The sequence below is a fragment of the Haliotis rubra genome, unplaced genomic scaffold (assembly GCF_003918875.1).
Source record: "Haliotis rubra isolate DU_JTF1 unplaced genomic scaffold, ASM391887v1 Scf642, whole genome shotgun sequence".
Classification (NCBI taxonomy): Eukaryota; Metazoa; Mollusca; class Gastropoda; order Lepetellida; family Haliotidae; genus Haliotis; species Haliotis rubra.
This window is the reverse complement of record NW_025767349.1, coordinates 3,967-76,055: the sequence shown is the minus strand read 5'-3', so window position 1 is coordinate 76,055 and position 72,089 is coordinate 3,967. Positions and strand designations below refer to the sequence as shown.

Sequence of the window (72,089 nt, the reverse complement as noted above, 5' to 3'; positions counted from 1 at the left end):
AAATGCATGTATTGCGCGGTTAAATAACAAACAAATTTGTTAAAGCAAAAATGCATGTATTGTGTGGTTGAGCAAAAACGAATTTGTAAAAGCAAAAATGCATGACTTTTGTAGAGGCCAAAATTATCAGTTAATATTTTATGAGCGCATCATGCGATTTCTCAGCGACCAAGAGAGGTCACTGTGATTCAGCTGTGTTGAATGCACGGACAGTTCTAGTCTCTCGTACAGACCCTGAAGCAAATATATCCAAGAAAGCCCACGCAAGTCTAGAACATGTGGCAAGTCTAGATTTCCTCAGCTTCATCTGAAAATGAAGAAAGTCTCAGGGCTCCTTTTCATTATATTATAATTTTTTTTCACTATGAACATTTTTCAGTAAAATATGTTCATTTCAGAGACTAGTTGTTAGTCTAGGAGAGTTCGTGCACTGTAGAATGTTGAGAGAAGACCGTGTATGTAGAGGTGGTTAAAAATGGCATGTAAACATTTCAATTTCTTAACATGTACCTTTAAATTTACATTTTATGTCTCATTATGATAAATGAGCAGCATTTATAAACAGTATATTTACTGCAACTTTTACTCTGTTGCAGTCAATCTTCTTCGTCTACGCCTTACAAAGTTGATCTAGTCTAGTAGATCGTTGGTCCGCCTGTTATGAAGTCTATCATGCTGTAGGGTGTATTAAGAACAGGAATGTAGAACCGGAATGAATGAAGGAACAAACGAACGAAATGATGAATTAACTTTATTTCGCATGTAATATATGTTATATTTGGGATTACACTTTCTTTATTTGGAATTACACTTTCCACATTTATTTCGCATGTGGAACAGAATGTAGCCTACCACTTTTATTCATGTAGCCTATTAAATGGGTATAAACCTCATTCACTCTTGTTGCCAGGCAATCACGAGGGTAGCGGCGACTGCCAATCAGCTTGGGATCATGTCCGACCTGACGGTATACCAGAACAAGTCCATCCTCCCTACCACCATCAACACGACAATTCTCGCACCAGCTAAAACAAAATGTGACTCCACTACAGCCGACGTTGCTGGCGCCACCACTGTCATCAACACCGCCGCCACGGGCGCCACAGCCCTCAACACGGATGTCCTCCGAACGCAGGCGGAGGCAAGCAGAGTGCTGGGCATCATCATGAACGTCCCCGGACTCAACATCGACACCATCAACTCTCTGAAGACGCAAGTTGAACAATTAAAGGGTCAGTTTAACAGAGACTCGCTGACCGCAGCTATTAATGGTCTGATAACTGCCCATGCAGCACAGACGACCTGGTTGGAGAATTTGAAAACGAAAAAAGCAAATTTAGAGCAACAGGTCAATGACATGAAGTTACTGGAGAGACAAATATCGTAATATGATGTTATGTTGATGCGCGGTCGGTTGGTGTTGTACGTGACATCTGGCTTTGATGGCCCTGACGATGGTACAAGGTGTGTTGGGCCTTGTTTATTAACATAATTTGCCATCAGCAAATATGATTATTATGTGATTTGGGGATAGAAGTGTTTGTTACACCATTTTTTACACGTTTTGTAAATAACATAATTTTTATTTACATGTTAAGTTGATTCGTCGTGGGAAACATCTCCGACACATACTGACTTGTGTTCCTGTGATAGAAGAAGTGTGCCACAACATCACGATAGGAATAATCGATACTACTGGCGTGAAACCAGCAGACATGTTTCCACATGTAAAACTAAATTGAAAAATATTCTGAAGTTAACTTTTCCTTAAAATTCACATTGCATTACAACTTCCAGATTCATACAGGGCTATCTTTCTCAGTTGGTATTTACAATCATTGGCTCACACATCTTTCCTTGCTGTTTACTTCAGCCATATTTGCGAATGTCTGTACATTTCCTTTTGTTATGTTGATACCGGGATATTTGAGTCGTTGATGCTTGGCCCACTTCAGAAGCTTCATATAGGTCTTAAACGTCATTCGATGTTCATTCTGTTGATCACTGGATTGTCTGGTACAGACTCGATAGTTTACAGACCGCCGCCGTATAGCTGGAATATTGCTGAGTGCGGCGTAAAACTAAACTCACTCACTGACTTAAAAGTCACATGAAGACTGACTGAGTTCAGAATCTAAAGGAAGCAGTACATGATGCTTATAGGTTATATCTGCATTTTCAGAAGGGCTTCGTTAGTGCTAAAACATGCTAAATCATCTCTAACAAATGGGAAAGGTCTATGGATATAAAACTTCTGTATTATCAATGTAGGCGTTGTTTCGGCGACGTTACCTACTGCACTAACTTCGCCTCATGTATATATATAAGCCCTTCCTGCAGTATTATACACCACTTGCTTGGTAACGGTGTCAGATTCTACATTGAAAAGCTGCTAACATTAATACTAAAGAAGTTGTATAACCGTACTTTCCCCGTTGTTCATCACACATACTTCTAAATGGCACTGGAAGAAGCCAAACTATCTTCATCTTTGAAACACTTTTTTTACAGTGTACAGGGACATGAGATGAGAAAAAGTAATATATATCCATACAGGTGAACCATGGAATTGAATAAATTGTCAGATTTCCATTAATTCATCATCTGTTTCCTCTTTGACTTCATCATTTGCATTTATCAATCTTGTAAATCCAATATCTCCTAATGTTTTTGGATGGTATAGTACAAGAGGAATATTTCCATCAATGGTCGAGTATGCTGATCTGCATCGCTTCACTGGGACCGATCCTACTGGGTGTTGTCACTGTTAGCAGTCGACACACATACTTAGCTCCCTTGATGGATACCTGGTTTCAAAGTGCGAACGATAATATGTTGTACGAAATACATTTTCTATGTACAGTTTGTTTACACTCATATCATTAGGTATTGTTATAGGGTATAAATTTTCATACTGAATGCTGTACATATTTATCGGGCCCCACTTGCACAAAGCGATCTTAGTGCTGTAGCTGTCTTAAGTCTATGTTATTATATAGGAGTTAAGATCATCGCAGAGCTAAGATCTCTTTGTGCAAATATCAGATATCAAATATATTCTACCCTGTGAAAATAACATATAAATGATAAAACTTCCATATAAATGACAAAATTGCCACATATATGATGAAAATTCCACATATATGATGAAAAAACCCCTGTCCTCTTGTTTTAGCCCGCTACACTTTTTCAGAATATTTTTGTTGATAATTATTCTTAACACGTTATATTTGGGATTTTTTTTTAGAAAAACATGTATCGTGTAAACAAGATACTCGTACCATATCAATTTGTGACGTCATAAAGTGACGTCATAAACGACTATCAGTTTCGTATGAAATATTTTTGGGGCAGTATGTACTGCTCCTTAGCTACGCAAACTTACCGATGAACTTTGAGAATCACAAAACATAAATAAAGTATCGAAACAGATTATCACTCAGTAGTATAGATATTCCACTCCATCCATTCAGTGTTGTTGCGTACTTTGTTGGATAATATGAATGCATTGTATATATACATATATATCCTGGACATCACACATTCTAGTGACCTTCTTTTGTTTCACATCATGGGTGTCTGCACAGCGCCACTGGTCATCTTAATCATGTCTTACTGGCTGTACGACGTCAAAGTGTGTTATTATTAATAAATATTTATAATCGATTGTTATCTGAAGTTGTAACACGGAGATACATAATTGTATTCATTGTGAATACGGAGTGCTGCACTGTACAGAAATAAAGTTTTCTTATTTAAATAGTCTTTGTTTATTTCTTTAGATATATGTATATATATCTACAAATTGAAAACATCCAGATGGAACTCAGAGGTTGGAGATTTGATGGCAGTGTCACCCACATCAGATCTAACCATAAGTGGACAAAGCAAGATTATCTGGTAACACAGATCAGATTCTCGCTTGTGATTACTGCAGATTTGGAAGGATTACGGAGCTAAGGCAATACAGACTTGCCAGATCATTCTAGACTTGAATCAGACTATTTAATCTGTTCTCTGTTGTCTTGGAGACAAAGTAATCGTGCTCCATTTAGGCTTGTTACATGAAATTATTTATTTCCTAACTGTCAACCCATTTGTCCCAACTGTCATATTTCGACATGAATTATATGTAGAAGAAAATCAATAAAGTTGTATTATGTATGCGTTTGGATCGTAACACATCCACTAAATTGTATTCTACTAGTTACCAGACCTGTCTGAAGCCTGACATTCTGTCTAGTTAAAAACTCGTTAAGTACTAGGGGTGGGTATTGCAGAGAATTTTCATATTGCAATATATTGCGATGCGAAAGCATATATTGCAATATGTATTGCAATATATTGCAAGAAGTATTTTTTAACAAAAATCTACTTATAATCGAGTTAATTTAACATCATACTGAAGCCTTTGCCCCAGTATTTGGCATCACAGTAAATTGTTCGTTGTTGAGGGTCGCCATTTTACAACAAACGCATGACTTCCGGTGTGAAAAACGGAAATATCCGTAGATTTCCGAATGTTACGAAGTTTTCTGAATGCATGCCAAAATACCGGTTTTCGATCATCGTATCGCCATACGTATCGTTTTCATGTCTGAACCGGTAAACCGGTTATATTGCGCAGCCCTATTAAGTACACAGTCATTAGAGTGAGTGAGTTTAGTTTTACGCCGCACTAATCAATATTACAGCTTTTTGGCGGCAGTCTGTAAATAATCGAGTCTGGACCAGAAAATCCAGTGATCAACAGTATGGGCATCGATCTGCTCAATTGGGAACCGATGACATGTGTCAACCAAGTCAGCGAGCCTGACCACCCGATCCTGTTAGTCGCCTCTTACTACAAGCATAGTCGCCTTTTGTAGCAAGCATGGGTTGCTGAAGACCTATTCTACCCTGGATCTTCACGGGTCCACAGTCATTAGAAGTGACAGAGCCCTCTACACATCCAGGGGCAGTGGGGTAGCCTAGTGGTTAAAGCGTTGGCTCGTCACGCCGAAGACCCGGGTTCGATTCCCCACATGGGCACAATGTGTTAAGCCCATTTCTGGTGTCCCCCGCCGTGATATTGCTGGAATATTGCTAAAAGCGGCGTAAAACTAAACTCAGTCAGTCAGTCAGTCTACACATCCAACATTAATCTCTGCCGAAATTCCGACTTAATCATAAGCATGTGTTTATGAATAACTATCAAACGGTGATGATGCCACGACCAAAGCAATTGGAGATACATGTTAGGGTTATTCGTGTTGCTAAGTAACCATGTAAAATGTCATTTCATCTAGCAATAGTACTTAAAATACATATTCCTCCATCTTTTGCGTTTCCTAATGTATTGAACTGTTCAGTCACACATGCACGCTCTCAAGAACGCACGCTCGCAAGAGGCACGCACGCACACACACAATGTGCATACTTACCTCTTTGATTCCACGACCGAGTTGGGTCACATTGACACAGAATCAGCCTGATTACCTGACCAATTCGGTCGCATCCAAACAACCAGCCTAGGTATCTTGAGACGGGGGTTCCCGTTTTGCCGGACGCTTTTGTTATAGATAAAAATTCACTGATGCGCGATAATCCTTTAAACAATAGGTTATTAACTTATAGTCTGTTTCGGCCTAAGAAAGTACACACTGTTGCTTCATCTCGATATTTCATATTTCACCAATTCAACATTTTTGGTACATTTTATCTTCATGATAAAATTCATAAACACCTATTTCGTACATTTTCTGAAAACGAGAAAATGCTTACTGAAGACATAAATAAATATGCATTAATATTTTCTGAACTGAACTTGATCTTGATGGTGGTTGTGTGTGTTCCTGGAACTGCTGAGAACATCACTGACGGTGTGGGCCGTAGCAAGACAACCGGTCTTACAACATTTCAAATGAACTCGGTCCCTTTTTGTGCTCTTAACCCTAAACTTGTGACCTAGATAGATTAAGTGTCTACCTACCTCCCCTCGAATTTGGAATGTTAACTGGAGCGTTTGCCATTTTGCAATGAGCGAACCATGTCTACATTCTTTATATACAGGCAAAACTTCAGAAAAAATCATTGGAATAAGCTTCACTCAATTCAGCTAATATAATTCGATTTAACTAAAATCAGTTACTAGAAATCGAGTTCACTCAAAACAAATTGGTGCCTTGTAATTAATGATTTCGAACTCAGTCTGCCAAACGCTCATGTCCCCCAAATGCCTATGGGTGACAAGTAATAACTGAAAACAGACTACAGCCGGCAAACTAGCGGACCGTTACTCTTAATTCGTTATCATCACATCAGCTGTCCGGCAAAGTGGGGTATGACCCTTGAGACCAATTCTAGCACGGATTATCCACCGACATTTTAAGTTTAGTTTTGAGAGGCTGGTTAAGCAATGAGTGCACCATAAATATGAAATAGACTGGTTTACAAGCAACATTAAACAGACACAGATGTCGGGTAACATGTCGGATTCCTGACCAGAACAGGTACATACTGGCTACAAGATCGACCAGACAGGTTGTTAAATGTATAACGTATCAGCACTCTTCTTATCATCCTACCCGTGAAGGTCCGGGTGAGAATTGATCTTCAGCAACCCATGCTTGTCGTAAGAGGCGACTAACGGGATCGGGTGGTCAGGCTCGCTGACTTGGTTGACACGTATCCCAATTGCGTAGATCGATGTTCAAGCTGTTGATCACTGGATTGTCTGGTTCAGACTCGATTATTTACAGATTGCCGCCATATAGCTGGAATATTGCTGAGTGCGGCGTAAACCTAAACTCACTCACTCACACTTATCATCCATTGGTTCACGTGGTCACTTACCCGAATAGTTGGCCGTAGTAAAAGATATATAAACGTCACTGTTTAGATTCCATTTGGCATTAATCGCTATTTAGCGGTGACAATTTCTTGAACTGATCTCTTATAACCAGGTGTTCACTAAGAGGGTAAACATGTCTAGCCCTGCCTGTTGTAACCGTCACTTAAACAATCTGCATGAAGGCGAATGTGTTTGCTTGTAGCAGCACGTCCTGAGAGCCAGCCAGTTAAACTTGAACTTTACTGAATACCCCCACCATATCAATATACAGCAATCTGAAGGGCTACGTGTACACTGCACTGAGTGAGTGAGTTTGGTTTTACGCCGCTTTTAGCAATATTCTAGCGATATCACGGCGGGGGACAGAAATAGGCTTAACACATTGTACCCATGTGGGGAATCGAACCCGGGTCTTCGGCGTGACGAGCGGACGCTTTAACCACTAGGCTACCCCACCGACCGCGTACACTGTGAAATGGCCTTATCAGATCCATATTTACATAGTCACTGTTGTGGATTTATTTTGGGAGTTTATCGATTCGTTAGTTATAGCGAATGCGAGGCCTCCAACTTTGAAAAAGCTCAAGGCCAACCGTCGTCAGGACGATGACCTTTGTTTATCGACCCCTACAAAACAAACAGCTGCACACCGTCTACGACATTCCCTTGGCCATCTTTGAATTCAGCAGACTACAGTGTTATGCTGAGACAAATGTTGGGTGGATTTTGTTTATGTTTTTTAAATTGGAAAATTTGCCTAGTACCCTGGTCATCTTGTGGGTGTACTCAACGTGACCCTGACACTCAAAGTCACGTACTTGAACGCTGTGTGACGTGCGGAGGTTTTGAGAGCGAAGTATCCCGGGGTATTGAGGCTTGTTTCAGCTTTGTAAGGTGAGAATTTGTTTCATGTATTTAATTAGTTCCATGTCGTGCTATGTTCAAGCAAATCCTTCCTGAAACATTCTCAGTCTCGAATGCTGTTTAAACATTTCAACCAACAAACTATCACTCAACTTTTGTGTTTGAACCATGATGTTGTCAGTAGTTGTTTGGTTTTGTGTTCATTATTAAATAGTGAGTGAGTGAGTGAGTGCGTGAGTGCTTGAGTGCGTGAGTGAGTATGCCGGGGAAAAACCACAATTAGCTTCAAACATTGTATCTATTGTATCTAGTCTTCGGGACGTGTGAGCGCTTAAGGGAAAAGACAACCCAATCAATATCAAATGCATAGTTTGTAAAGTTTTTTTTTTTCAAATATAATTTAACACCCGATATAACGTTGTGCGTGCCTGTGTTGGGGTATAAATGTAAAACTGTCTAGTCAAGGTCAAGGAGAGTGTGCTCTCCGTTTTTTATACCAATTTCATTCCCCGTTGAACTGATCAATAGGCTAGACACAAAGGGTCTACTTCTGCTGTAGGCAGGTGAATCGATCGATAGCGCCCATGTCACAATGACACTGGCAGAATGTTTCCAAGAGCGACTTTAACCAAACATAACAACAACATAAACAAAAGCGACTGCGTATTTGTGTCGTGTATGTGTGTTGTGTGTTTGTGTTACGTATGTGTGTCATGTAGTTTTGTTATGTATGTATTTTGTGTATGTGTGTTGTGTAGATTTGCTATGCATGTGTTTTGTGTATCTGTTGAGTAGTTTTGTTATGTATGTGTGTTGTGTATGTGTGTTATGTAGTTTTGTTATGTGTGCGCTTTGCGTATATGTGTTATGTAGTTTTGTTATGTATATGTTTTGTGTATGTGTGTTGTGTAGTTTTGTTATGTATGTGTTTTGTGTATGTGTGTTGTGTAGTTTTGTTATGTATGTGTTTTGTGTATGTGTGTTATGTAGTTTTGTTATACATGTGTTTTGTGTATGTGTGTTATGTAGTTTTGTTATGCATGTGTTTTGTGTATATGTGTTATGAAGTTTTGTTATGTATGTGTGTTGTGTATGTGTGTTATGAAGTTTTGCTATGTATGTGTTTTGTGTATGTGCGTTATGTGTTTTGTTATGTATGTGTTTTGTGTATGTGTGTTATGTTTGTGTTTTGTGTATACGTGTTGTGTAGATTTGCTATGCATGTGTTTTGTGTATGTGTGTTATGTAGTTTTGTTATGCATGTGTTTTGTGTATGTGTTGTGTAGTTTTGTTATGTGTGTGTTTTGTGTATGTGTGTTGTGTAGTTTTGTTATGTATGTGCTTAGTGTATGTGTGTTGTGTAGTTTTGCTATGTACATGTATGTGTTTTGTTTTGTGTATTATGTAGTTTTGTTATGTATGTGTTTTGTGTATGTGTGTTATGTAGTTTTGCTATGTATGTGTGTTGTATAGTTTTGTTATGTTTGTGTTTCATGTATGTGTCTTATGTAGTTTTGTTATGTATGTGCGTTGTGTATGTGTGTTATGTAGTTATGCTATGTATGTGTTTTGTGTATATGTGTTGTGTATGGTTATGCTATGTATGTGTTTTGTGTATATGTGTTGTGTAGTTTTGTTTGTATGTGTGTTGTGTATGTGTTTTGTGTAGTTTTCTTATGTGTGTGTGTATGTGTGTTGTCTATATATATTGTATGTATTATGTATATTGTTGTGTATTATGTATTGTTTCTGTATTTTTTGATATATGTTATTAAGCCAACATTGTTGTATGTGTTGTGTATGTGTGTTGTAACATATGCACATACACCATGCAACAACACCACCTTCTATGTCCATGTACCTGGCTACTACATACGGCCATAACTGCATGCATAACACACCGAACACCACGCTTATGATCACAACACTTGTGTAGACTTATACCAACTATACATGTCACTACATTCGCTGGCCATACTATAACACGTTACCTTGTCACCTGTAGCTGCTATCTACAACACATACCCCACAACTTACTTACACAACTGTGTACCTGGCTGCCACATACCTGTTTCTGCTCCCGCAACGCATGCCTGTGCACCTTCTTCCTTTATTACATATACCTAACACTCTACAACACCCTGTATTACATGTTCACATGTACATGTGGTTGTGTACTTTACGTAACACGTGTTATGTACGCGCACAACACGCATACGCAATGCGTACAACGCATGCGTAACATATGCACAATATGTACATACATGCAAATGTCATTTATGTGTGTATTATTGTGTGTTGATGTGTGGCTGTGTGTTGTGTAATGTGTCTGTGTGTATGTGTGATGTATGTGGTTGTGTTGATGTATGTGTGTATGTATGTGTGTTGTCTTGTTGTGTGTGTGTGTTTGTGTATATGTGTTGTGTAGTTTTGTTTTGTATGTGTTTTGTGTATGTGTGTTATGTAGTTTTGCTATGTATGTGTGTTGTATAGTTTTGTTATGTTTGTGTTTCATGTATGTGTCTTATGTAGTTTTGTTATGTATGTGTGTTGTGTATGTGTGTTATGTAGTTATGCTATGTATGTGTTTTGTATGTGTGTCATGTAGTTTTGTTATGTATGTGTTTTGTATCTATGTGTTATGTAGTTTTGTTATGTATGTTTTGTGTATGTGTGTTGTCTAGTTTTGCTATGTATGTGTTTTGTGTATGTGTGTTGTGTAGTTTTGTTATACATGTGTTTTGTTTATGCGCATTGTGTAGTTTTATTATGTATGTGCATTGTGTAGTTTTGTTATGTATGTGTATTGTGTAGTTATGTTATGTATGTGTATTGTGTAGTTATGTCATGTATGTGTTTTGTGTATCTGTTCTGTAGTTTTGTTATGTATGTGTTTTGTGTAGTTTTGTTATGTATGTGTTTTGTGTATGTGTGTTGTGTAGTGTTGTTATGTTTGTGTTTTGTGTACATGTGTTATGTAGTTTTGGTATGCATGTGTTTTGTGTATGTGTGTTATGTAGTTTTGTTATGTATGTGCTTTGTGTATGTGTGTTGTGTAGTTTAGTTATGTATGTATTTTGTGTATGTTCCTTATGTAGTTTTGTTATGTTTGTGTTTTGTGTATGTGTGTTATGAAGTTTTGTTATATATGTGTGTTGTGTAGTTTTGTTACGTTTGTGTTTTGTGTATGTGTGATATTTAGATTTGCTATGCATGTGTGTTGTGTAGTTTTGTTATGTATGTGTGTTGTGTAGTTTTGTTATGTATATGTGTTCTGTAGTTTTGTTGTGTATGTGGTTTGTGTATGTGTGTTGTGCAGTTTTGTTATATTTGTGTTTTGTGTATGTGTGTTATGTAGTTTTGTTATGTATGTGTTTTTTGTATGTGTGTTTAGTAGTTTTGTTACGTTTGTGTTTTGTCTATGTGTGTTGTGTAGTTTTGTTATGTATGTGTGCTGTGTAATTTTGTTATGTATGTGTTTTGTGTAGGTTTGTTATATATGTGTGTTGTGTATGTGTGCTATGTATGTTATGTATGTGTGTTGTGTATGTGTGTTATGTATGTTATGTATGTGTGTTATGCATGTGCCGGATTGGAGAATGTTTTAATGATCATTATATCTTTGTAAAATGGCGGGACCAGAATTTTATGCAGGTTTGACAGTGTTTACGGATTAGACAGGTGCCGGTGTTTGCAGGTTTCACTGTATCTGCAAGATTGACGTTTAGTGTCCTTAATCATTATTATCGTCCTTTTTCCCCAGGTCGGCGAACGGAACACCTTGATGGAGATGGAGAGGCAATCGTTGATGGAGCATCATATGGGGTACGATGAATTACAGATATTAATTGCATGGCTATCTTTTTGAACTGTAGATTCCTTGTAACGCCAAAAAAACCCAATACAACTTGCATACTTAGGTACATATACTAACCATCAAAAGTTTAGACTCACTAGTGTAGAGATATAGCCACTTACTTCAGGCAACTGTTCTAAACTAAATTTGCAAAATATTCCAATACTGTTTAAAGGTACTGTTTACACATGAACTGATGTATTGTAAAACAAATTCGTAACGTTGAAAAGATTATTGTCGTGAGTTCAGTAAATGATAAAAATCTGTTAAAAAATTGGCGAATTCTTAACTTTACACCAAAACGCAGCTGTTCACATGTACATTTGCACATCCTTTTCAGCAATTTGATGCATTATCCCCGTGCAATTCATCTGCATAAGGTTTGCAGTTGGTTCCCCCAAGTTAGTGGAGAAATCAATCTGCAATTAACCATATATATAGATACACACACGCACGCACGCACGCACGCACGCACGCACGCACACACACACATACATATATAGTATATTATCAATGACGGGGTCTTAGCGCTATGAATAAGGAAAGGCGTGTGACGAGGTCAATATACCAGGTTTGAATCATGACGACTTCAACAATACTCTTCGTAAATACTGAGTGAGTGAGCGGTGAGCGGTTGAGTAAATATTTTGTAATAAAATAGTCTAGATGTTAATAATATCAGTGGAAACGATGTTCATTTGTAAAAGTGCCAGTCACATTTCACATTCAAGGGTAAATACTGACTTTGAAATACAAATCCATATTTTATCAAACAGTTTGATTTCTTTTAAATATGCTAAAACCAGGTGTTAAGAAACTATTGTAGAAAGTTCAGATAAAGTATTGATATCACAAAATCAACACATTCAAGCAAAATTAAATGTGCTTGATTGTAATTGGACATTCGTAACCAACGCGTGTTATTCCGGGGCAAACCGAATAGCGACTCGTGGCCCTCTGGAAGGATTTCATATTGGCGCATGAACATCAGAACAACTTTAAATAAGAACGGTAACTCTATTCCTGTTTGGTTCTAATGTCACTTAACATCAGCGAAGCACTTGTACATTGTATTGCTGTTTTTATTTTTACTTATTTATTTCAAAGAATTAAACCTCTTTGATACAACTAAGAGAAGGAGGAAAAGCATATTTGTTAAAGACATATTCTAATGTAATTATTACCAGCTGTTCGCCTTATATTTCCAATTATGTTAATTTTCTAAATAGGGTTTAATAATCACAAATGGGAATTGTTTCATTGAATATGCAAATAATAAAAGTTTAAAATTTTCAGCTACATGAAATCCCAAAGCACAAACTCAAGAATGACTTTAAAATATTTCTCAGACTGAACATTCGTGCAATCTTGCTGTCATACCCCTGGAATTTTAAATGAATTCGCTGAAAAATATATGACCCGCCAAAAAGTCAGACTAAAATATCCCCAGAGATGTGAAATATAAGCTCAATGTTAAAGATTAAAGTTTATTAGTTACATACAAAAATAATATAATTGTTTTGAAACTCGTAGCGATATATAATGACATTTCCTAAAATTGTTGGAAGCGCACATACATTCTGCATGACAAGACCACAAGATCATCAAAAATACACTCTGTTGGACCCATGAGAGCCATTATGTCAACAAACGCACGTGCGTGTATTTGAATCTCTCACCGTCAATCGCATGATTCTTATTAAAACCTTCAAAATAGGCAGCAAAATCCTGTTAGCTACGTTCTTTGTACTTTCAATATGACGATATATATTTTTCATGATTTTTTAAACAATGCCATAATGCCATAAACGATTAAAGTACTCGGGATTATTATTTACGCGCGTTCTGATTGACCTTTGTCGTATTTTCGCACATAACAAGCATCGATAGGGGGACGAGTCTTCTTGTCGGTTACGACTGACTGAGTTTGGTTTTACGCCGCTTTTAGCAATACTCCAGCAACATCACGGCGGGGGACACCAGAAATGGGCTTCACACATTGTACCCATGTGGGTCTTGTCGGTTACGGAGTGGTGACGAATGTGTAACTGGATTGTTGCAAGGGATGATGCTAAAAGAAGGATCTTCCCCTTTCAATAAAAACGAATGTGTGTAAAATTTCGGCATCGCTGTATGACAACTTCATCATGGCGATAAAGACCAGAATGGGGTTGACCTCCAATGACCGGTTTGTGGGTATGGAGCTTATTCCAGACTTTGGTATCCCAGCTTTTTTACCAACTTGTAAACACTAACATAAAATTATACATGCATTTGAAGCTTTAGATTTACCTATAAATTGAGACCAAGATTACAAAACAATCGAAGCCGCACTTCGACCTAGGGTGAAATGTTAATTCCAAGAGAACAACTGCCAAATCCTTGAGTAGAAAATAGTTTCTTGAACTCACAGAAGGTATAGTCCGTTTGGCTCAAAAGCGGACCGATGAATGGCAATCTAACTCGAAAACTTATAAACATAAAATACTCAATGAAACACTGATCATAATGAAAACGTCAGACCAACTCTGAGAGGTGTTTGCAGAATTTATGTCCTAAAAATAAAAAAGTTGTTTAACAAACTATCATTAAAATATCGACACAGTTTACTATTTGTTACGAGGGAGGAGTGCAGAGAAAGGGACAGCCGGGTGTGCGAGAAAGGATGGAGACGGCACAGCACAGGCTAATGAATCAATAACTTGGTGGGCACTTGTGCACGTGCATCTCTAACACCTGGCTGTCCCTTTCTCTGCCGCGTAAAACTAGACTCACTCACTCCTTTTTGTAGTGTCCCGTCAGTGACAATATATGCCATGAAGCCAGTTTGTTTTGCGTTACAGGCCCCTACGATTATGGGAATATTTCACATTGGACTTGTTCTTAATGACAAGTCATCCCCGTATTGATTTGAGTGAGTGAGTCAGTATGGTTATACGCCGCCTTTAACAAACCTCCAGCTATATCACGGCAGTGTCACGAAAAAAAGGCTTAACACACTGTACCCACTGTGCCTTCGGGTTGACGAGCTAATGCTCAGGGACTGATGTCCCCTCATACAGACACTCTTACATTTAGGGGAACTTGGATGATATATAGACATCTTGGGAGTCTACCTGAAGTAGTAAACGATGAAGCACGAGGAAACACGTGGATGTGCAATCGTTTCACCCTGGGGCGGTGGGATAGCCTAATGGTTTAGCGTTCGCCGAAGACGAGGGTTCGATTACCCACAATGGGTCCAATGTGTGAAGATCACTTCTGGTGTCCCCGCCGTGATATTGTTGGAATATTGCTAAAAGCGGCGTAAAACTAACTTCACTTACTCCCTCACTCGCTCGTTTCATGCTAATACTTTTGATAGTCTGATAACCCCTATAGTCTATTTTTTTGCACATTAAATAACAAGGATCCAGGTTTCATCGAAACTTCTCTTTTATTGCTAGGGTGATTTATGCCCTATCACCATCACAAAAATAGTTACACTGTACTTTCAGGCAACTGACGAATCACGATCGGCAACTACCAGACGGGATAGGGGAACAGATTACAATAAATGCAACTAACTGCTCGTTTATACAACAACCAAATGTGAAACGGGGTAAGCATACAGTATGGACAATCCATGAAATCACTTCATAACAGTCGATAAAATCGTGAGAGATCAGTGTGTGTGTCTCTGTGTGTGTATGTGTTGTGTATATGTGTGTGTTGTGTATGTGTGTGTTGTGTATGTTGTCTATGTGTGTGTTGTGCATGTGTGTGTTGTGTATGTGCGTGTGTTCATAACAGTTGATACAATCGTGAGAGATCAGTGTGTGTGTGTCTCTCTGTGTGTGTGTATGTGTTGTGTATATGTGTGTGTTGTGTATGTGTGTGTTGTGTATGTGTGTGTTGTGTATGTGTGTGTTGTGTATGTGTGTGTTGTGTATGTGAGTGTTGTGTATGTGTGTGTTGTGTATGTGTGTGTTGTGTATGTGTGTGTTGTGTATGAGAGTGTTGTGTATGTGTGTGTTGTGTATGTGCGTGTTGTGTATGTGTGTGTTGTGTATGTGTATTATGTGTGTGTGTTGTGTATGTGTGTGTGTTGTGTATGTGCGTGTGTTGTTTCTGTTTGTGTTTTGTATGTATGTGATGTGTGTGTATGTGCTTTGTGTATCTATGTGTTGTGTATGTGTGTGTTGTGTATGTATGTTTGTGTTGTGTATGTATGTGTGTATTGTGTATGGATGTGTTAGTATGTATGTTATGTGTTTGTGTTTGTATGTGTTGGAGTAATAATATGTGCTGTGTAATGTAAGCGTTAGTGTGTATGTATGTGTTGTATATGTGTGTATTGTGTTTGTGTGTGTATTGATGTTGTGTGTGTGATTTTTCGTATGTGTTAATTGTAAAGTAATGTTTTGTATGTGAAGTGTTGTGCGGTCAATGTGTTGTAGTGTAGTGTGGTTGATTTAAAACATTATCGTATATGTGTTATTATGTATGTGCGTGTTGTGTATGTAGAGTGTTGTGTAATGTGTGTGTTGTGTAATGTGTGTTGGTAATGTGTATGTGAATTATTTTGTATGTAATGTGTGTGTTATGCAACAGAAGTGCGCCTAATGTGTATGTGTCTGTTGTTATGTGTGTATATGTAATGTTGGTATGTGTAAGTTGAGTGTTGTCTAATGTTGAGTGTTTGTCTATGTGTGTGTTGTGTATGTGAATGTGTGTGTGTCTGATGTGGTGTTGTCTATGTGTGTGTTGTGTATGTGTGTGTGTTGTGTATGTGAATGTTGTCTATATGTGTGTGTTGTCTATGTGTGTGTTGTGTATGTGTGTGTGTGTTGTCTATGTGTGTGTTGTGTGTGTGTTGTAATGTTGTCTAAGTTAATGTGTATGTATATGTGTGTGTTGTGTATGTGTGTGTTGTATATGTGTTATTGTTGTGTATGGATGTGTAGAGTATGTATGTGTGTGTTGTGTATGTATGTGTTAGATGTATGTGTGCTGTATGTGTATGGCGTTGCGTATGAGTATGTGTGTTGTGTTTGTGCGTGTTGTGTATGTTGCGTGTTGTGTATGTGTGATGTTTCTGTTTGTGTGTTGTGTATTGAGTGAGTGTTGTGTATGTATGTGTTGTCTATGTGTTAATGATTGATTGTATGTGCGTGTTGCGTATGTTTGTGTTGTTATGTGTGTGTGTTGTGTATGTGTGTGTTGTCTAATATTGTATGTCGTGTTAATGTTGTGTATGTATGTGTGTGTATGTATTATTTAATGTGTATGTGTGTGTTGTGATGTGCGTGTTCCAATGTAGTGTGTATGCGGCATTGTGTATGTGAAATGTGTTTTCGTATGTGTGTTGGTTGAATGTGTGTTATTGTATAATGAGTGTTGTGTATGTGCGTGTTTGTATGCGATGTGTGTTGTGTAATGTGTAGTGTCTCAATGTATGTATATGTTTGTGTGATGTTGTTGTGTATGTATTGTGTTGTTAATGTGTATGTTATGTATATTGTGATGTTGTGTATAATTGATGTATGTGTGGAGTGTTGTGTATTAATGTGTTGTGTATGTGTGTTTTGTGTTTTGTATGTGATGTGTATGTGTGAGTATGCCATTGTATGTATGTGTTGTGTATGTATCTTATTGTGTGTGTGTGTGTGTGTGTATGTGTGTTGTGTATGTATCCATTATGTGTGCGTTGTGTATGTATGTATGTGTGTGTGTGTTTTATGTGTATGTATGTGTTGTGGTGTTATGTAATGTGTTGTATGTATGTATATGTATGTGAGTGTTGTACTATATGGATGTGTTGTGTATGTAATGTGCATTGATGTGTTATGTATGGATGGTAATGTATGTGGTGTTGTATGTGTATGTGCTGTGTTTAATGTATGATATGTGATTATGTATGTGTATGTAATGTGTTTTGTGTATGTATGTGTTGTGTATGTATGTGTTATCGTGTATGTGCGTGTTATGTATGTGTGTTTATGTTGTGTATGTGCGTGTTGTGTATGTGTGTGTTCTGTATATGTGTGTTGTATGTATGTGAGTGTTGTCTATGTGTGTGTTATGTATGTGCGTGTTGTCTATGTGTGTGTTGTGTATGTGTGTGTATGAATGGTGTGAATGTGTGTTATGTATGTGTGTGTTGTGATATGTGTATGTTGTGTATGTTGTCTATGTGTATTGTGTATTGTATATGTATGTATGGAGTGTTGTCTATGTGAGTGTTGTCTATGTGTATTCGTGTATGTGTGTGTTGTCAATGTGTGTATTTATGTATGTGCGTGTAGTGTATGTATGTGTTGTGTATGTATAATAATTTAGTGTTGTGTATGTGTATGTGAATGTAAGTGTTGTGTATGTGTGTGTTGTGTTATAATGTTGTGTTGTGTTTGTATGTGTTATGTGTACGTATGTGTTGTGTGTGCTTGTATGTGTGTTATGTAATATATGTGTGTGTACGTATGTGTTGTGTAATGTGAGTGTTGTGTGTATGTATGTGTTGTGTATGTGTTATTGTTTGTGTGTGTATGTATTGTGTATGTATGTTTGTGTATGTATGTGTTTGTGTATGTAGTATGTATGTATGTGTTGTGTATATGTGTTATTGTATGTGTGAGTGCTGTGTATGTGTATTGTTGTGTATGTGCGTGTTGTGTATGTATGTGGGTATATGTGCGTGTATGTGTATGTTGTTTATGTGCGTGTTGTGTATGTGCGTGTTGTGTATGAGTGTTGTCTGAGTGTGTTGTTTGTGCGTGTGTGTGTATGTGAGTGTTGTGTATGTGTGTGTTGTTTATGTGTCAATGTGAGTATACATGTGCCATTGATATGTCTCAATGTGTGTATATTGTTCATTGATGATCTCAATGTGAGTATACATGTTCCATTGATAAGTCTCAATGTGAGTATGTGCCATGTGGCATTGATATGTCTCAATGTGAGTATACATGTGCCATTGATACATTGATAAGTTTCAATGTGAGTATACATGTGCCATTGATATGTCTCAATGTGAGTATACATGTGCCATTGATAAGTCTCAATGTGAGTATACATGTTCCATTGGTCTCAATGTGAGTATGTGCCAATGATGAGTATACATGTGCCATTGATAAGTCTCAATGTGAGTATACATGTGCCATTGATAAGTCTCAATGTGAGTATACATGTGCCATTGATAAGTCTCAATGTGAGTATACATGTTCCATTGATAGTCTCAATACATGTGCCATTGATAAGTCCATTGATACATGTGCCATTGATAAGTCTCAATGTGAGTATACATGTGCCATTGATACATGTGCCATTGATAAGTTTCAATGTGAGTATACATGTGCCATTGATATGTCTCAATGTGAGTATACATGTGACATTGATCAGTCTCAATGTGAGTATACATGTGCCATTGATATGTCTCAATGTGAGTATACATGTGACATGTAAGTCCTTGCCTGTATACATGATATGTCTCAATGTGAGTATACATGTGGCATTGATAAGTCTCAATGTGAGTATACATGTGACATTGATAAGTCTCAATGTGAGTATACATGTGCCATTGATAAGTCTCAATGTGAGTATACATGTGCCATTGATATGTCTCAATGTGAGTATACATGTGCCATTGATATGTCTCAATGTGAGTATACATGTGCCATTGATATGTCTCAATGTGAGTATACATGTGCCATTGATATGTCTCAATGTGAGTATACATGTTCCATTGATGAGTCTCAATGTGAGTATACATGTGCCATTGATATGTGACTATACTTAATATACGTGAATATCTGTGTCGTTCCTTCAGTGAGTGGCCATGTGACTATACTTAATATACGTGGGTATACGCGTCGTTCCTTCAGTGAGTTGCCATGTGACTATACTTAGTATACGTGAGTATATGTGTCGTTCCTTCAGTGAGTGGCCATGTGACTATACTTAATATACGTGAGTATACGCGTCGTTCCTTCAGTGAGTGGCCATGTGACTATACTTAATATATGTGAGTATCTGTGTCGTTCCTCCGGCGAGTCGACATGTGGCTAAACTTTGTATATGTGAGTATACGTGTCGCTCCTTTTGTGAATAGTCATGTAGCTTAACTTATTAAATGTGAGTATACGTGTCGTTCTGTTGATTTGTTGTAGTGAATATGTAGTTTGATTGACGAGTCTCAATGCAGAGAATATGTAGTTATGTTGATATATTTGAGTAGACATCACAAAAGACAAATTGACTTTGACGTATCTTTCCTGCCTCCTGCTTGCTAATGTATGTTCTCTTTACAGAACGAAGATATGGAAGTCGCTACACAACTATACTTGGTAAGCATGAGTTTGAATAAATATATGTGTGGCCTGATACTGGCAGTTATTATCAAGTGATAATTCTCATAATACTGATAGTCCATCGTACAACGTATTGTGTAAGGCTTCTATAAGGTTTTACTTTTACACATTATTGTGTGAAACCTTCACGTTTTCACGGACACTGTATGTTTGTGTATGTATCTTGAAAAACAGACATATACTTTAGTAGCTTAATTAGACACTAGTACATTAAATAAAGGCAATATACTTTATGGCTGATAACTTCTTTATTCCTTTAAGATGAGTCGGTCTGGTATTGATTCATATACCATTGCCATGCAATCAATATCGTAAGGTCACATCAGAATAGAATACAGGAGTTGTCAGAAGTGTCTTGTTTTTATTGTGATTACAATGCAATACTAATCAAATTGTTTAAAACTAATCTTTAATAGAAATTTGAACTTTGATGTACGTTAGTAATCATCCCAGAGTTTGTCCAAACATTCAACATTGCCAAAATATAGAAGCGGTTTAGTGTTTTGATGCCAGTTATAGAGACAGAGTTGATCCCATCATTTTTGAAAATTCACGAGTTGATAAGATCGTTCAGAATACAAATTTACACATTATATTTTACTGTAACCTCCTTTGACTACACTAAACATTTCCCGGCTATGCTTCCAGTTTATTAACCCTGACAGATAGAAACAAGGATATATATACTTAACGTTTAGAAAACTCTATCTATCAAAAACTCTAGTACTCGTTTTTTTATGCTTGAGTGAGCGCTCGCTTAATGTGGGGGAAAGCTGGAGATGGCCCAGGTTATACACCTCTACCACTTTGGTGAAACACATGAGCAATGTATATCGGACTGACAAAACTGAAAACACAATTGGGGCGAACTGGGATTTGAACCTACAATCACAAGTCATACCCAAGAGGCACAAGTTCAGTATGGCTATGAGTATCGCGAGACGCTACTTTCGGTACTAAGTTGGTTCCCGACTTCCTTTGCGCGCGCCAACTTGCGATATGCGAGACGGGGCCCAGCTGACTTCCGGTATCAGATTTCCGATGACAAGCGTATATTCACGAACCAGCTCTTGTTCAAAATTGCGCAACCGCTAAATATGACTTCACTAGACCGGACCAAGTGTACAACCATGTTTGGCTGTCACAACTGTTGACAGTGGTAATTGTTGGCTAATTTGGGGATAGTTAGATCGGAAATATGTTATTCCTGCAAGGGTTATCGGTTCCTTAGTGTCAACTGACAACCATGAGGTCATTGAAAAACTTATGAAAACTTGTTTGTCTTCGGAGGAACTAAACAACGTAAGGTCTCTGTTAGGCGCCGTGACCTACGGGCCCTATACATAGGCGAATCGAAGCGCCTTAGACGACTGCTCCCCAAAGCCACATCCCTCTGATAACATAATGACAATCATAATAACCTTTGAGAACAAACTTAAATTTAAACGATATCATTTTCCATTCAACAGAATCAACAAAACTGCAACTGCGGTCATTTGACGAGAAAAAGTTTGTGGAGACAGCAGCTTGTCGTGAAGCAAAACAACGATTAGCATTCCATGGGGTGGTAGTGATTGTAGGACAGCGAGGCAGTGGCAAGACGGCCATGGGTCTGCACATCCTAAAATCATTAACGTCAGGATCGAAACCTGTCATATTAACCAGTCCACAAGATTGGGACACCCTACCTCTACGTCTACCAAAGAATCAAGACCCTAGAAGGAAACTTACCATTCTGGTGGACAACATGTTTGGGATTGAAAACACTGAATCTTACTTGAAAGCATTATGGCTGCAGAAATTTGATAGCATGTGGCCGCATATTGAATTTGGAATCGTGAACCTGGTCCTTTTGTTATCTAGAGGCATTTTCAACACTTGCAAAGAACAGCTCTCGGAATATAAACTATTTCAAACCTCGCACATTCTGTCACTCTCAGATCCGAAATATGAGGTAACCGGCGATGAACAATTACAAATGATTCAGAATGCAATGAAGAAACCATTGTGCACAGCGGAAAAGTCGGTTCTTTCAAAACTTAGTATTCCTTTTTTGCCGATGATATGTCAGTTCTATGCTCGTGATAATGAATCACGTCAGAAAGGCCTGGAGTATTTCCAAAACCCTGTTGAATGCATGGTGAAGAGGTTCAAGATAGTGAGAGAACAAAATGATCTTCAGTACCTTGTGCTGGTTCTTCTTGCCGTGATGCAGGGGCGACTTCCAAAGAGTTTTTTCTACCCAGATCCACAGTCCAGTGAAGTCAAGGACACTGGTCTTGTTTTGAAAACTATCAGGAAATTTGTAAAGTTTGATGTCAGTCCGTGTAATCTTGAAAATATAGCTGACAGTATGATAGGGGAGTATTTGTCTTATTCGGAATCAGACAAAACTTACCGATTTCTTCATCCTATATTGTATGATTCTGTACTACTAAGCTTTTCCAGTTATCATATCAAAGATGTCATTGATATGTGTCCCACTAGGTTTCTTGTTCAATACACACAAGTCTCTTCGTGTAGTGTTTCAGAAGGAAGTCTTCTGCTTCAGGTGCAAGTGAAAAACTGCCAAATCCTTGCACAGAGAATAGCTTTTGAGCTCACAGAAGGGGACTTCTTTTCAGTGTTAAGTCACTCTGCATTGAAGGACGAACAATTCAACGTTGTCCTCACAAAATGTATCTTAAAATGCAAGGGATGTACGCGCATCTGCCGCAGGAAAATTGGTTTCTTTCATATTTACAAGGATGCTCCTTTTGCCTTTTCATATACTGAAAGTGTTTTCCGAGCTCAAAACGAGGCAAGAAGTTCAATTGGAAAACTGTACAGAAGATGGATGGCTACATACAAAACTCTCATTTGTTTGATAGTTATGCAAAATTTAGAGACACTAGCAAAGAAAATTCTTGATCAAGTGAAGATGAGACACGATATTAGACTCCTTCACTGCGCATGTTTTATGGGGAACTTTGAGGTTGCTCGAAAGGCGTTTTCTGAAATAGACACTGACCCAGGTGCTGTTCCAAGAGTCATCATTCCCCTGTGCATTGTATCCGACAAAGAGAATATAATGTTTATGAAGGCACTTCTACACCACTTCAAACAAACATCGCGGTTCTGTTGGTTTTACCTTGAGAAGTTAGTGCGTTTAGCAATAGCTGTTCTCAAAGTGAAACATGTAAGAGAGATAATGCAATGTATGAAGGAGAACGCACAGGAAATATCTGAAGGAGATTACCAAAGGATGCTGAACACGTTTCTCCACCAACTAATGGATGAGTTTTACAGCTGCCATTATGACAAAAGACAAGAGGCTTTAAAACAGATGCTGGAACTTCTTCTGAAGGAGGGCGCTGAAGGGGACCATGGAAAGCTGATCTTTATGGCATCCCAACACAAAACACCAGATGCTCTTAAAATACTATTAAGCAAATTTTCAAACGGAGAGACACCACCAATCACTGGGGCTCAACATGACACTTCACAAACATTTGGCACAAAGGGCAGCACGCCACTATTGGAAGCATCAAAACGCAGTACAGAATCAGTTAAGTTGCTTCTTGGTTGCGGTGCCAATATCAATCTTGTTGATGACAACGGATATACAATTTTGCACTCACAGATCATTTATTCCAACTTTGAGTTACTGAACTTGATTTTATCAGCAATGGTAAGTCCACTCCCAGTATATCGGGACAAATCGTCAGAAACACCTCTGCACATTGCCAGTGAAAATGGTAACTTTGAATGTTTAACTTTGCTTCTGAAAAAGTACCCTCATGTGAAGGAACTCACTTCCGGAGGTTCAACAGCTCTCCATTTAGCCATATTGTCAGGAACAGACAAGGCTGACAAGGTTAAGGCCCTCATCCAAGCTAATAGTGATATCACAATTGCTGACTATAGGGGCAACACTGTGCTCCACCTTGCTGCAGTTGGTAACCATATTCAGATTGTTAAAACACTCATTGACAAGGGGGCAAATGTAAATCAGAGAAACACTGACGGAAACACACCTTTGCACCTTGCACTATCATCACAATCCACAAAAGCATGTGTCGATATCCTTCTGAAAAGGGGTGCTGATGTTTTACTGGAAAATAAGAAAGGAATGACACCAGTCTATGAGGCAGCTGTAACTTTATCTGTAGACGCTCTTGCAATGTTGCTGAAATATTGTCCTAGGAATCCACCCTGTTCAAATCTACATCCTCTGAGAAGTACAAATAACTTTGAAAAAGTGAAACTCCTCATCAATCACGGTTTCTGTCAAACACCAGAGTGTGCCCAAAAGTGTCTTATAAAACTTGCAAAAGGGGATTATCCACAAGTGATTGTCACTGGATACATACGAGACTATGAGATTGCAACTGAAAACAACCCATTTCCGTGGCAGGGTAAGACACACATGGAAGAGGTTTGTCACGAAAGTCTTACTGCATTGCTATGTGACCATGGAGCTGATGTAAATCTGCTCAGTACTGATAACAGAACATTCACCTCTACATCTCTATTAAACCCTATAAATATCAGACAGAACATACATTTTGTCCATAAAAGAGCAGCCCAAACGTCACCAGATGCTGGAATGGCAAAAAAGAAGCGAGTAGATAGTTGTACTGGCAAGACTATCGTCAATGAAAGAGCTTCTTTTGGGGAAACCCCAATTGACGAGACAGTATCTGAAGGCATACAAGCCTTTGACTCCACTGCAACAGGTCAGGCGACGGTGGAAAACCATCAGCCCCAAATCGGCCCATGTATTGTTCAAGAGAACCTGAATACAAGCAGTGTAACAAATTCTAAAGATGCAACTCTAGATGTTGGCATTGATGGAAATAGCACAAACCTAGAATCCAGCTCAACTGACCATACTACTCCAAGCAAAACCAAAGAGACTGAAAAAACAGAAGCATTCACAGGACGGATTAATTCAGATGAAAGTGCGATTGCCAAGAGTTGCAATGATCCTGACAAACTGGAAGACATGGGAGGATACACACCATTCCACATTGCACTTAAGAATAGCAACTGGGAAATGGTGGAGTGCTTAATCAAGAAGGGAGTCGATGTAAATATTCAGCCATCACGAAAGAAAGTCATTCCACGCAACATTTGGGGTTCGTACATACCATTGGAGATATTCAAATTAATTTTTCTACATGGAGGAAACCTAAAATGCACGGGAGACATGTTCACAAATTTTGCATTCAGACGATTCTGGAAAACTATAACTTTGCTTCTAGAAAAGGGTTTTGATGTGAATTCAAAAGATTGCCAAGGAAACACTGCACTTCACTTTTCATTGCGTTCATGGAGGTGTTTGCTAGTGCTGTTAGCAAACGATGTCAAAGTCAATATTCAAAATAGCTTGGGATCTACAGCACTCCACCATTGGGTAGACTTCGCATACTCGTGTCAAATTCGATTTCAAGGTAAAGTTGATTTACTGCTCAGGAATGGAGCTGATCCAAACCTAAGAGACAATAGCGGTGACACTCCACTCTTGATTGCTTGCAGTAGAAGCGAAATTCATGAAAGGAGTAAACAACATAAAAGGAAGAAATTGTGGATTGTTGAAGGGCTGGAAGTAAAGACGCGAAGTCTGTTAACAACAGAAAGAAGATTGGCCGTTCAATATGTCTTAATGACAACGTGAAAGTGCTCGTGCAGTATGGTGCTGATTGCAATATCAAGAACCGTGAAGGATTTGCTGCTCTACACATAGCTGTGCAAAATTCAAACTATGAACTTGTTTGTATTTTGTTAAAAGGAACCTGTGACGTTAATGTTAAAGATGGTAATGGGAACACACCATTGAACCTTTTACTAAAACTTGTGGCAGAATGTCAGCATGGGACAGCTTCGTATTACATACCACATCATAGAAGAGATATCCAGGTTTGGAAGTTTGTAGAACGACTGTTAAAGAAGAACACTGATCCTGATATTAAGAACAATGATGGGGATGCTCCACTTCACCATGCAGCTTCCATGAATTGTCAGCGGTCACTGGAGTTGCTTTTAAAAGCTGGTGCCGATGTTGATGTAGATGATGCACATAATAGGACACCTCTTCATAGATGTGCACAATCGGGTCATGCCAGGATCGCCAGGATTCTGATGGTACACGGCAGTGATGTTAATGCCATGGATGACAATGGTGACACACCTCTCCATGTGGCAGTGACAAGAAAACAATACAACCTGGTGAAGCTGCTTGTACAGATGGGTGCTGATCTGTCTAAGAAAAACACTGGTGGCTTCACTGGCCATGACGTCTGTGTGAAGCTTGAACCATCATACAAAAGACAAAAACTCTTAAATGCTCTGAGTCCTGTCACTGAGATGGACTGTCTCTAAGGAAAGACTTCTGGTAGAACGTAAGACCTTCCCATTTTATGAAATGGACATTAATTTGTCACTTTTACAGAAACACCTGCATTCGATATAGATTCAACACTTTTGATTGATGGTCATGTTCAGCGATGCGTGTAGCTTTCACCTTGAATGTGTAAGAACTCTTAGTACGTGGTAGAAACTGTAAATATGTCTATAGTAATTGTTCTTTTCAACTTCAAACTTTCATTTATAGATACGTCCAATTGATATGCCCATGTTTGCTAGTGTGTTATCACATGAAAATGAAATGTAATATTTATAACATTTGTTTGAGCACTTATGAAACCGTATTGAGTCAACATATGTATTTTTCAATGGTTTCTGTTCTTCTAAATTTTGGTCCAAAACTAACAAGCATCACATATTCTGTTTGATGGTGAGATGTCATTATACATTCTAACCTCTGTCCTTCATTATCAGTTATCTGTCACCTGGAAGATCGCAAGCACATTTCTTTCTGCAATGTTGTATTTTCAAAACGAAAAGGTTGAAGGTCAGGTCATTGCAGTCGTCCACTGACACATCATTGTAGAAAGTTTCTTTCCACTATATGTGCTGACACTTTTGCAGACTGCGTCCTTCAGACCGCGAAATGTCTCTGTGGTCAGATAGAGTTAGAGTGTAAGAAGTGCATTAAAGTCTTAGTAATGCTATCCATCTTCATCTCTGGGACATCAAGGGTCATATGGACCAAAATCTGAATTTCACCATTATCAAGTGAACTTTTTCAAGCTCATTTTCTTTATCCGTCCATTAATTCATCCATCCATCCATCAATCCATCTATTCATTGAGGCAAAAGTTATTGTGACATGTAAGTTGGTCACCTTGTGACTGATTTTTTTTATCTAACCCAGAGGTCGAATAATCATGACATATTCGAGAAACATATTTTAATGCGAGACAACCAGACACTTACCATTTCCACTCAATGCAAGCTTAAGACGTTCTGGAATAAGTTCGCCACAAATGGGAAAATGATAGCTGGAGATCTGGTACCTAACAGTAGAAGAAGCAACGTTTATAGAAAGACCATTTGGCACTTCAGACTACGTTTTAAATACAGCAATAAAGGTATAGACCTTCATCGTTGTGGCCCCAGTAACATAACAAGACAGATGGTTCTAGCAACGCACTTCCAACATTGGTACCAGCCAGCAACCCTTACAGTCAATCCTATTCCTGGCATCAGAGGTGCAAAGAATGAAGACTATTTTTATGGATATATAAAAGCAGCGATTGCTTGACGACATTAGAATCTATATCGAAACGTCGCCTATACAGAATACAGAAGTTGTATATACATAAAAATAGTCTTCATTCTTCATCTACCCAACTTCTAGAATGACAATCAAAGAAATCGAGGTGTGTCTACGAGAACAGTGCTACATCCGCGCACGACGACATCGACGTCTCCAGTGGAGCAGACGATACTTGCAATGGGGAGCACGAGAGGAGATGAGTTCTTTTCACCGATGATTCACTTTTCCATCTTCACCGAGCTGACGGAAGGACACGTGTCTCTAGGTCGGCGTTACACCAGGCCATATGTAATTGAAGGGATGTCGTTTTGGACAGTGGGGAAGGAAAAACAGATGCAGCAAAGATGACAGTTTTTGGCATTGAGCGGAACTTGAATGCTGTAAAAATTCATGACGAGATTTTTAATAGCCATTTTATCTTTTTCGCAAAAGAACACCAGACCACAGTGGCTCGAGTCGTGAAGGAGTGTCTTTATCACAACGATGTCAGTGTGTTACCTTGTCCCCTAAAGTGTCATCCGTTTAATGCCTTTGTGTTGTGGCTCAGTTGCATAACCCAGATTCCCTGTTTTTGTGCACTGTTCCTTCATAATGTACATAAAAACCACTGAAGTGTTTTGAATATTGGAGAATCTGAGGAAACCTTATTCCTAACTCATTATTGTTCTTGTTTCTATGCGACATATGCTGGCGACCAAATGGATGAGGTGGCAAGGCTTTATTTAGCGTGTCTCCGTTGCCTGATGACGTGGATCGATGCTGGTAATATCACTGGAGTACGCTGCTTTTAGCAATATTCCAGCCATATCTTGGCGGGGGACACCAGAAATGGGCTTCACACATTGTGCCCATGTGTGGAATCCAACCCGGGTCTTCGGCGTGACGAGCGAACGCGTTAACCACTAGGCTACCCCACCGGCCCTAGAGATTTCGTGGTCCACTCTTTATTGTTTCTTGGCCGCCTTTCCAATAGCTTATAGCTGGACTATTTCTGAATGAGACACGCAAACGCGTATAGCTTGTGGTGACCGGAAAGTTGAGTGGTGCAAGTAACCATTATCCTCATATTGTACTATTGTTATCTGGTCCCTGATATAATTACGGGGGCAGTTGGGTAGCCTTGTGGTTCAAGTGTTCGATCCCCACATTGGTACAATGTCGGAAGCCCATTTCAGGTGTTCCCCGCCATTATACTGCTTAGTATGGTGATCTACCTTCAGTTGTTGGCAATAATTAGCCTGTTTCTATATTGTAATGTCTTCTGTAATTGAAATATTGTAGATTAACATACTGGTTTTATATTCATATCTGTGATGTTCTAGTTGTTTTTACTGTCCTTCGCTGACAGGTTTGTATTATTTACCTTTATTTGTTTTGAAATTATTGACTATTTTAGTCAAGTGGCTGAAATTACGCCGATGTGACTTAACATCTTAACTCATTCACTCATGATGCTGCTGGAATATTGCTAAAAGCGGCGTAAAACCATACTCACTCACTGATATAATTACGATGCATACATAATCTGAAATGAATATATCATTGATTGTTTTGCTTGAATTCATTGGTAGCGGCAATTGTCTGTTTGTTGTTATGTTCATTAATTTATCAAAATGCTGTCATGGCCAGAATTAAACCGCATTCGTGGTGTGAGTGGAACTTTCCAGAATGGTCTTAGTCTAGAGAACTGTTGGATGCAAAGCCATATCGGACTTGGTTGTTCTAGATGTTTCTGAATGGAAAAGAGCGTAGAAAGACGATTCGCAGCCATTCGGTGTTGTTTTTAATTTTTTTTACCAAGTGTAAATCTGATACATAGTTGTAAAGACAAAATTCCTTAAAGCTCCAACACTATTCTGAAGCTAGAAACCTTTGACAAGACCTTGAACATACTTTTCGTCAGTTTTCAAACATTGGGTTCCTGATACACTTCCATTTGTCAACTATTTGATTTTTGATTTTCGAAGTGTTCCAGCAACTTAGGTTTTCAGCTGTAGGAACTTGTTGCATGGTTATTAGATTATGAGTATAAACTCCAGTATTTTGGAGGCTAAGACGACGTATACTGCTAAGATTCACACAGTCCTCTAAGCGATTATTAGTGAAGACGAAAATTCAAATGCGAGGGGCTATAACAAGGTTTTGAGCCTCAGGATTTAGAAGCAGAACGATGCATATTTTGATGCAATCCCCATTTATTTCTCAACATAATCGTCTTGTAAATAGATCACTTGGTCAATCTTGTCTACCAGGGCCTAGATTTTCGAAGCTCTCTAAGATAGTCGTAAGTGCCATACATTAACATTAACTTACGACTATCTTAGCGCTGAGAGAGCAACAACAAAATCTAGGCCCAGGCATTTATGCCCTGTCCATAGAAGTCCCTTTCTTGGTCCTGTAGCCACGTCTCCACAGCTGTAGTGAGTTCATGATCATCCTCGAATCTCCTACCACGGAAGTGATTCTTCAGATTGGAAAACAGGTGGTAGTCACCTGGTGCCAGGTGTGGAGAATTGGGTGGGTGAGGTAGGATTTCAAATCCAGATTCTTCGACAGCGACCGGTGCAACACGACTGATATGGACTGGAGCTTTGTCGGGATGAAGGAGAACTCCACGCCTGAGTTTGCCACGGCGCTTCTCCTTGATGGAGGGTCTCACTTTCTTCAGTAGGGTACCATAATATTTCCCATTCAGCGTAGTTCGTCATGGAAGGTAATTTATGTGGATCATGCCTTGACTATCCGACCGCCTCCGTGGTGTTGTGGCTAGAGCGTCCGCCCGGAGAGCGGAAGGTCGCGGGTTCGATCCCCGTCCGCGTCATACCAAAAGACGTTAAAATATGACTTGTTGGTCACTGCCTGGTGCTGGGCATTAATGGGTACAACAAGGACTCGAAGTCAGTATAATGTGTCTGAGTGGGGTATTCATGCTTCACTGTGGCATGGTATCTCAGTGGGCTAGCACTATAAAACCAGCTTAAGTCCTGGCTAGTACAAGCAGCCGTACTTACACATACACACGCATGCACGTCGTCATATGATCGAAATATTCTCAAGCACATATCCCAAAATATGGTGGCCATAACCTTCCTGGTCGATCTGGACGACTTCTTGGTCGGAGGAGACTTGGCCTGCTTCCACTTCATGGATTCCTCTCACGGTCATAGTGATCAATCCACGTTTCATCACAAGTAACTAATCACAGGTAACATGAAACTCATCGGGGTTTTGTTGATATCTTGCTCTCATGGCATTACTTATGGTGACCCTCGTGAGCTACATGTCGGTGGTGAGCATTCTTGGGACCCATCTTGCTAAACCTTAGACATGTGTAGATGTTCATGCAGGATGGTTACAACTGATCCATGAGATGCCACTTGTCTCATGGATGGAGATTCGACGATTGCTCATTACCAAGGTGTGCACCTGGTCAATGTTTTCCGGTCTGGTGATGGTTGAGTGGCTGACCAGGACGGGGTTCGTCTACAGACCCTCTCTACCGCACTGGAATTCTCTCACCCATCGCTTGCTGCTTGCAGGTGATGAGCAACGCTTCCAGTATACTGCTGGCAATCGCTCTTCAATGTGCTTCGCGGGTGGCCCTCGAGGTGGTACTCGAGCTTATCACTTTCTGCCGTTTCAATAGGGGTACATGTGATTAGATGTCACGTGACAAGAAACTAACGACATGTGCATGTCATTATTACGTTTATGTGAATGATATAAACCATTATTCAATATCATAGTTATTTTTATCACGCACCCATCAGAATTATTAAAGGCTCAAAACATTTGATTGCCCCTAGTATTTGATATTGATTTCTAACTGTTCCAGAAACTTTCGTTTTTCAGCTGTAGGCACTTGTTACAGGACGTGGATCTGTCAGATTACGATTTAAAATTCCATTGTTTAGCTGCCAAGGAGTCGAAAATTCAAACTGTCGTGGGAACTACATTGAACTATATGGACAACTATTCCCTGTCGTGGTGATGTTAAACATATGATTGTTAAGCTGTAATATACTGGCTTTGAAATATACCTTTCTGAATACAATTTGATGTTACATTTGCCATTCTATGACTTGTGTTGTTGCCCCGAATTGTATGCATTGTTACCATTCAGACAATGTCCAAATGTATATCCTTGTTATATATCCTTGTTATATAGCATATGTTTCTGCTGTCTGGTTTGTTATTGGGTTGATCTAATCCTCCTAACTGACCCAAATTAAGCTATGTAGTGTTGGTTGCTTCAATAATGTCACGTGAAGGTCTGGGCTAGAATTGATCTTCAGTAACCCATGCTTGTCGTAAGAGGAGACTAACCGGATTGGGCGGTCAGGCACGCTGACTTGCTTGACACATGTCATCGTATCCCAGTTGCGTAGATCGATGTTCATGTTTTTGATCACTGGGTTGTCTGGTCCAGCCTAGATTATTTACCGACCGCCGCAATATAGCTGGAATATTGCTGAGTGCGGCGTAAAACTAAACTCACTCACTCACCCATTTGAATAACACTTGTCTTTCCATATATACACGTTTGTTTGAATACTTGGTTATCCAGCATAACATTGTATGATTTAACGTTCAATGTGAGAATCTTCATGTCTTTCTAATGATAATACTGTCACTTGTCTTTATCAACTGTAATTAAGATTAGCTGTTTAAGAAGATACATTAGATTGTCAGTTGACGTGATTGTAACATGAAATTGAAAATGTTCGACTTTGATTCAATACACTCATATTATACAGAAAATGCATACATATCAATTTGATGAAGCATTACGTTATGGGATTGTCCTCTACGTTCTTCAAATGTGTGTACAGCCAAATGCATCAATATGCAGATCTATTGAGGAACTGGAACTTCGTGGCTCTTCATATATACTGGTCAAAAATAGTCAGGGATATATGTAAATTTTGAAATAATGATCTGTTAATTCATTGACACACTGATAAAATATCAATAATAAAAATACCAATATCCCTAACTTATTTTGTCCAGTATATTTGTCTCAGGTTTACATTAGTCATTCATATTGTAGTTCGTGCGTATGTGTGTATGTGTATATGTGTGTGTGTGTGTGTGTGTGCGTGCTTGTGTGTGTACCTAGTACGTGTATAATACTTTAACTGTATCCAGGTGTTTTGATAAATCTATGTTAATGTTCAAATTACGGTAACGTTCAGTCTTTACCTATACGATGACTTCACATATTTGTCATTGTTCACACCTAACATTTCATGCGTTTGCGTTATTATAATTATTGAGACAAAATCACACGTGAGTGAGATTGCCTCAAGTTGATCCATTTAACTTTTACTATTTAAACACATATGTATGTACATTAATGTGCCTAAGTTCATGTATTCCTAAATTTACTTTGTGTTAGCTCATATTAACCTGCATTCCAGTAACATCTGTATTCTTAATATAGTTCATTCTTTATAGTTCTTCTAATCTTTAATATGATTTTGAATGTCCTTGTTACAGTTAATAATTTGCCGTTACAAAAAGTTTAAGAATCCCCTTTGAAGTAGCAAAATAGAACACAGACAAATCTAAAATGTTCAATGATATATTGAACAAACAATGAGCAAGCTACAATGAATGACAATCTAGTACAATGCAATTGTGTCACAAATCTAAAATATTGGGTCACAAATATAAGATATCAACTCACCACGAGTCTTGACATTTACAGTGAGATCAGATATACTGATTGAAGGTTGTTTACAATGAGAGCAGTCAGGCACGCACGGTCAGTCTTGAAATGTAGGTCAGCTTGACGAAGGCAGACAGACATATATAAATCCAGTGATATGAAAAGTCCGTGTGTTAGTCCCGCTGTACAACACAACAACCAGCCTTTATATAGCTCTTACACAGTTCTCGAGCATTCTAGTAAAGGTGGGCAGCATCACTATCCACTCAGAACATTAGGCGACTTTCTCGAACATACGACCGGAAGTCAAAAACAAAATAAAGCCAAGGGGGGCAACTCTCGAGCCTTATCAAAAAGGCTAAAAAATACTATTGCCATTGAACATACATGAGGCAGCTGTGAGCCACCACCCACACCCAAAACTTTAAACATTGTGACCAATAATACCTATCACCTAATCAATGTGATATTGCAGTTACAACTTACAAAAACACACTCTCATAACACCTTATAAAAGAACGAGCATTACTAATTTGAGGGGAATTTAAGGTTGGCGTACTGAGTAAGGATAAGATATATGGAAGAGCGACGATGTTATTATAGCATTAGGAGCGACCATTCTGTGTTGGTTAAACAAGAAACACATATTCTGTGTGACCGAGATATCTGATTGTCTGTTCTAAAATAAACGCTGTTCTTTATCATCATTATTTGTCATGAGGTATGAATGGTACCTGAAACTTGTATCTTATATTGTGCTACTGGTTCCCCATCCACAAAGCTTTCGTAGCGCTATGACATTCGTAAGCCTTTGACAAACTACAGAGTTACGACAGGTCGTAACGTTAAGAACGCTTTGTGGATCGGGGCCCTGACCTCTAGTGTCAGATACGGTTACAATACTTTCGTCAGGCCTGTTCACATTGGCTTAAATATTATATTCATTGATAAGTTTAAGTAAGTGTAAGTCTGTGAAATAAGACATGTATTTGTTATGATTGATGGAACTACTAGTAAGAAATACCCATATGCTGTCTTGGTCAGATATGAACAGCAGTCAATAAGCAAGAATGGTCCTGTATAGAACTCGAATTATCTGTCCTTCTTTGGTCGTCAGACATGACAGTGGTCAGTCGTTCTAAAAGTTTCTCAAAGATGCAGTCCATGGTCCCTAGTATGGTGATCTACCTTCATTTTTACATTGTATTGTCTAAAATAGTTTCCTAGTTTTAAAAATACATGCTAGCTAGTTTTAGTGAGTGAGTGAGTTATAATTTATTGGCAATATTTCAACCATATCGTGACGAGAACATTTAATTGTTATACATAGTACTTTATGGTAAATTATATAAACCTGTCATCGAAGGTCAGTAAACCCGACTAGAATATCACAATATCAAGAAATAAAACTAGCATATATCTCTAAAATAGGATTTCAGATTAGGACAATACAATATGAAAAGGCTGAGGATCGCCAACAACTGAAGGTAGATCACCACTCTAGGGACCATGGGGACTTACAGTACTTTGGCTACCTGCATGGACCCTAGCTGGATTTATACCATCCCTTCAGCCACTGGCGATTGTGCTGATAGTTAGCCATAATAAAACAACAAATATTCTACGATTAAAAAAGTGTGTAGATCTGAATAGACTTTGAAAGTTTTGGGACTTACTTACCCTCTCAGGAGGACAATAGTTTTACAGTACTTTAACCCCCTGTGAGGCTAGCTAGTTTTAACTCTTTTGTGATACTCTAGTTATTTTACAGTCCGTCGATTACTGGTTATTTAACTACTTGTATTTATTGTGTATGTACAACATTTCTCGTCACTATATGGCTGAAATATTGCCGAAGTGACGTTAAATGTTAACTCACTCACTCAAAGATGCAGTTCTACCAATACTGGCTTTACCATTATTACTGCAAGAAGGTATTTTGTGACCATTCAATCAAGACTTGTTTCTAATTTACCTATCATTTGCAAACTGTACCCCAATTTGTGAATACCCTTTCCACTTCTACGACAGACATCTGCTAAAAGACTCCATTGGACAAGAGTATGTGCTTATGAATAATTAAAAAACAGTGATGACACCAGGTCCCGATTTCTCGAAACAAACTTAAGTCTGAGTTTTTACTTAAGTTAGAGTTTTTACTCAAACTTGAGAAAACGCAGAAAATGCATTTCCCAGAACTGACTGATATCGATATCGATGAGTTACAAGTTCAGTTGTTTCAAATTGTCAAACTCAGTTTGAAATTTGAGTAAAAACTTAAGTTTGTTTCGAGAAATCGGGGCTGGTGTTCATACTAAATTCCTGTCAAATCAAATATCTATTTGTCAAATATTTCATTCCTGCTAGGGACTGCGGGGTAGCCTTGTGGTTAAGCGTTCGCTCGTCACACCGAAGGCCCGGGTTCGATTCTCCACATGGGCACAATGTGTGAAGCCTATTTCTGGTGTCCAACACCGTGATATTGCTGGAATATTGCTAAAAGCGGCATAAGACCATACTCTATCACTTATTTCTGTCAGATCAAATATATTTTTGATAAATATTTCGCTTTCACTTTACAATGCGTGTTCAGGGCGTGTCCCAGATAGTTCATTATGTAAAGTTCCCATACGTTTGGTTGCCTAGTTGCAGTATGCTAGCTGCTAGGATTCACGCCATTCTCAGTGAAGCCAAAAAATGTTAGAAGCGGGAATTAAAACTGTCCTGGAAACATAATTATATGAATTATATGGTTAAAGATACCCCGAGTTTTTCATCTGTATTATAGTGGCTTTATTATACATTTGTGAATCTTATTTGTTGCTACCGTTGTGACGGTTTGACTTGTATAGTTGTTCTGAATGCAATGCATGATATCCTAGTTAAACAGCTATTACCATAGAGGTAATGCTATCATGTTGCCATTCAGTCGATAATCCAGTTATCCGTGTGAAAGTTTACATGTTTCTTATATATAGTTTGTAAGCGGATAAACAGAAGCCGCAAATCCCTTCCACATTCATAACAAATCTCTGCCAAAAGCAGATCGGATTGTACAATTGTGACTATATGATGAGCATATACATTGTATTTGCTTCAGCAGTATTGCAGCCGTATGATGTTCGTAGACTAACCGCGTCTGAACCGGACAATCCAGTGATTGTCACCCTGCGATACGATGACAGTACGTGTGTTTATGAATCTAGTGATGATAACAGGTGTTCGCGAAATGGTGAGCTTGTCCTGCCCCACCGGTAGCACCCGCGGTAAACATGCTAAATCCCGTCAATAGTTCACATGAAATATTTCGGGAACGTATGGCATGTCAAAATAGGGAATTGTATCGGACAATTCAGTCTGCCTGATCGGCCCAAAATGAGCTATGTCGTGATGATAGCTTACATAATTCATTTTGAATAATACTTGTCTCTCCATACATATGTTATGCATATGTCAAATGACATTCTCGTGATTTAGTTCAATATTATTTTATTAAATCCTGGACAGATGCGTCTCATTTTTACACAGGGATTATATACCACTCATTTTCATTTAAATGAAAATCCTTAAACGAATTAGAAATGATTGATAGCTTTTTATTCATATGTTTTGTAGATAGATGTATTTTTAGTAGTACTGTTGGCGGTTTAAATTAGAAACTGAGATTGTTAGCGGCTGTATCCTCAAAGGAGATTAAAGTATTATAAAATTATATCCTGAGAGGATACGTAAGTCCCAAAACATTGGAGGTAAATTTTGATCTACCAAGCTTTTTAATCGTAGTTTTATTGTCATCGTAATTTGTATTTAAATCTAAGCACACTCGCCAATGACGGAAGGGATGGTTAAAATCAAGCTAGGGCCCACGCAGGTAGCAAAAGTACTGTAAGTCCCCATGGCCCCTGATATGGTCTAGCGAGCTTGACCATCCGATCCGGTTAGTCGCCTCTTACGACAAGCATGGGTTACTGAAGATCAATATTCTCACCCGGGCCTATTGTCACGGTGCTATCTACCTTCCAGAAATGCTAGTGGAAAATAACTAGACAAAAATGCAAGACAGTCAAGTGAGTGAGTAAGTTATTATTTAGCGTCACATTGGCAATATTCCAGCAATATCGTGACGAGAACATTCTGGTTTATATCAATATGAAAATCAAAAAAGTTAGAGCATAAAAACCTGTCATCGAAGGACAGTAAAAATACTAGAGTATCACAGCTATATAAGTTTAAAACTAGTAGGCTAACGTGAAATTAAATCAATCTATAGACTGTACAAAATAAAAATGGGCTAAAGATGACCAACAACTGAAGGTAGATCACCATACTAGGGGCCATGGGGACTTACAATGCATTTGCTACCTGCATGGACCCTAGCTGGATTTACACCATCCCTTCAGCCATTGGTGATTGAAGACAAATCTAGCCATGAAGTAAAAGCACACATATTCTACGATTAAAAAAGTGGTAAGTTTAAATTCACTCTAAATTTGTTGGGACTTACGTACCCTCTCAGGAGGACAATAATTTTACAATACTTTAACCCCCTTTGAGGGTACAGCCACTACCAATCGAAGTTAATAATCGCAAGACAATCAAGATTGCTGATACATTAATTTATTACAATCACATCATAATGACTCAGCGGACACCTGATCAAGCGTAATAAACCTGCTACTCAAACAGAACAACAGCCGCCAAATAATCTGTTTGATTGGCATTTTAGAAGTTGCCACTCTTGCTTGACAACGGTATAAGTGTAAACATGATTTAGTTCCGAGTAGTAAATGTTCCGGTTCGGAATAAATGCCGTGAAATAGAGAATGGATGACACGAATATAAATTCCGCACATACGGCAAATATTCCATCGAACAGGAACAAATACCGTAGGTGTAACCTATTCCAGTCATTATTGAATGCAAAATGAACTCGTCCAACTTGTCCACATCCGGGTTTTCTCTAGCCCGAAATACACGTGAATCATTTTAAATCTGGGTGAAAATCAAATTAACGAGCGGTCATTTGCCACACACAGCAGGAAAATGCAACAGACCGATTGTGGAGGAAGAGGAAAACACTGCTCATTGCACTCATTGTATCGGACGAGATCAAGGATAACTCTGCTCCATTGAAGCCTGTGATAACTAGTGACCAGAAATTAGCAACCATCAGAATGTGCCATATTGATCACTGTAAGTTTACCTAAAATGTAGATCAAATTAAAATAGAACGATATTTGAACAATTCTTCAGTATTGTCAGGATTTCGATCAGGACCCTTATCAAATGACATGTAGATATTAAACATACATCCTTGAAATAATAAATTGAAATAGAAGCACATATTTTTAAAGAAAAAGGAACCATATCTAATGGCAGGTTAGGCTGCCATATTACACAACCACCGATTTATATGATGTTAAACAAATTTAAGGTTTAGATTTCTATTAGGTCGTACCTAAATGGCACAAAGTGAATACATATTATCAAATATTGTGATGGTGTTTATTTGGATTATTTAACAGACATGGGGTAATTGTAATTTGTAATTGTAATTGAATGTAATTAATTACAAAAATCTATGTAATTGCATGTAATTTGTAAGTGAATTTTTCAATTACTTTTTCAATTACATCAAATTACATCTCACTTTTTTATTTTGGTGGTCATCAGGCAACCCTTGCAATTATATTCTGTACAATAAGGAGGACAAAGCAGTGTTTTTCAATAAGATGCTTGTTGTCGGTATATACTCTAGCAGGTGTTAAGTTTTGAAAGAGATTGAATGTCTAAGCCTTTGTAACTATCACCAGCTGCACATTTGTGAAACAAAGGGAATCAGTGACTGAATGTAGGTTGGTATTTGAGGAAATGGGGATTAACAGTACTATTAGTCAAGTTCAAAATGGCCTCTTTGTTTATTTCTCATTGGATATGATATTCAAAATCTTACTGAACTGTAGTCCTATTTTTATAATCAGGAAAGGTAATAAGCCATAAATCCAAGTTGACAAATCCTTTAGTATGTTAATGTGGATTATGTCAGACAGAGAGACCGGCAGATTTATATTGTAATGTAGGGCTGTAATGATGTCATGATACAGAAAACCTAAGGCAACAGTGGTGGACAAAGTGTTTTTTGCAACAAGAGGTGATAGAGGTGTCTATTTGATAATAATCCCAAAGAAATATGCAAAAATACAAATTTGATCAAAAAGTGTACATTGTAGATAAAATCTAATTTTGCATTTCACTTTTTGATGACAAAAATATGAATTGGATTTAGTGACCACTGCTTACCAACATCGATCTGTTGTTGATTAAAGGAATACAGAAATATATTTGTTTTTTTGTTTTTTTAACAAAGTAATTTGTAATGTAATTAATTACAGTGGTAATGTAATTGTAATTGAATTAATTACATTTTAATTTAAGGTGTAATCGTATTTGTAATTGTAATTGAGTAAAATCAAGGTAATTGTAATTTAATTAATTACATTTCAAAGTAATTGAACCATGTGTGTTATTTAAAATAGACATTATTTAGCGCTATTTTGTATAGCCATAACAAAAGATGAAACCAATTCCCACAACAAAGACAAATGATGCCACTGATGACAATACTGTATTGAGTCATTTTATATGGAACTTTCACACATGATAATTGCTTCTTGATAGCCGCAGGATTGTTTCCAGACCGTAGGACTGAATCCTTTCTTCCTTCTTCCCCAAAAACAACAAAACAAAACCAAGCAAAAACAACCAAACAAACCCCCAATCCCCACCCCCAAAAAACCCCAACAACAAAAAACAACAACAACAAACAACAAAACAAAAAAAAATACACGCCCCAATTTTTAAGACCACCCCAACAAACAAAACCATCTTTAAGACACATTAGGATGTGTGTGAAAATTCCTATTTACCCGGAATAAATTCTGTGTGTGCGGAACGAACGAATTGTTCCGCATACACTATTACAGGAACAAATATTGGAATGAAAAGGAACAATATCTAAGACGTATGTTCAGATCCACTTCAAAACAAGTTCGAAGAACTGTTGCCAGGCTCTATTTTCTTCCAGCTCTTCCAGAACAAACACATTATCTCCATCCAGAAGCTGAGTGAGTAATGGTGGCAGAGGGTGATGCAAGATGGTGTCGGAATATAGAAGTATTAGTCTCTTGGGCATGTTATTGTTGCATGCATAGACCCCAGATGAGAGTGTAAAGGAACACATCTCGTCCTGAAGAAAGGTCTCTGTTACATACAGGACAGTCTTCCAGCTGTTGTGAATACAATTGATAATTTCTTCAGCTGCACAAACGCCCACATCGAAGTCCCTGTCTGGAATACAAAGTCGCAGACCTCTCTCTACCTCCACCTTCTGTAGAAACGTGGTACACACCCACTGATAATCATCATGTTGAGAATAATAAATAAATATGTCATACTTAAAATCTTGTCTTCGTGGTACAAAATGATCAAACCCTATCAACCTCAATATCCAGTATTTTAAAGAGATGGTGTTTTTTAACACCAAATGACAAACGATAAGACCAGAAATCAGTACACACATCAGACAAACTGAAAAGGCGAGCCAAAATCTACCATAGCAAGATCTCCAGTGTCTCCTAAAGGAACTGGTAATATTTGAAAGTTTAATGAGCTGACCCTCAGTGTTGATACAGCTGTATGAATCGAAGTGTCGAAACTGGACATCTGTGTCAATTATCCATGTCAGAAAGTCTAGGGTTCCACATCCACAAGACAGGATGTTCCCATGGAGGTCAAGTGAAATGGGTTGGGAAACAAGAACCCTTTGATCTAACATTGTTCTGGTGTTGACGCTCAGAAAACTGATAGAATTAAATGAAAGATCAATATGAGAGATGCTCAACATTCCAGACAATTTAATAGGAACGTCCTCAAACATATTATTGCTTAAGTTCAAATATTTTAAGGTCTTAAGATTTCCGAATATGTGAGCATACATTCTATGTAGAATGTTATGGGATACATCTAAAAGGTGGACGTTTTTGAGAGGACTGAACAATGTTTGTGAACTCATGTTAGACATCAAATCAGTATCAAAATGAACATTTTTCAGATACAATGTCATGACGATTGGGAATGACTGAAAAAATGTCAACGGTATTTTCTTAAAGAAATTCCCTGAGAAATCAAGATATTTTACATGCTCCAAGCCAAAGACACGTGAAGTGTTTGTTATTATGGCAGAATAGGAAAGGTCCAAATACCACAAGTTATTACCTCCAGAAAGCACATGTTAGTTCCCTCTAATGATCTTCCATGTGTTCCTGAACCACTTAATAAAAGTTTTTCCAAAGATGGAGGAAGAAAAAGTGTCATGTTTCCAAAAAAGGTTAGTTTTGGTATGTCTTTGGAATGCTGATATTGTCCATCACCAGCATAAAGTACATATGCCTGATTTGACACATCCAGTACAGCTAGGTTAACAAGTTCAGGGAGATGGAACAACAAGCTGGGGTCACCTTTTATAGAATTGTAGCTGATGTCAAGATATTTTATACAACTTTGAAACGGTTCCTGCAATAACACGCCAGTTTCAATGACCACGATGTAATTATTCCTTAGAATCAGTCGCTCAACACACATAGTCTTAAGGTAACGTGTCATCTCAGACGTGAGCACGAGACTTTGGTTCTTCATAACACCTTGAACAGAGACAGGATATGTACGCACAAGTGAAAAGTCTATTTCGGTCATGTTCCTTCCACTGAGTCCTTGTAAGCTTAGGAAAGACTCATACAGGCCAAAGGGAGCAGTTTCTCTTGCAAACAGGAACTTCAGTTTATGAAGAGGAAAGAAGACATTGGCGTCCAGAAAAATAAGAATGCTACATGCTGACAATGACAGATCCCTGACAGGTGCTTCCCTGAAGTTGACAAATGAGTTTTTCCCCAAACGTCTGATAAGGCATTGTGATCCAAAACTGAGACTCTTCAGCCTCCTCATCTGTGCAAAGCCAGGTCCAAACACCGGTTCTCCAGCCCCGTCAATAACCAGTGACTCGAGGTGGTGAAGATCAGCAAATGTAGCATCAGGATATGTCAATGAAGTAAACCGCATCCTCATTCTGCTCACATGGAGTGTTGTCAGAGATGTCAGGTTTTGGAATGTCCCAAGAGGAAGAGAGAAATAAGAAAAGTTCAATTTATTCCCATCCAAGTTTAGTTCTTGAAGGGCAGGTAGGCTTTGCAGAGCACCTTCCTCCAGAAACTCTATGTTGTTATCATTCACGAGCAGTGTATGTAATGAAGGAAGGTTGGGGAGTGATTCTTTCTTGAGGCTTGGTAAGTTGTTGGTACTCAGGTTAAGGACTGTTGTGTTTCGTGGAAATCCTTGTGGAACTCGGTTGAAACCACGACGTGAACAGTCCACTGTTGTTTCATTGGCTTCGTGGTGAATGTTGCATTTCTCAATATCGGAATGTTGTGGGTGACCCAGTGATGTCATCAGATTCGGAATAACAATCCAAACCAAACTGTAGATCGTGACTGACATCATTCCTGTCAACATAAATGTGTTTAGTAAATATGCCTCATTAACCGTAGATATTGAAAAGGTTATTTAAGTAGCTTGGAGACACGAAAGTCGTCGTTACATGGGAATAGAAGCGATAAAACTCTTTCCATATTCATAAGAAATCTCTGTTAAAGGCAGAGTCGATTGTACAATTGTGACTATATGGTGAGCAGATATTTGCCTCAGCAGCATTACAGCTGTATGATGTTGTTTGTAATCAAATCGTGTCTGGACCAGACAATACAGTGATTGTCACCATGCGATACGATGACAGTACATGTGTTTATTAATCTTCTGATGATACCAGGTGTTTGCGAAAAGGTGAGCGTGTCCTGCTCCACCGGTGGTTCCCGTATGAAACATATGCTAAGTCTAGTCAATAGACCGATCCAGTCTGTCAAACAAAACTGGCGCATGCGTCAATTTTGGCCAATCAGCAGGCCGGGCGCTGTGTGGATTTGTCAGACTTATTTCCGGGGTCAAACGATGCATCCGAAGCGATGTGCTTCGAATTATGCCATTTACACTCGCTATGTTTATTACATATTGCTGCGATTTGATGTGTACCTTAACAAAACCATTACGGTCAAGACAACAAAAATGGAGGCGGATCAAGAAACGCGATAGGCCTAACGATCAGTTAAATGTCTGCACCATCGTTCAGGAAACCTACGTCTGCCTGCTGATGAGAATTTGGACGAATTTCCACACTTTTGCACATGTGCAAAATCATTACCAATTGATGACAACAAATAGCAGTTTAAGACTTTGCAAGTGTTATAAACACGGACAATTCTTGTTACTACAAAATTGTTTTTGCTTAACGTTTTTAGTCACTACTAGGCATTGAGTTGGTACGCCATAAAGCTCAAATGAGACAGGCGAGAAAGCCTGTCAATGTTGTAGTGGATAAGGGAGAAAGTAAAGAGCAATGTTGTAGTGGATAAGGGGAGTAAGTAAGATAGATTACCCGGTTAGGGTCAACCGAAATAGCAAAACTTGTTACATGAAAGAACAATGTGGCGGATATTGTCCCCTTCGCTCTTAGATATTCTTCAATTTGTCACACATTATAGGATGTTATAAGTTTCATAAGCACATTCTGAAGGCCTACAGTATCTTGTTAACAGAGCAAAATGTTCGAGGAGTAATATTTTTTATTCAAACGGAAATATTGTCAGCGTCAGCAGTTGCCTATCATGCAATATCCAAGTAACAAAATTAGTTCATATGAGTGCCTATAAAACCATGCTTTAAATATTTCAGATTTTTTATGAAGAGTTGCATGGGACTTTGAACTGAATAACCTTCCTCCATGTTGATCGAATACGAAAACTATGTGAGAAAAATAGTGACTTTCTGGAGTATTGGACGGAGTGAAATAAAGTGTATATCTTAATTATGAGAACATTATTTGAAATTTTGTTACCACATAAATTATTCACATATAATGGTACATTTTAGGAGTAATATTACAACTGTAATTTTGATTAATTCACTGGAAATGATAGCAAGGTATGTTTTAAGAATCTTGGTTTTTTTAGTAAACGTGGAAAGGTAATAAAATTAATAATAATCTAATCAATAATAAATAATTATTTAATTGATTGACATATCAGATTTTTTAGATTTTAAGGCAGAACTAGGTAAACAAACACCATACATATCATGGCAGGACAATCACTTGGTATTAACACAGTTTCTTGGCTCCTGCTTTTAGATGTTTTTTTAAATACTACATTTACTAATAAGATAATTCTGAAAGTGATTGCTAGTATCATAACTCATTAAAGTTATTTCAACATGCAGAACATTTGAAAAAGCAAAGGCTACGATTTGGTCAAACCCTGGTCAGGCATTATCCAGTCCTGGAACAGAATAACTTACCAAAATCTCAGGTGACTTTTCATGTAACGGAATAAAGATTGAAACATATATTTAACCCGTATTTGATGTAATTCTTCTGATCAATCATAAGTTTTTTAGGAGGTTACTTATATTTGAAGACTGAGCCAAAGCTAGTGTTTAATAAGATGGTGGATTTGGACAAATTGTTCAAGGTTTGTTGATGGTTATTTGCAAAATGAGCTTCATATTAAATTGCACACGGGTTTGTAGGAGGTGAACGCTTCAGGACATTTTCATGTCTGTTTTCCTAAACCTTTGTTATGACTTTTACCAAATTTTGAATGAACTTTACTATAATTTTTATGACACCAGTAAGTATCTCAGAAAAGGAAATAGATCAAAATCAGTGTTATGTCCTCTAGGGATATGGTCTCAGATCTAATAAAACAAAGATTATCATTGTTTAATTAAGAAGCAATAATGTCAATATGTAATTGTATTGACAGAAGGCTTTGAGCATAGGATATATTCTTTGCACCTTATTTACACTAGTAGTTAGCAGTTAAACATCTCTGATAAAAAACAATAGATCTACATTTGTATTTTGTGTAACATTCTATTTCAATGCTATTTAATTGTTCGGATAACTGTGGATTCTCTGTTCCAAAATTTTGCATCACATGTTTCCTATTTCTGGAAGATGGGTCAGCTAGTGTACAGGTGCAGACTGTATCTTGGATCTTCTTTGTGTTCTGGTGCTGTGACATACCTGTACATAAACGCTGGCAGTTCATGAAGTCCAGTATTGTGGAAGTTTGTATGTAAATTAGGATTCCACAACAAAGTACATATAGAAAAATTTAATGGAAATGATGATTAAAAAAATGATTTCCTTTATTCAGTGTCATTTTATCATGGCGTACAGATTTTGAAGAGAGAAACTTTACTGAGAGTTGCTGCAGATCAGCTGTTGAATATTTGCTTCTGGGTATGTCCAGATACGTCCATGGAAACATATCGTTTACAAGCCCAATGACCTTTTCCAGATTTCCAAATAAGATCAAATAGGTTATGCTGTGATTGATTTGTTTACATTAATTGTACAGACAAGTAAGGTGCATGAAGTAGTAGACGGGAAATATTTTCTGCTTTTTATTTACCATTCTCTTAATTCATTAAAAGATAGAAACCCATGTTTTCAGATTATTGAACTAAATTTGAACAACGCCAACGGATAAGTAAAGGCGCCACGCGCAGTGTTGATAATCTATTTATAGATACCGAAACGATCTGCAACATAAACATGTGGTTGTGTTCACGAGTTTAAAAAAATTATAAACCCAAACAACAAAATTCAGTTATCCATCCCCTGCTAATATCTGTGACGGAGGTGAATTGCCAGATAGATTAATTGATTCGAAAGAAATTACGCTTCCTACAGTCTCAGCAGCTAGTCGAGACGCTTTTTCATCGGGCATGTAACTCATTTTCACTCTCAAGTTGTAATCTGCCAGCTAAAATATATTAAAAATCACATACGTATAACTTGCCTCTTTAAATAACATTCACAAACGACGGATACCAAAGTATCACAAGCAGAATTCATCAACAACGTTCGCAATCACGTAACGTTTCGCCGGCGGTGACGCCATTGTGATTTGCCAGTGGTTGTCCCCCCTAACGTCAAAAACGAAGTGGGCGGGGCTTATCGGCCGGGACTGGATCAGTCTATTGTGCACCTGAAATTTTTGAAAATGGAAACAATGACCCCATTTTCAACACCAATATGTGAGTTCATATTTCGTATTAGTAACGTTTTTCTTCTCTAAAAGTAAAGAGTTATTCTTTGCTATATCGCTGAAAGTGCTGAGAATGATCTCACCACCCGTGTTCTTGGACTGTTCTACAATAAATATATGGCCTTGAGTTCACGATTGTGTAGTCCCTGTCGGATGCAGTGAAGCAGAAGAGCAGCACACCCTGGGATCCAGGCTGTTACTATTGCACAATTCAATATGTTGTTTGTTAGTCACACATAGCCGAGGGAATATTCTAACCCACCGAGGCATAAGTGATGGCTGCAACGAGGAAGTGAAATAAGCTGTGCCCATAACAGTGGGATCACAGTGAGCATTCGATACAATAGTATGGCGTTGTTAATATGACTTTCCCAAGATTCTCATGTGGGGAGATAGATATAGCTAAGTCTTCTTTTGTCGTCAATGTCTATCAAGAACGAATGAACGAACACAAAAGACACAGTTTGCTATTTTAACGGTTACATTGAAGTATCATGTGTAATACAATACTGCAACTCATCTTCTGAGGATATTATGAACATTCATTTGACATATTTATATTTGACATAGATTAAATGTATCCATCAAGCATTGACAAAACTAAGCATATACTGCCACATACCTGTATTTTCCAGTCTCAAGATAGACTCCTCATTCCTGTTGTTTTACCTGAGACAGCTCCGCTCAGATGTGTCTAATATGCGATGCTCAGAGTTTATAATTGGGTCGAGTACACTGCACAATCTGCCTCGCGAACGTCGTGAACCTTACGCTCTGTTGGTTTGGGAAGTGATGGAGATGTATACATGTTTATTCATCCCTTGGAGAGTACATGAGAGTGCGAGATAAGTTTAACATATTGTTAAGTTTAGAAGAGAGACGCGTAAAGTTTCCATGCATTACAGGTCGCGTAGAGTCCGTTAACAACAGTCAGTGTGTACAGCTCAGTCTCCTCGTCAGAGAGCAGTACTGGGGGACGGCAGGAAAGTAGGCTGCCCACCAGGTCCATATCAGTCTTGTGTAGTTCCACGCTCAGCTCCACTGGGCCCACATTGATAAAGTCTCACCAGAGTTGGCCTCTGCAGCAAGCACAGGCTTCACATGATGTTAGGACATGGATCAGGGGGTCTGCACAGTTCGTTCTACATTTATCACAAGGTCCATACACACGGCAAGGTCGCCAGAGAGCACACATTTGCACTATGAAGCGGCATTGTTGTTTGAAGAAGGGGTATCTTTTGGCAAGTAGCCAAGCTGGGTGTGGCTCTATCGAGGGGTGTAATGTCCTGGGTTAGTGAGTGAGTGAGGTAAAATTTAAAGTCACTTTAGCAATATTTAAGCCATTTCGTGACTAAATCAAGTTATAGATTTATATACTGAGTCAAAAAAGAAACTTCACAAAATGTAATTTGAAAAATAATGAATAATTTTTCTCTGATGATACATCTATGTATCCGAAATGGGATCCCTATCTTTCGACTCTAGAAAAACGTTAGCAAAACCCACTCAAACCCATCCATTCGTCGTGCAAATGACGTTAGTGCCAAATCAGGTTTTGCACGTGCAGTCGATCACGTGATCTTCGCATCGAAGTTTTCTTCATATGTACGTGTTTGCATTGGCCTCAAGAATTGAAAAAACACTTTTAAACCACAGTTCTAACGGTACTTGAAATGCCACGATTGTCAAATGTGCAACGTGAACATGCCGTTGGCATGTTGCAAGCGGGAAGATCAGTTATTGACGTCGCAAGAGCAATGGGATGCAGCCGCCGTACTGTGTATGACTTGCGAGGTCGTCTACAACAAACTGGCACCACTTCTGATCGCCCAAGGTCGGGTCTTCCACGTGTGACGTCACGAGCAGAAGACTGTCAAATCGTCCTACGTCACCTACGTGGCTGAGATGTTTAGAGGTCGAGTGTCCTCACAGACCATTCAAAATCGGTTGCGGGCTGCCAGTCTCCATTCTCGACGTCCATATCGTGGGCCAATATTGACGCCGTTTCATCAACGTCAACATCTGCTGTGGGCCCAACGTCACCAGAGAGACTGAGGCTGGTAAAAAGCTGTCAACGAAGGACAGTAAAACAACTACATTATCACAGGTAGAAATTAAAAATTAGTAACCAAAACTAAAACATTTTAATACTAGAAGACAATACAATATAAAACTCGGGCTATAGATCGCCAACAACTGAAGGTAGATCCACATACTAGGGACCATGGGGACTTACAGTGACATTGCTGCATGGACCCTAGTTGGATTTACCACATCCCCTCAGCCGCTGGTGACTGTAGGAAATGTTAGCCGAATTTTAAAAGAACAAAAATACTACGTTTTAAAATTTGGTAACCTTATATTTAACTTTGAATATTTTGGGACTTACGTACCCTCTCAGGAGGACAATAATTTTACAATACGTCCACCCCCTTTGACGGTAGGGCCACTAACAATCTCAGTTACTGATCTAAACTACTACTAATAAAATATTGATCTATTTACAAACCACGTATCAAAATTTATCTAGTAATTCTAGTTCTTTTAAAAATTCAATGACTAAATGATAGTTAACATTAAAAAGATCCGTCACTGTTTTGACATTGAAATATTTATCCCTTGTGATTTTAAAAATCTATACAGTCAAGCAGGATATGCTTGGCCGTGATTCTCTCATCACAAGGGATGCAAACCGGAGGATCCTCACCTTTTAACAGGTGCTCATGAGTATATCTAGTATGGCCAATACGACATCGTCGTATAATGACCTCTTCAAATCTGGACTGACAACCCAAGTAGGAGTAACCGATATAGGGTTTAATTTCATGTAATTTATTAATACCTACTTGGGTGGCCCACTTCTTCTGCATCAGATCACGGATATAACATCTAATAGAAGCTTTGTAATCAGAGATGGTGTCACAGATTTCATGAGTGCTGCCTTAGCAACAAGGTCAGCCATTGTGTTCCCAGTAATGCCAACATGGCTTGGTAACCAAAAAAGACGATGTCACATTGGCCAGTAGCAAGATCATTATACAATTCTCTAATTTCTATTAAAAGTGGATGTTTACAAGAGAGATTTTTAGTAGCCTGAAGGCAAGAAAGAGAGTCAGAAAATATGATATATTGTTGATATTTAGAATGTTTATTTATATATTTAAGAGCTGTTATTATGGCGTTAGCTTCGGCTGTAAAAAAAGAACTGGAATTTTGTCAAATAGAAGATATTGTTCTGGATCCTATGACAGTGGCACAAGCAACCGTGCCACCATCCTTGGACCCATCTGTAAATAAGGATTTATATGTATTATTAATTCTTCCGTATTCCGTAAAATCACTAATCTGCCTTTTGAACTCACCCGACAATAGCGGAAAGGTGCGAGCCGCACTGGTTTGTTAATTGGATCAGTTAGCAACACCAATTAACTTCTCATTGACTGACTTCGGCTTATGTATACAAGATTACTGTTGTTTGAATCTCAAGGGATCAAATTTCCATTTCGAGTCATCGTGTGTATTTATGAGACGAATTCGTGTAACCGGAAATCAAATGATGACAACAATAACAGGGAATGGTCGGGACCGACAGGTACTTCGAGTTATGCATAATATTCGAGACACCGGCATTCGACTCATCGGGATTTGATTGATTTACTCTTTAGTAGATAAATATTCTTGTTTTTATTGTAATTCATCAGTTTCGGATTTTTTAAACGTTGTCAGTGTTAGGTCAACATGTGGCCTCACTAATTGCCAAGGAGGAGAAGAAAGACGACGGGAAGGAGAGATATTTTCCAGCTCAATGCCAGCAGCATTGAGAGGGTTGAATATTAATCCCAGAGGTAGAACAAGAAAAGACTTTTTTGTTATACAGATCCTCATAAAGAAGATTGAAAATAGAGTTAAAAGTAGGATTAGATTCGTTAGAATGTATTTTTTCGTTATATACTGTAAGGTTAATTTTATACGCCGTTGGTTAAGGGATGGTTCATCAGCCTCACCATAGAGACTGTCAACAGGAGAATTTCTAAAAGACCCAAGACAAAGTCTTAGGCCTTGGTGGTGGACAGAATCAAGTAGTTTTAGGCTGCTTTTGCAGGCTCCACCACACACGATGGAGCCATAATCAGGTTTCGAGCGGACTAATGATCGATATAAGTGGAGGAGGGTAGCTTGATCCCCTCCCCACTCTGAGTTGGAATCAACTTTCAACAAATCGAGGGCCTTCAGGCATTTGTCCTTAAGGGATTTAATATGCGTCTAAAGAGTTAAATGAGAGTCGAAAATTAGACCCAAGAGCTTGGCCTCCTTAACAACTTTGATGGGAGAGCCATTTAAAGATAGTTCTGGGTATTTATACGGCTTATATTTTCTACAAAAGTGTAGACAATTAGTTTTGGATTTTGAAAATTTAAAGCCGTTTTCAAGACGCCAAGAACACAACTGCAATTGCCGTTCAATAGTATGCATATTTTTACCACGACAAGAAATATTAAAATCATCCACAAATAATGATCCATCGGTTGAATCGTTTAAAACCTTGGATAAACTGTTGAACTTGATACTAAATAAAGTGACTGACAAAATACTGCTTTGTGGGACACCCTGATCCTGATTGTAATGGTCAGACAGGGTTGAACCCACTCGGACTTGAAATTGCCTGTTTCGTTAAAACTGTGATATAAAAAGAAGTAAACGACCCCTCAAACCAAAGTAATGTAAATCCTTCAAAATCCCATGCTTCCAGGTCGTATCATAAGCTTTCTCGACATCACAGAATTTTGATACTGCATGTTGTTTAGTTACTATTGCATTTTTAACCAAGGATTCTAAATGTACCAATGATCAATGGTACTACGATTTTTTCCTTAAACCACATTGGATATTTGCTATAAGGTAATTGGTTTCAAGATACCAATTAATCTATTATTCACCATTCTTTCCATGGTTTTACTGACACAGCTGGTTAGAGATATAGGTCTGTAATTCGATGGATCTGTATGATCCCTGCCAGGTTTTGGTATTGGGATTAAAATGGCATTACGCCATGAAGAGGAAATTCTCCAAACGTCCATACTTGGTCAAATGTATCTAAAAGTGTCATCAGACATGGTTCAGGTAAGTGTTTCAGTAGCTGGTAATGTATATTGTCATCACCCGCTGCAGTGTCATGAGCTTGCTCAAGAGCAGTATGTAGCTCATGTAATGAAAACACTTCATTATAATCTTCACCGTTATTTGATTCGAAATTAAGTTCTGTCTTTTCCTGTTGTTTCTGATATCTCTTAAACTCAGGGACATAATTTGCCGATGATGAATTTTTGGCAAGAGTTTTGCCAATGTTATTTGCAAGTTTAGATTTGTCAGTTATTAAATTACCAGCCGATTTTGAACCTTTACCGTTTATTCTCTGAACCATTCTCCACACCTTAGACACAGGCGTGAGTGAATCTATTTTGGAGACATAATTTCTCCAAGATTGTCGTTTGTTTTGTTTGAAGGTGCGACGCGCCTTTGCATTGAGTATTTTAAATATATATTTAAGTTATGGACAGTTGGATGATGGCGGAAATAATGCTCTGCCTTTTTCCTCGCTTTTCTGTCTTTTGTGTTGATGTGAACTGCCATTAGGCACTGTAGTTCTGATACTCTGTTACCATGGACTGTAGATGAGCTGTGATAGGACTGATCAGTGAGATATCATCTGCCTGAGTTGGAGCGGCGAGGTAGAGATCCAGTACGAATGCTCCCTTCTTAAGATGTGATAGGTTTGTCAAGTTCGTTGATATAGACCAAGTAGAGCTTGGCAGAAAGGACGCTACCTTGTCTAACTCCATGAAGAGACGAGAGGCCTTTCTGGAAGCCGCATTGCTGAGGATCAGGGAGGTCTGTAGAGTCTTGTTGTTTTCAGAGATTTGCAAAGATTGCTTACCTCACACTGAGAGGTCAGAAGGCACTTGACGTCGATTACATTGTTTGAGGTACAATGTTTTAGTTCAGCAACTCTGCCTTCCAGATAGTCCTTCAACTGCTGGTCAAAGTTGTCATCCACCCCTTTGCTGAATATAGTCTTCATGGTTATGGGTGAGTGCTTGGCAGATTTCCAAGGAATCTCTTGTATGGTTCCCTGATGCATTTATGGTTGAAATGTGTGATTTCGTGTCTCTATTGTTGAGGAGAGTCCAGAATGTTTTCTGGTCGATGTCATATAGTTTATCAAGATTGGTAAAGTGCTCTGTTTCATGAAGCGCTGCAGCTTCTTTCATAGCAGCTTGAAATTTGACCTTGGATTTTGTGTAGTCATGGAAACTAGTCACAGGAACAGAGAGTTCTACGGCAGTGATTCTATCTAGAGTCTGGACATATGGCTTGAGATGTTTGTGACATAGGAAGGCTGGTCCCCCATTTCTCTGAGACCTCTGGCTCCGGGATTGTTGAGCTGGGTTGGCGACTGAGAAGTAGTTTTCAAGGAATCCAAGAATGACAGATTGTGGGCACCAAGTTGGTGATCAGACAAGGCACATATCTGGATACGGTTTTGAGAGAGTGTAGCGTTGAGGGTAACATACACTTGACATTACACCACGACAGTTCCATGGCATAAGTGAAATGATTGGGAGCGACATATCTAAGAGGGAACATCGTTCATTCTTTGTCTTTCCTCTATTTGTTGCAAAACTTTCTCCTGTCCAGCCACGGCTTGACAATATTGTTTTCTGGACAGATATCAACGTTTTTAACAAGTAGCCTTCCTTGAGCGAGTACATTTATATGTGCAGCAGCCAAGCGTTTCTCTGGTTTGATGAAGACTTTAAGGTGCGTCACAGTAACTCTCCTTTCTATATAAGTTTTGATCGATTGTTCAGAGCAGGACTTCTGGATTCTGCCAATGAAGTAGCGTCTGGTTTGTTGGCAAATAGGACCTGCACAAACCTCATCAGCATCAGGTTGGACAAAGGTCTTCGTCTGTTTATTGATGTGGACTTCAATCCTTCTTTGACTCATTTTTATTGTCAGACGATGTAATTTTCTGAGTTGCGTTAGCTGGTATGGCACTTGAACCTTGGACGATACCTTCAAAAGTTCCTTCCATCAATGGTTTGTTGCTTTGAGTAGCTGGAGTGACGTCAATAGAGGTGGATTCGTTTTGTGTTTGAATCTCCTGTACAGTATGTTCAATGCTACCAGATGCTCTTTGAGCCTCTTTTGGATATGTGCTTGGTTGTTGACTGGCATTGGAATCATTGTCAGGCTTGCTCTAGTTTGCTGCCCCGGCGTAGGAGTTATGTTTGTTCTTCTTTGAATCTGTTATTTTTCAATATGGTCACCTTCTTCTTTAGGTCTCCGAGAGACGACAAACATGATTTGCTCTGGTCATCCATGGGCTTGACGTCATCTTTAATAGAGGTGAGACTCTGATTCATCAACGTAACCTTTGACTTAATAGAACCAATGACCAGAAGACGCTAAAATTACTGTTTGACTTCACTGCCTCGACTGCTGCCGTATCACGTTTTGGGAGTTCAATTTCAGAAATCAGCTTGATATCCCGTTCAAGCCATGCTATTGTCTCACTGATTGGTGCTATTGTACCCTGTGAATTTGTGTCAACGCCACTGGATTGTTTTGTTGCCTTCCCATACACCCATGCACCCATGCACCCCTCTCTGGATCCGTCTATGACCATTACTTACATTCCTCGTTGAAACACAGAACTTTTCGTTCCCGCTATTACTGTAAGTTTCACTACTCACTGCACATGCGCAGATAAATTACAGTCGTTAATGATAACCTTCATTAATCGGACAATATCAATGATGTAAATGTGTGTTATGTCAATTATGAAAAAGATAGTATCTGCCCTTGTCATTATAGAGTTATCTCCCTTTCCGTGTACTCGATTCCAAGAAATAGGACCCGATTCCAGCTGTACCCGACCCGGATTCGAGTACCCGAGTACCCGTCTTAGCCCAAATCCTGAAACAGGAACTTGGGAAGGAGATATTACCTGATGTTGCTCGGATGACCGAAAGCTAGACACTGAATCCAGAGAACCAGGTCACTTATATAAGCTCCAGAACGACCTCTGACATGGGTCAAAGTTCATCTACTGATGACGGACGTCTCCGCCAATCAGAGCCTACCCAACATATTTAGCACCAGCCACGTGGCCTACCCAATGTATCTAGCGCTACGATGAGTGAGTGAGTTAAAATTTAAAGTCACTTTGGGCAATATTTCAGCCATATCGTGACTAAAACATCATATATATAAACAATAATTAAAGATAGAGTATAAAATCCTGTCAACGAAGGACAGTAAACCAACTAGAATATCACAGATATATATGTAAAACTAGTAATTAAATCTAAAACATTTTAACTATAGAGGACAACACATTATAAAAATAGGCTATAGATCACCAACAACTGAAGGTAGTTCACCATACTAGGGACCATGGGGACTTACAGTACCTTTGCTACCTGCATGGACCCTAGTTGGATTTACAACATCCCTTCAGCCGTTGGCGATTGTACAAAATGTTAGCCCAAATTAAAATAACAAGAATACTACGTTTTAAAATCCTGGTTAGTTTAAATTGACTTTGAAAGTTTTGGGACTTACGTACAGCGCTACGATGAACAGTAACCCCGGTCAAAAAGTTGTCCCGTAGTAGAGCAAGTCACGCTAAATGTGGTACGTATTATTCGAATATCCCCTTATGAACCCCTGCCCCCTGCTTACACTACAATTTTACCCAGTTTTCTTACAATATAAAATATGAGTCCATATATTTCTTCTTGTCAAAACTCCTTTATATAAGCACAAAATCTTTCGCCGTTCAACGGTTCTCCGGGTGTATAATGACAAGGTTGGCAATTCAATTTCAGTAATCTGAATGTTCCGCTAAGATGAAGCAACTCTGACACATGGTCTGTGTAATGCAAGTCAATAAGTCTGTCGGCAAGATGGTCGGCCTCCAAGGATCGAATCCTAGCGTTGATGAATCGATAGCGACGTCTACATATACGGACGGGATCTCCCTGCTGTCCTTGGATCTGCTGAATTTTAACTTCAGTAGCTGACTGTTCTTTGTGTAGCACTCGCACACCATCAAACACATTCGGATGTGTCTTCATGGCATACTTGTTGAATTTGTTGTGCCAACCTTCCAAATTATTGTTAGTCCTGTGTCCATCATTTTCAAACTGTTTCCAAATTGGCAGAGTCCAGGGACCTTCTACCCAGGTGGTAGTACCGTAATCCATCAGCTGTGTCGCCTGCTCACCTAGTGGTGCGTGTGCAATGGCATCAAGCCAGACATGTTCAGCTTTCTCCAGTGGGACTAAAGGGAGAGCTGCAGCTCGACGCACTTGTAAAAAAATAGTCCGTTTACAACCTTAATTCTCTTACAAATTGTTAAAAAGACATTGTCGTTAATTAACTAAATTCATTTACGACGGAAAGTAAACAACACCAATGTCCAGATCACAAAACCCCGTTAACGAAAGACAGTAAAACAACTACATTATCACAGATTGAAATTTAGAAATAGTAATTAAATCTAAAACATTCTAACTATACACGACAATAAAATATATAAACAGGCTATAGATTGCCAACAACTAAAGGTAGATCGCCATACTAGGGACCATGGGGATTTACAGTACATTTGCTTCCTGCATGGGCCCTAGCTGGATTGACATCATCTCTTCAGATGTTAGCAATTTAGACAAATCTATCCATACATTAAAAGTACACATATTCTACTAGTAAAAAGTGGAGCCTTTAAATGTGAATGTGGGTAAGGGTATCTGTGACTCGTGGGTAAGGGTATCTGTGACTCGTGGGTAAGGGTATCTGTGACTCGTGGGTAAGGGTCAAGCTCTGTGGACGCAGTGCACTATGTACTAAAGATAATAAATTGTTTTGGAAAACTGTCAAACCTAAATCACAATTTACAAAAAATAAGATAAAACCTATAGACTGGAACTTACACTTTCATGATCTCTTCCAAGGTCTGCATTTCTCAGTGGAGTATGAGGAATTCTATAATGAGGTGAATCAATTTGTTTTGTCTATCAGTGAAGAATTTATTGAACAATCTGCAAATTATGATGATCTAGACAACGAAATAAGTTATCAGGAAATTGTAGATGCCATAAACAGTATGCAATGTGGCAAATCCCCAGGTATAAGTGGTATTGCTATTGAATTCTTCAAAAGCGCCCCAAGAGAATGCATAGACATGTTGAAATCTTTATTTAACGGTGTCCTATCTACGGGTATCTATCCGACTGAGTGGACAGTAGGAGTAATTATTCCTATTTTCAAGAAGGGTAATGTCAATGATCCAGCCAACTACCGGCCTATAACCTTACTTGAAGTATCTGGCAAAATATTTTCAAAATTATAAGTACTAGACTAACTCTCTGGGCTGAGCAGGAAAGTTTCCTTGCCCCAGAACAGGCAGGCTTTAGACATGGATTCCAAACCCATGATAATATATTTATATTGAATTCGATCGTTCAAAGATACTCTCTCTGTATAAAGGAAGATTATACTGTGCTTTTATTGATTTGAAAGCTGCGTTTGATTCGGTTGACAGGAACAGTCTCTTCTATAAACTGTGGTTGGGAAATGTTAAAGGGAAATTATTCAGATTATTGAAAACATGTACAAATCCTGTAAGATCATGTGTCTCTATAAATGAAGGATATACAGCATTTTTTGAGTGCCAAAATGGCGTCCGCCAGGGTTGCCAACTATCCCCTTTCTTGTTCTCATTTTTCGTAAATGATATTGTAGAGAGCCTAGCATTAGATAACCAGAGGGGTGTGAATCTGGAACTAATTGAACTGTTTATATTACTATTTGCTGACGACATTGTAATCTTTGACTTTTCTGTTGGTGGTCTCCAAAAGAGATTAGACAAATTAGTTGGTTATTGTGACCGTTGGAAACTAAAATCAATGTAGCAAAGAGTAAAATTATTGTGTTTAGAAAGGGTGGCAGACTTAAGAAATGCGAACGATTTTATCTAAAAAATAATGTTATTGATACTGTCTCATCCTATAAGTACTTAGGGGTTCATTTATCCAGCTCAGGCTCGTGGTATATAACTCAAAAAACCCTCGCAGAACAAGCATGGAAAGTTCTTGGTATACTCAGATCATCAATACCTAATTTCTCAAATCTCCCCATTCATGTTTTGTTCAAAATATTTGATGTTAAAATTCTCCCAATCTTACTGTATGGCAGCGAAGTATGGGGATTTCACACAGCACCTAATGTTATTAATATCCATGACAAATTTTGCAAACAAGTTCTCAATCTTCCAAGAAGCACCCCGAATATATTCGCTCATGCCGAGCTTGGTAGACACTCCCTTAAAGTTAATATTTATTGTAAAATTATTAAATATTGGATAAGACTGGTATCTCAAGCTGATAATGTTATTTTAAAGAAAGTGTATGAATATCAATATCGAACTGCAGAGAAAGGACGCCCATGTTGGGCACTAAGTGTAAAAAGACTTCTAAATCAATATGGTTTTGGATATGCCTGGTTTTACCAGAATGTTGGGAATGTCACTACTTTCATATCTCTGTTCAAACAAAGATGTATTGACGTTCATAACCAATCATGGAAAGGTGATATGCTGTGTTTTTCTAAACTTGATTTTCTGAGTAATATCAAAACAAAGTTTGCTTAGAGTTCTACATTAATCACGTTCAATGCAAAGTATTTCGTATTGCCTTAAGTAGAATTAGAAGCTCAGTCATATGTTAATGATTGAATATGGTAGACGCCTTGGTCTAAAGCGAAATGAACGCTTGTGTCCATTGTGTATTATTCCTACTGTAGAAAGCGAATTTCATTTTTGCCTAGAATGTCCATGGGTAAGGGTATCTGTGACTTTGGGTAAGGGTATCTGGGACTGTGGGTAAGGGTATCTGTGACTCGTGGGTAAGGGTATCTGGGACTCGTGGGTAAGGGTATCTGTGACTCGTGGGTAAGGGTATCTGGGACTCGTGGGTAAGGGTATCTGTGGGACTCGTGGGTAAGGGTATCTGTGACTCGTGGGTAAGGGTATCTGTGACTCGTGGGTAAGGGTATCTGTGACTCGTGGGTAAGGGTATCTGTGACTCGTGGGTAAGGGTATCTGTGACTCGTGGGTAAGGGTATCTGTGACTCGTGGGTAAGGGTATCTGTGACTCGTGGGTAAGGGTATCTGTGACTCGTGGGTAAGGGTATCTGTGACTCGTGGGTAAGGGTATCTGGGACTCGTGGGTAGGTATCTGTACTCTGTAAGGGTATCTGCGTGGGTAAGGGTATCTGTGACTCGTGGGTAAGGGTATCTGAGGGGTAAACACTGTGTCGATGGCGTGATGCCCTGTGTTGAGGCTAGTCCGACGAGTGTGCTGTTCTTCTTTCGATCACGATCGGTTTGGGTTTGACGATTGTTATAAGTGGTAATGCTATTTATGAGGGCATTATATTTGCAGAAAAAGACGACAGAAAATAGCATTACCGGTGCTAAAAACATGGAATTTGTGTTTAAAAGAAAAAAACCAATGAAGGAACCTGGTAAGTTTACTCAAAACCAATGGTACGGGGTTGTTGCCCGAATGCAATACAGTGACGTCTGCTGATATTCGACCTTTTGACCATCGCCTACAACATGCCAAACCATGTCAGTGTTCGGTTTGGTCCATCAATGAGTGCAATTGTTAAGGTTAGCACCAGCCTGTGCCAATATTAAGCTTTAAAAGCGGGAATAGTTTGCTTTGACTTGTTTGCAGAATTTCTGCCAGTTCAATGTCGAATAAACCGACGCAGTTTTATGACGTGTTGACAAGAACGATTGGCCCGTCGTTAAGCATAACTGACCATTTGAGAGCAAATTTCTACAGGCAGAATTATGTATTTTAGCTATAATTAAGCATAACTGACCATTTGAAAGCCATTACAGGCAGATTAGGCCACATAGAAGAAGTTGTAAATAAAACATTGAAGGTCAGAATCAAAACACACCTGTGTCGGCCATCTTGCCACGTCACCCCACGGGATGTAGTCATACTGGGACGTAGTCGTAATGGGATGGAAGCATTAATGGCAGATGGTCGGATGGGTGTGTGCTGATTGAAGCGTTGCAGCTACTGGTTTAATTAACTGGCTATTAATTGAAATAGCCGGGCCAAGTCAGACTGAACACAGAGGTTTACTTGTATGCGCTATGAACATGTTTGGCGCCATATAAATGGACTTAATACGTTACGCTTTGAGACTCTGAAGGGTGGTATGTAGGTAGATATAACACTGTAGATACTAATCATATAGATACAAACACAAGCTAATTTTGAAAGAGGCCAAGAGGGACCGAACACCTGTGATATAGAGGCTATGCTGGGAATGTTAAAAGAGAGCTTCACTTTGAGCAACGTGGTTGCTTACAATACTTCACTTTGAAACTCTTTAAATTGATATTTAGTTACATATATAATTTATTCTACAGATATAAACACCATTCAGGATACATCTGTGAGGTTTAAGTTGTTTATGAAAGCCCAGCCCAAGCAGAGAGACCAAACACGTTTGACTGAGGCTATGTTGGGAACGAATTCAACGGTCTTCACTTTAACGGACCCGTTATCTATACAAGTGATGTATTATGACGTTACAAAGTGGTATTTAGGTGGATATAATACTAGTCAATGGCTCGGAATAAAATCAAGGATACATCGTCATGTTTAAGGTGCTATTGACAGTCCGGGCCAAGTCGGACCAAAGACTTGTGCTAAAGAGTCTATGTAGAGAATGTAAGTGAGTGAGTATGGTTTTACGCCGCCTTTAGCAATATTGCAGCAATATCACGGCGGGGGACACCAGACATAGGCTTCACACATTGTACCCATGTGGGGAATCGAACCCGGCCTTTGGCCCCATGTAGAAATTGTGGAAAGATTTTTTATTAACGCTATAAATTAACCGAATTAAGTCAAAATGAGTTGAATGTTTGTGCCATGGTACTTATAAACATACTTTCATTCATTTACAACCTCCAAAACATGAAAAAAACATGTATTTTGAGCAAAAGCAAATATTCTCGCTAATGGGTGAAATTATTTTGTCCATGGGCGAGATATTTTGATATTTAATAATTAGCCGAATTAAGTCAAAATGAGTTGACTTTTGTGTCATGAAACTTATAAACATACTTTCAAACATTTACAGACCGCCTCCGTGATTTAGTGGTCAGAGCGTCCACCCGGAGAGCGGAAGGTCGCGGGTTCGATCCACGACCGCGTCATACCAAAAGACGTTAAAATATGGTACTTGTTGGTCCCTGCCTGGCGCTCGGTATTAATGGGTACAAAACAAGGACTGGTCGGCTCGGAGTCAATATAATGTGTCTGAGTGGGCTATTCATGCTTCACTGTGGCATGGTATCTCAGTGGGCTAGCACTATAAAAACAGCTTCAGTCTGGGCTAGTACAAGCACCTGCACATACACACGCATGCACGTCGTCATGAGAGAAATATTCTCAAGCACGACGTTTCACCCAATCTCACCTCACCTCACCTCATACATTTACAACCTCCCAAAATCCTGAAAAAATAAACTGAATTTGGAGCAAAAGTAGAAATTCTGGCCCTGATGCCTTCTGATGATTTCGGAATCACATCGGCAATGTCCAAGTTGTACAGCAACTTGAGCGCAATTTGTATTCATGAAATACATGCACCTCAAATATCACACATGCAGTATAAAACAGTAGATGTAGATACTGAAGTAAAACATATACACACAACAACATGAGCTATAATAAATATAGAGATTATTTCAAGACATGTATTCAGAATTTACGATATACACCAATTTCAAATTCAATTGTCTGGTAACATGGTTAAACATACACTGCTTTGAAAGAAGAATCCCTTGCAATGGCTAGGATCAACATTTGCCTTACAGTGAACACTTCATTACCTAGGATACATCTGGGAAGTTCATACTCGTCATATTTAATCTTAACTAAGCTGTCCAAGAATTCAAACTTACATGTATTCGGTAACGTTTTTAACATGTCTTGAAAGACAACCAATTAGGCATGGCTGTTTTTTTTTATTAAGTGAAGTGTATTAATGATGAAATTGGGTGTCACATCCTTAAGATGTCCCATTTGTATACAATCAAAGTGACTGGCGCCCACACTCATTAGATTTCTAGTAACAAAGTAAGACTAGACCGTAAGACAAATATACAAAACAACAACCCCAAAATAGGAAACATCCCACAGAGGTTTGCTGTTATTTATACAAAAAGAACAGCAAATAGGAATTTCTCACGCTTACATGCATTGGGGATAATTTGTGCGGGTAGAATAAAGTGTAACCAAAATTACTGAAAAAAGCCCACAACAAAATGGCAGCGTGTCGGCCAAACACACCTAGATGTAATGAACGTCCAACATGGGTTTTCTTTGCTTGTCATCGTGAAGCCCATTTCTGTTGTCCACTGCAGTGATATAGCTAAAACGTCGTGAAACTAAACTCACACTCACTCCCTTTGTCACTCATCATAAATCTACAGCAAAAGAAAAATGAAAACCATGCCACGGCTGACACAAATTCCACGCCATCGGCAGACCGGTAACTCTGCTTCAGTCATAGCCAGGTTTTTCCACGTGTCGCCATACTCCATTGCAAGACTATGGAACGGTTTTCAGAAGCAGGGATCAGATCCGGGCGACGACGTGTCACCACTGCAGAGCTGGACAGGTTGATCACTTACGTGTTAGACACACCATGACCACCTTTAAGGTTACACCAATATCAGGATTACACAGGATGTCCGCCCAAACAGTGAGGAACCGAAAGTATTCCCCCGAGACGACTAGTTCGAAGTGCCTGAGAGGGTACATAAGTCCCATTTCATTCAAAGTATTCTTCATTCTCTGAATTTTAATAGTTAAGTAGCATATTTGTTGTTTTAATGTATGACTAGTTTGCTTTACGATGTAAATCCAGCTAGGGTGCATGCAGGTTGCAAAGGTACAGCCCCATGACACCCACAGAACCTCCAACAGTTGGCACAAGCACTGCAATAAGAGTGGGTGAACATTCCCCAGATATGAGACCACTATTCGTAACCTGATTGGTTCCATGGATTGATGGTACCAGGTAGTTCTGGGCACTCATGGGGGCAATACAAGACATGAAGAGCAAATGACCTTCACCTTGACATTCGATTGTTTCATTGTGACATGATGAATTCATTGTAGGTAATAATCCCTAGTTCACCAAGAGTTATTTTTGAAATATTCACATCAGACATGACACCCAAAAATTAAGAAATATCTAAGACACATGTTCAGATCCACTTCAACACATGTTCAAAGAATCGTTGCCAGGCTCTATTTTCTACCAGCTCTCCCAGAACAAACACATTATCTCCATCCAGAAGCTGAGTGAGTAATGGTGGTAGAGGGTGATGCAAGATGGTGTCGGAATATAGAAGTATTAGTCTCTTGGGCATGTTATTGTTACATGCATAGACCCCAGATGAGAGTGTAAAGGAACACATTTCGTCCTGAAGAAAGGTCTCTGTTATATACAGGACAGTCTTCCAGCTGTTGTGAATACAATTAATAATTTCTTCAGCTGCACAAACGCCCACATCGAAATCCCTGTCTGGTATGCAAAGTCGCAGACCTTTCTCTACCTCTACTTTCTGTAGAAACGTAGTACACACCCATTGATAATCATCATGTTGAGAATAGTAAATAAATATGTCATACTTAAAATCTTGTCTTCGTGGTACAAAATAATCAAACCCTATCAACCTCAATATCCAGTATTTTAAAGAAATGGTGTTTTTCAACACCAAATGACAAACGACAAGACCAGAAATCAGTACACACATCAGACAAACTGAAAAGGCAAGCCAAAATCTACCATAGCAAGATCTCCAGTGTCTCCTAAAGGAACTGGTAATATTTGAAAGTTTAATGAGCTGACCCTCAGTGTTGATACAGCTGTATGAATCGAAGTGTCGAAACTGGACATCTGTGTCAATTATCCATGTCAGAAAGTCTAGGGTTCCACATCCACAAGACAGGATATTCCCATGGAGGTCAAGTGAAATTGGTTGGGAAACAAGAACCCTTTGATCTAACATTGTTCTGGTGTTGACCCTCAGAAAACTGATAGAATTAAATGAAAGATCAATTTGAGAGATGCTCAACATTCCAGACAATTCAATAGGAACATCTTCAAACATGTTGTGGCTTAGGTTCAAATGTTTTAAAGTCTTAAGATTCCCGAAAATCTGAGCATACATTCTATAAAAAGCGTTATGGGATAAGTCTAAAGAATGGACGTTTTTGAGAGGACTGAACAATATTTGTGAACTCATGTTAGACATCAAATCAGTATCAAAATGAATATTTTCCAGATACAGTGTCATGACGTTTGGGAATGACTGAAAAAATGTCAACGGTATTTTCTGAAAGAAATTGCCTGATAAATCAAGATATCTTACATGCTCCAAGCCAAAGACACGTGCGTTATCCGTTATTATGGCAGAATAGGAAAGATCCAAATACCACAAGTTATTACCTCCCAGAAAGCACATGTTAGTTCCCTCTAAAGATCTTCCATGTGCTCCTGAACCACTTAATAAAAGTTTCTCCAAAGATGGAGGAAGAAAAAGTGTCATGTTTCCAATAGAGGTTAGTTTTGCTAAGTCTTTGGACTGTCTATCTTGTCCATTACCATGATACGCTTGATATACCTGATTTGACACATCCAGTACAGCTAGGTTAACAAATGCAGGGAAATGAAACAACAAGCTAGGGTCACCTTTTATAGAATTGTGGCTGAGATCAAGATATTTTATACAACTTTGAAACGGTTCCTTCAATAACGCACTACTTTCAATGACCACGATGTCATTATTCCTTAGAATCAGTCGCTCAACACACATAGTCTTAAGGTAACGTGTCATCTCAGACATGAGCACGAGAGTCTGGTTCTTCATAACACCTTGAACAGTGACAGGATATGTACTCACATGTGTAAAGTCTATTTCGGTCATGTTCCTTCCACTGAGTCCTTTTAAGCTTAGGAAAGACTCATGCAGGCCAAAGGGAGCAATTTCTCTTGCAAGCAGAAACTTCAGTTTATGAAGAGGAAAGAATACATTGTCATCCAGAAAATTAAGAATGCTACATGCTGACAATGACAGATCCCTGACAGGTGCTTCCCTGAAGTTGACAAATGAGTTTTTCCCCAAACGTCTGATAAGGCATTGTGATCCAAAACTCAGACTCTTCAGGCTCTTCATCTGTGCAAAGCCAGGTCCAAACACAGGTTCTCCAGCCCCGTCAATGATCAGTGACTCGAGGTGGTGAAGATCAGCAAATGTAGCATCGGGATATGTCAATGACGTAAACCGCATCTTCATTCTGCTCACATGGAGTGTTGTCAGAGATGTCAGGTTTTGGAATGTCCCAAGAGGAAGAGAGGAATAAGAAAAGTTCAATTTATTCCCATCCAAGTTTAGTTCTTGAAGGGCAGGTAGGCTTTGCAGAGCACCTTCCTCCAGAAACTCTATGTTGTTATCATTCATGAGCAGTGTATGTAATAAAGGAAGGTTGGGGAGTGATCCTTTCTTGAGGCTTGGTAAGTTGTTGGTACCCAGGTTAAGGACTGTTGTGTTTCGTGGAACTCCTTGTGGGACTCGGTTGAAACCACGACGTGAACAGTCCACTGTTGTTTCATTGGCTTCGTGGTGAATGTTGCATTTCTCAATGTCGGAATGTTGTGGGTGACCCAGTGATGTCATCAGATTCGGAATAACAATCCAAACCAAACTGTAGATCGTGACTGACATCATACCTGTCAAGAAAATTGTGGGTAGTAAATAGTCATTGTTAGTAAAATAAAGAGTAACAATTTTGGCCTATCGAAACTGCTCAAATAATGTATTCTTCTCTAAACGTAACGATGAGCGTTATTCTGGTAACGTATACTTTGCTATGGACTCGTTGAAAATGCTACGAAAAAATTCTTATCGCCCGTTCTTTGACTTTGTATTGTGAAAGGCGTGTTGCCCTGTAGCAAAGGCCGCCATTATGAGTCCTTCCCAGGGTCGGTGAAGCGCCACCGCAGCCCTTCTTCGGACATAAAGTTGTTTCTAGCACACAATGGCTGTAACGCAATTTGTTATCTGTAAGTTTCTTGGTGTGTTAGCTGTTTAACGCCATAAACGAGACAGTGTATGACAGTCAGTATCAACCAGGACATATGGTAGCATGGTGGTGTGTAATATGGCTTTCCCAGATTTTCATTTAGGGTGATAGATACATCTGAGTCTTCGTTATTTTGTACCAATGCCTAATGAACTAATATTTGTTGTCTGAAAACATTTGTGATTTTTATTTGAATCCTAATCGGAAATGCCCGTGGATTTTATCCAAAACATTTCAGTTCAGTTCAACCCTCAGTATTTCAGCTAGTGTGTAATGACTTCAATACTTCGGGGGTGGTGTGGAGGGTAACCTAGTGGTTAAGACCCAGGTTCATTTCCCTACATGGCTGGTCGATGGGGTAACCTAGTGGTTAAAGCGTTCGCTCGTCAAGCCGAAGACCCGGGTTCAATTATCCACATGGTTAAAATGTGTGAAGCCCATTTCTGGTGTCCCCCACCGTGATATTGCTGGAATTTTGCTCAAAGCGGCGTAAAACACAACTCACTCACACCCTTCATGGCTACAATTTGTGAAGCCCATTTCTGGTGTCCCCACCGTGATATTGCTGGAATTTTGCTAAAAGCGGCGTAAAACACAACTCACTCACACCCTTCATGGCTACAATTTGTGAAGCCCATTTCTGGTGTCACCCGCCGTGATATTGCTGGAATTTTGCTAAAAGCGGCGTAAAACCCAACTCACTCACACCCTATATGGCTACAATGTGTGAAGCCAATTTCTGGTGTCCCCAGCCGTGATATTGCTGGAATTTTGCTAAAAGCGGCGTAAAACCCAACTCACTCACACCCTACATGGCTACAATGTGTGAAGCCGGTTCTGGTGTCCCTCGCCGTGATATTGCTGGAATTTTGCTAAAAGCGGCGTAAAACCCAACTCACTCACACCCTACATGGCAACAATGTGCGAAGCCCATTTCTGGTGTCCCCCGCCGTGATATTGCTGGAATTTTGCTAAAAGCGGCGTAAAACCCAACTCACTCACACCCTACATGGCTACAATGTGTGAAGCCCATTTCTGGTGTCCCCGCCGTGATATTGCTGGAATTTTGCTAAAAGCGGCGTAAAACCCAACTCACTCACACCCTACATCGCAACAATGTGCGAAGCCCATTTCTGGTGTCCCCCGCCGTGATATTGCTGGAATTTTGCTAAAAGCGGCGTAAAACCCAACTCACTCACACCCTACATGGCTACAATGTGTGAAGCCCATTTCTGGTGTCCCCGCCGTGATATTGCTGGAATTTTGCTAAAAGCGGCGTAAAACCCAACTCACTCACACCCTACATGGCTACAATGTGTGAAGCCCATTTCTGGTGTCCCTCGCCGTGAGAGTGTTATATTTCCAAACGCGGTGTTAAAGTAGTCACTCAATACTTCAATTGAGATTAAAACATTAATAATCAAATAAGCTATTTTAACGGTGACATTAAAGTATCATGTGTAATATAATTTTGCAACTCTTCTTCCGAGGATGTTATTAAAATTAATTTGACATAAACTGATGACATTTGTCCAAGAAGCATTAACGAAACTAAGCGTATACTGCCCCATACCTGTATTTTCCAGTCTCAAGATGTTCTCATTCTTTGCTGTGTTACCTGAGACAGCTCCGCTCCAAAGTGTGTGGAATACGTACACCATCCCTTCAGCTGCTGGCGATTGTAAGAAATGTTAGCCAAAATTAAAAGAACAAGTATACTACGTTTAAAAATCCTGGCAAGTTTAAATTGACTTTGAAAGTTTTGGGACTTACGTACCCTCTCAGGAGGACAATAATTTTACGCTACGTCAACCCCTTTGAGGGTAGCAGCCACTAACAATCTCAGTTACTAATACAAACTACCAACAATATAATATTTAACTATTTACAGATCAGTCCACAAATCTAATTCTTTTAAAAATTCAACTATTAAATGATAATTAACATTATAAAAAAGATCCTTCAATGTCTTGACATTAAAATATTTATCCCTTGTGATGGAATATTCAACACAGTCAAGCAGGACATGCTTGACTGTGATTCTTTCATCACAAGGGATGCAAAACGGAGGATCTTCGCCTTTCAGTAAATATTGGTGAGTATATCTAGTGTGGCCAATGCGACATCGTCGCATAATGACCTCTTCAAATCTGGACTGACAACCCAAGTAGGTGTAACCAATGTAGGGTTTTATTGCATGTAATTTATTAATACCTACTTGGGTGTCCCACTTCTTTTGCATCAGATCGCGGATGTATGCTCTAATGCTGGCTTTATAATCAGAGTATGGGATAAGAAGTGGTGTCACAGATTTGTTGAGTGCTGCCTTAGCAGCAATATCAGCCATCGTGTTCCCAGAAATGCCAACGTGGCTGGACAACCAACAAAAGACGATGTCGCATTGGCCAGTAGCAAGTTCATTGTACAATTCAATAATTTCTAATAAAAGTGGATGTTTGCAAGAAAGATTTTTAATAGCCTGAAGACACGAAAGAGAAGCTGAAAAGATGATATATTGTTTATATTTACGGTGTTTATTAATATATTTAAGAGCTGTTAAGATGGCGTTTGCTTCTGCTGTAAATATAGAGCTGTTATCCGGTATTCTAGAAGATATTGTTCGGGATCCAATGACAGTGGCACATGCCACTGCGCCACCATCCTTGGACCCATCTGTAAATAAGGATTTGTATGTATTATATTTATTTCTTAATTGACTAAATTCTTGTTTATACTGCAATTCATTTGTTTCTGATTTTTAAATGTAGTTAATGTTAGGTCAACTTGTGGCTCAACCAATTTGCCAAGGCGGAGAGAAGAAAGAAAACGGGAAGGAGCTATAAGTTCTAGCTCAATGCCAGCAGCAGAAAGGAAAGGTTTCACTCTTATACCAAGAGGCGGAACAAGAGAAGGCTTCTTGTTACACAGATCTTCATATAGTGGATTAAAGACACAGTTATATGCAGGGTTTAACTCATTGGAATAAAGTTTTGTAATATACTGTAAAGTTAATTTTATACAGCGTTGTGTAAGAGATGGCTCATTAGCCTCGACGTAAAGGCTGTCAACAGGTGAAGTTCTAAAGGAACCAAGACATAGTCTTAGACCTTGGTGGTGGACAGAATCTAAAAGTTTGAGATTACTGTTGCAGGCTCCACCATAAACGATGGAGCCATAATCAAGTTTGGAACGTACCAATGATCGATATAATTGTAGGAGGGTAGCTTGATCCCCTCCCCACTTAGAATTGGAAACGACTTTCAACAAGTCAAGCGCCTTCAAGCATTTAGTTTTTAGGGACTTGATATGGGGAAGAAAAGTTAGATGCGAGTCAAAAATTAATCCCAAGAACCTGGCCTCCTTCACAATTTTGATGGGAGTGCCATTGAGGAACAGTTCCGGGTCTTTATGCGGTTTATATTTTCTACAAAAATGTATACAATTAGTTTTGGATTTAGAAAATTTAAAGCCGTTTTCAAGACACCATTTATGTATTTTATTTAAACACAGCTGCATTTGCCGTTCAATAGTATGCATATTCTTACCGCGACAAGAAATATTAAAATCATCCACAAAAAGTGATCCATCAATAGAATCGTTTAAAACCTTTGATAAACTGTTTATCTTGATACTAAACAATGTGACAGACAAAATACTGCCTTGCGGGACACCCTGATCCTGATTGTAATGGTTAGACAGGGTTGAACCCACTCGGACTTGAAATTGCCTGTCATTTAAAAAGTTGGATATAAATTGAGGCAAACGGCCTCGTAATCCAAAGTCATGTAAATCCTTTAAAATCCCATGTTTCCATGTTGTGTCGTATGCTTTTTCTAAATCGAAAAAGATCGACACTGCATGCTGTTTATTAATTCTGGGATTTTTCACAAAAGATTCTAAGCGCACCAAATGATCGATGGTACTACGGTTTTTACGGAAACCACATTGTATATTAGTTATAAGGTTATTGGTTTCCAATTTCCAAACAAGTCGATTATTTATCATGCGTTCCATGGTCTTGCAAACACAGCTAGTTAATGAAATTGGCCTATAATTGGAAGGATCAGTATGATCACGTCCAGGTTTAGGGATGGGCACAATTATAGCATCGCGCCACGACGAAGGAAATTGTCCAGATGTCCAAATGACATCAAAAATAGATAAGAGCGTCTCTAAACATGATTCAGGTAAGTGTTTCAGGAGTTGATAATGTATACCATCAGCTCCTGAAGCAGTATCGTGAGCTTGGTCAAGAGCAGTATGAAGCTCATGTATCGAAAAGGTTTCATTGTAGTCTTCCCCATTGTCTGAATTGAAATTAATAGATTTCTTTTCCTGCTGTCTTTGATATTTCTGGATTTCAGGTACATAGTTTGATGAGGAAGAATGTTTCGCCAAAGTTTCTCCAAGTTTATTTGCTATGTCAGATTTATCAGTTAATAATTCATCTCCATTTTTAGATGCTTAATGCTAGATTTAGAGCCCTTACCTTTTATTTTCTGAATCATGTTCCACACCTTTGATATTGGCGTGCGCGAATTGATGTTTGAGACATAGTTTCGCCAAGATTGGCGTTTATTTTGTTTAAAAGTACGCCGTGCTTTGGCGTTTAAAATTCTAAATTTGTTTAAATTGTGGACCATAGGATGGCGACGGAAATAATGTTCAGCTTTCTTCCGTGCCTTGCGAGCTTGTTTGCATTCAGCGTTAAACCATGGTTTACATACATGAGGAACTGCAGAGGATTTGGGGATACACTTGTCAGCTATGTGTCTGAGCTCATCTGAAAAACATTTGATGGCATCAGGAAGATCATGAAAAAGTTCAGGTTTGAGTTTGTCAGCACAGAAAGTTTCATATAAAGGCCAGTTAGCCTTCTTAAAGTTCCATCTTGATGATGGAGGAACATCAGATGGATTCACGGGTTTGAGAATTGTTGGGAAATGGTCACTTCCACACAGGTCGTCGTGGACTGACCACTCAAATTCATTCAGTAAGTCTGAGTCTGTAATTGATAAATCAAGGGCTGAATAAGTTCCTGAGCCAGGATGTAAATATGTGCTCGAACCATCATTATATATGCATACATCATTATCTGAACAAAAGTCTTCTAATAGTTTACCTTTGGCATTAGTTGTTGTACCACCCCAGAGCGGGTTGTGGCCATTTAAATCTCCCATAATGATACAAGGTTTTGGGAGTTGGTCATATAAATTTTGAAGGTCAGACTTCTGAAGAGTTGAAGACGGTGAGAAGTACAATGAGCATAATGTGAACGCAACATGTAACGTCAGTCGTACTGCAACCGCCTGGAGACCAGTATTAAGTATCACAGGGCTGTGGATAACACTTTGTTTGATAAGGATCGAAGATCCTCCAGTGGCCCGATCACCTGGAGGTGAAAAGGAGTGGTATGCATTGAAATTACGTAATTCAAATGTATCCGTCTGTTTTAAATACGTCTCCTGGAGACAAGTGGCTGATGGTGTGAAGTCCTGGACTAAGAGCTGCAAATCATTGAAATTATTCCGTAGCCCTCTGCAGTTCCACTGTACAAGATTATTAGAAGACATTATCTTTTTGGGGGATTTACTGGGGATCTACCCCGCACTTGTTTGGAGGGCGACAAGCTATGTGCCCTAGAATGGACGTTTTCAGATACGTCCATGGCCTCAAGAGATCCATATTTGTTGTATAATTGAATTTTGTTTTGCGACCCTTTTGGGGCTCTGCCACTCAGCTTTTTAGATAAATCTGGCTTGTTACTTTTGGGTTTAGTGATATCTTGTTGAGACTTCGTTGACGACTGAGAAGATGGTTCATGATCACGGGAGGTCGTCTCTGACTGGATTCGAGATGGACCAGGAGGTGAGTTTCCAGTTTGTGTAGTTGTAGCAGTCGAGAAAGGTTTAGGAGATTCTGTATTTACCCAAGTTAAGTTTGTCTGACAACTTGTAGACACTTTAGTTACCCTAGATGGTACCTCAGTCGTTGGTCTGGCAATAGAAGCATAACTTTCTGTTTGTTCTGAGCTGTGGACTAGCTTCTTGGCATCCGCAAAACTAATGTTTTGCGTGAATTTTATTCTATTAATTGCCATTTGGTCTTTCCATACGGGACAGTCCTTAGAGTAAGATGGGTGATTCCCTGCGCAGTTGGTGCACTTTTTGACATTACTGACACAATCTTCAGTTGTGTGTGTCTTTTCACTACAGTGAGCACACACAACAGACAATGTGCAAGTATTCACGCCGTGGCCAAACTTTTGACACTTGAAACACCTAAGAGGGTTTGGAATATATGTCTCAACATTGAGGTTACAATAACCTGCCTTCAGTGATTTTGGAGCATTTGGTAGAGAAAAGGAAAACAGATAGGT

At 38.9% G+C, this 72,089-nt stretch overlaps 4 protein-coding genes and 1 long non-coding RNA gene across 5 annotated transcripts in view; 2 read left to right on the top strand and 3 right to left on the bottom strand.

Annotated features, from left to right (window-relative positions):
* LOC124256897 overlaps window positions 1-2,533 on the top strand; it is a 9,611-nt gene extending 7,078 nt beyond the window's left edge. Inside the window, exon 8 of the mRNA XM_046690868.1 lies at window positions 911-2,533. Within this exon, the coding sequence (XP_046546824.1) occupies window positions 911-1,387 (477 nt within the window). The 3' untranslated portion in view covers window positions 1,388-2,533. The remainder of the gene's footprint in view (window positions 1-910) is intronic.
* Window positions 2,534-3,348: 815 nt separating this feature from the next.
* On the bottom strand, window positions 3,349-3,754 carry LOC124256898. Its single transcript, XR_006893122.1, has 2 exons — window positions 3,617-3,754; window positions 3,349-3,579 (listed from the first exon to the last, which is right to left on the bottom strand). It is a non-coding gene; the product is annotated as an uncharacterized LOC124256898 (long non-coding RNA).
* Window positions 3,755-7,512: 3,758 nt separating this feature from the next.
* Window positions 7,513-25,865, top strand: LOC124256904. The gene is made up of 5 exons (XM_046690876.1): window positions 7,513-7,726; window positions 11,460-11,521; window positions 15,050-15,153; window positions 19,841-19,876; window positions 21,370-25,865. Exons 2-5 carry the CDS (start codon window positions 11,481-11,483, stop codon window positions 25,557-25,559), a joined length of 4,371 nt encoding a protein of 1,456 aa, XP_046546832.1. The 5' UTR covers window positions 7,513-7,726; window positions 11,460-11,480; the 3' UTR covers window positions 25,560-25,865.
* A 4,045-nt stretch (window positions 25,866-29,910) lies between these two features.
* LOC124256889 (leucine-rich repeat and immunoglobulin-like domain-containing nogo receptor-interacting protein 1) lies at window positions 29,911-62,389 on the bottom strand. Its single transcript, XM_046690859.1, has 7 exons — window positions 62,251-62,389; window positions 60,052-60,111; window positions 56,367-56,392; window positions 54,463-54,494; window positions 47,074-47,108; window positions 41,677-42,788; window positions 29,911-30,225 (listed from the first exon to the last, which is right to left on the bottom strand). The coding sequence occupies exons 1-7, from the start codon at window positions 62,387-62,389 to the stop codon at window positions 29,911-29,913; spliced, it is 1,719 nt and encodes a 572-aa protein (XP_046546815.1).
* Window positions 62,390-62,829: 440 nt separating this feature from the next.
* On the bottom strand, window positions 62,830-65,367 carry LOC124256907 (toll-like receptor 4). The gene has a single exon (XM_046690877.1). The coding sequence runs from the start codon at window positions 65,353-65,355 to the stop codon at window positions 62,830-62,832; it is 2,526 nt and encodes an 841-aa protein (XP_046546833.1). The 5' UTR covers window positions 65,356-65,367.
* Between the last annotated feature and the right edge of the window lie 6,722 nt (window positions 65,368-72,089).

Bases quoted from the DNA above. Each gene is read 5' to 3' on its own strand.
- LOC124256904 (XM_046690876.1), top strand. From the start codon at position 11,481: ATGGAGATGGAGAGGCAATCGTTGATGGAGCATCATATGGG. The intron at 11,522-15,049 runs GTACGATGAATT...CTGTACTTTCAG, and splicing joins TTGATGGAGCATCATATGGG to GCAACTGACGAATCACGATC. The intron at 15,154-19,840 runs GTAAGCATACAG...TTCTCTTTACAG, and splicing joins ACAACCAAATGTGAAACGGG to AACGAAGATATGGAAGTCGC.
- LOC124256889 (XM_046690859.1), bottom strand. From the start codon at position 62,389: ATGGGACTTATGTACCCTCTCAGGCACTTCGAACTAGTCGTCTCGGGG. The intron at 47,109-54,462 runs GTAATATCTCCT...GTAAAACAACAG, and splicing joins GGTCATCCGAGCAACATCAG to GAATGAGGAGTCTATCTTGA. The intron at 30,226-41,676 runs GTACTTTATGCT...ACCCTACTGAAG, and splicing joins ATGTGTCAAATCAGGCATAT to AAAGTGAGACCCTCCATCAA.
- LOC124256907 (XM_046690877.1), bottom strand. From the start codon at position 65,355: ATGATGTCAGTCACGATCTACAGTTTGGTTTGGATTGTTATTCCGAAT.